A 57658-nucleotide genomic window follows, 5' to 3' on the forward strand; every position below is an offset into this window, starting at 1 on the left:
GTACAGTGTACACCTGTGTCCAATAGATGCGTCCAGTCCAACATGATAACTCAGTCTGTCTGTCTGTACAGTGTACACCTGTGTCCAATACATGCGTCCAGTCCAACATGATAACTCAGTCTGTCTGTCTGTACAGTGTATACCTGTGTCCAATACATGCGTCAAGTCCAACGTGATGACTCAGTCTGTCTGTCTGCACAGTGTACACCTGTGTCCAATACATGCGTCCAGTCCAACATGATAACTCAGTCTGCCTGTCTGTACAGTGTACACCTGTGTCCAATACATGCGTCCAGTCAAACATGATAACTCAGTCTGTCTGTCTGTACAGTGTACACCTGTGTCCAATACATGCGTCCAGTCCAACATGATAACTCAGTCTGTCTGTCTGTACAGTGTATACCTGTGTCCAATACATGCGTCAAGTCCAACGTGATGACTCAGTCTGCCTGTCTGTACAGTGTACACCTGTGTCCAATACATGCGTCCAGTCCAACATGATAACTCAGTCTGTCTGTATGTACAGTGTACACCTGTGTCCAATACATGCGTCTAGTCCAACATGAGTGAGTGAGTATGGGTTTACGCCGCTTTTAGCAATATTCCAGCAATATCACGGCGAGGGGGACACCAGAAATGGGCTTCACACCAGTCCATCATGATAACTCAGAGATAATGTCAGGGGTACGGTATAGGTGTTTTATTTTGTGATCATCTCAAAAGATCTACAGCCGATGACGACCTAACCATAGAACTCTACCACACTGTGTTGATATATATACAGACAGACAGACGTGTTGCAGTCTTAGTTTATCGTGCTCTGTTTACGTTTTTCAAATTTACCAACGACATGACGAGACAGTGAGCGGAAGGTTCTATAATGCCACTACACTTCTGTCATGTTTTTCACTTGCAGTATGACTTGTAGTTGAGTTTGAGTAGTGTAGCAAAATATAAATCGGTGGATTATTCATAAACAACTTCCTCGTGGAAGTGAGCACAATGTCCGGACGTATTGCTTTGTGCACGTTCAATACATTCAGGAGGAAAATGACTGTGGTTCCATTGGCCTCAGTTAGTGATAGGTGAATATTATCAGCACTGAAATAAATTCATACCGTATTTGGATGGAGATTATCCCACTAAAATTTGTAATGAAAGGAAACATATCACTTTTCACATATCAAACTTCTCCCAATTAGGAAATGAATAAAAAGCATGTTTTGTCACTGGAAATGACATTCAAGTGAACACCATGATCATACCAAGGGTCAGAAAACATGTCTCGCTTTCTGAAAATGAACTAAATGTCAAACTATTTGAGTTTACGAATATCTGGAATCCAGTTTACAATGCAGTCCAATAGTTGAGGCTAGCATCAAAGACTGTTGTCATAATCCGCAACACGCTACCAGAATACTCATTAATGAAATGCCTCTATAGATATCGGGATCATCAAATATTCCCGTCTTATGTAGAGGAACAATAATTGAAGAAGACCAGCTTGTTGGAAACATACCATTATCAAATAGTATTTTCGTTTCTGATATTGGTGATTCTAGAATCAATTATCTGATGGTGAACTCAGCATGTCATTTAAAACATCATTATTACTTGTACATGTTTAGTAGCAACCTATATCTTCATACAGTCAGACGAAGTTAAATTCATGTGTACAAATTCACCGATAGCACCGTCTAAGTCAATATCAAGCATTGTAAGTAAATGTTGACTACAAGCAAACATTTTGTCAGATAAATTATCCCCAAAGTATTTTTTACTTTACAACTTTCGGCCAGTTCATGCGGGGAATGGTATATTAACGTTATAAATCAGTGCATTATACGTTAAAATGAATTGGAATAATAATATTTGTATGTAAAACTTGATGAATATCCCCCCAAAAATAAAAAACGGATTTGGAGGAAAAACAAATATTATCGCCATGGACGAAACAGTTCAAATCTTTGAAATTATTTTGTTCTTCATACTTCTTCCAATAAAAAAGGTATGTTGCTCACCACATGGGCAGAGTCTGAACAGATGGGTCTCAAGAATTATATTGGGACGTGTTCCAAGCATCGGTCTCACAAGGTTATGCATCAGTCTATTTTCAATCATCAACATCTTGACGTACTCTGTTTGAGTTCTGTGGAGGGTAACGTAACAATGTCCATCCGTTTGTGTTCATCAACGGTCAGGTGTGATAATTAAGATTAGAAATCACTTATGTTACAGGCAGCAGCCCAGCAAGTAGATACGGCTACAGGTGCAGCTACCAGTGTCACTGTCTGTTGTTGATGTAGATCATTCACATATATAATATGTTACAGGCAGCAGCCCAGCAAGTAGATACGGCTACAGGTGCAGCTACCAGTGTCACTGTCTGTTGTTGATGCAGATCATTCACATATATAATATATTACAGACAGCTGCCCAGCAGGTAGATACGGCTACAGGTGCAGCTACCAGTGTCACTGTCTGTTGTTGATGCAGATCATTCACAGATATCCTCTGTTAGAGGCAGCAGCCCAGCAGGTAGATACGGCTACAGGTGCAGCTACCATTGTCACTGTCTGTTGTTGATGTAGATCATTCACATATATAATCTATTACAGACAGCTGCCCAGCAGGTAGATACGGCTACAGGTGCAGCTACCAGTGTCACTGTCTGTTCTTGATGCAGATCATTCCCATATATAATCTATTACAGACAGCTCCCAGCAGGTAGATACGGCTACAGGTGCAACTACCAGTGTCACTGTCTGTTGATGATGCAGATCATTCACATATATAATCTATTACAGGCAGCTGCCCAGCAGGTAGATACGGCTACAGGTGCAGCTACCAGTGTCACTGTCTGTTGTTGATGTAGATCATTCACATATATAATCTATTACAGGCAGCTGCCCAGCAGGTAGATACGGCTACATGTGCAGCTACCAGTGTCACTGCCTGTTCTTGATGCAGATCATTCCCATATATAGTCTATTACAGACAGCTCCCAGCAGGTAGATACGGCTACAACTGCAACTACCAGTGTCACTGTCTGTTGATGATGCAGATCATTCACATATATAATCTATTACAGGCAGCTGCCCAGCAGGTAGATACGGCTACAGGTGCAGCTACCAGTGTCACTGTCTGTTGTTGATGTAGATCATTCACATATATAATCTATTACAGGCAGCTGCCCAGCAGGTAGATACGGCTACAGGTGCAGCTGCCAGTGTCACTGTCCACATTCCTATTGTAACCCTACTTCCTGTTGTCAGCCTGCAAGTTGTTCCAAGGAATGGTCCTGGCAGACTTGTCAGAAAGGTTAGGATTACGTCGGCAAGCTGCTCTGTGCTGCATCCTCAACACCATCATCCAAGGCGTGAAGCACGACAGCACTGTAGAGATCTATAACAGCATCAAAAGCATGGCTCACGTCCTCCAAGATGACGTCACTGCGGTATGTTAATACTTTAAGTTAACTTCACAAACCCGGCTCTGACAACGGCCTGTGAGGGTACCAGGGCAATCGGGGCAATGCGTTGGGTTTTGCGCGTCTTTAGCAGCATTACAACCATTCCATGGCGTGCAATACTAAATTGTACTCCTGTGGACAAGCGAATCCTTCTACCCAACGTTTTAGCCACTTGAAAATCATTCCCCTTGTCGTGTTTATTAAGCCTTGGAAAACCTTGTTTAACTGTCATTTGTTATTTTCCCATTTTGAACATATGTTCTATTCTGTTACTGCATGTCAAACCTTGTATTCGTGTGATAATATTGCACGCAAAGAGTATAGGAAGGTGGTTTTGTTGCGTGAATATCTAGTCACGGAAGACACGGCCATGTGTCGTTTGTTTAGCACCACTGACCTTGTGTGAGACGAAACTGTTCTTCAGTTCTGTTCATTTTGTACCGTCTCTTTCAGGAAGATGTATCGCTATGTTTTGACGTTGCCTCAGCCTACCTAGAGCCAGAGGGTGTCTATGCCAACCTGTAAAGTTACAGATGTGAACACACACATATCTTGTATTCTAAACTCTAAAGTTACATACTTGAAAATACACCGATAGTGTTTATGTTTACCTGGAAAGCTACAAACATGTACATAGAGAGTTGTATGCACACCTGTAAGGATATCTGTACGGCTACACACATGTACATAATTTGTGTGTGTAAAGCTACACACATGTACATAGAGACTTTGTCTGCTTACCTGTAAAGTTACACACATGTACATAGAGTCCGTGTGCTTACCTGTAAAGCTACACACGTGTACATACACTGAGAAATACTGTTGACGTGTACAGCTGCTTATAGAATTGCCTTCAATCTGGATCTATATATATACTAACTAGTTCACATACATCATTGATGTCAACATTGGAAAGTAAAAGCCGAATAGACCATTTTCTTGGAAACATTTCTATTTGTTAAAGCGAAACCATTTCATCAAATGTAAGATTTTAGGTAAATTCGAATTTTCTCCAAAGTATACAAATGAGTGTACATATATAACATACAATTGCATCTTTACTTTAAATTGTATGGAGGGTACCTAAAAGAATATTAATTGAAGGTTTCTCAATACAAATATGTGTTATTTGTGAATAATAAAAGCTTTAAATCCTTGACTGGTGTTTCCAGGATTATCTATCAGAAATGTAAAGTGTGTGATCACGTAATTAATAACTCCCAAGTGCACCTATACTCTTTTCTAGCTTCATTTCTTTAGCTATGGGGGGCGGTGGGGTACTCCCTAGTGGTTAAAGCGTTGGCTCGTCACACCGAAGACCTGGGTTCGAATCCCTACATGGGTACAATGTGTGAAGTCCATTTCTGGTGTCCCCCGCCGTGATGTTGCTGGAATATTGCTAAAAGTGGCGTAAAACCAAACTCAGTCAGTCACTCAGTCTTTAGCTATGAATAATGAACGTTGTACAGAGATCCTGTAATTCATAATTCATCACATCAGCAGGCGGTGTGTATTGCTCACAGTGTTGTACAGGTGACAGGGATGTGTAACTTGCAGGGTGGGTTCCTCTCTGGTACAGCTTTAATCGGGATGTGATGGATCTGACATCAGCTGAGAACAATCTTATCTGCTACATTCCGAGAGTGTAGGCCAGATTCTGTTCATGTTGACGGGTAGATAAAGAAGTGACGATATCGTAAATCGAGGGCGTATAACTCATAGATGACGCTTGTAGCAACCTTGGTGATGTATGCTGATGTGCTGCACAAGTGTAGGTTCTGACAATGGGGGTTGTACGTCCCTTTGAAGAATATTTCACTCAAAATTATCATATTCGTGTTAGTTCTAGCAGAATCAGGAAGTGCAATATCCTGTTACTGGAGTTCTGGTCTATTACGAATGTCTGGTCTGGCCGCCCTCTCAAGAAAGAACTACACTGCTTCAGGCAGCAAACAAACAAACAAACATGTGTTTTTGTGAACTGAGTGAGTCTCTGAGGCTACCGGTAGCAGGACAAGCTTCCTCTGTCGTGGACACCTGATATCATCACAGAGCTTCAGCCATACATTATAAATGTAAGCTTGCATTTTCATTAAAAAATAAATTTATATAAGTTGTAGTTGTATTATTTCAATTTTATTATAAAAATAAAGTTCATATTTATCAACATGATATAGGTAATGTCTGTGAATGTCTACATCTCTACAATCCATGATGGCGGTCAAATGTGAACAACGAACAACGGATATAGCGAACTAAATTTCTTGGTCCCTTGGAGTTCGTTATATCCGGGTTCTACTGTATGTTGAAATGTATTTCAACTGTCACCTGTGACAATCACAACTGAAAGTTTTTATTTCGACCTGGGCCGGCATACACATGTTGCAATGAGGAAGTCTTTCGATACACTGCGTCAATTATTTACGCACTTTGCTTTTCTAAAGAGACACTGTTGTTGGCTGACATGACTTCTGTTAACACGACAAATCCTCACACATATATGATTTGCGTTTTCAGTTCTGAAAGTTATAATACGACTAAAGGTTCTGGAAGGGGGTATCAAAAGATCGTTTCACTGTCAGTAAACACGACCAGTAAACACGGTTACACCCAACCCCACGTAACGGCGACTGTCTGCTCAATGTGAGCATTACCTTTAAACATTCAGTGTGCATTGTATCCATGGAAATAGAATACAGAATAACTATACGCTCCTGAATATATTTACTTGTCTGTACATTTATCAGTACATCCTTGTCTGTCATAAAAACACACCAACTTCTAAATGCCACTCAAACAAGACGTCAAGTCAAAGACAAGACAACATCCGATGCTTCCCATTTTGAACATATCTTCTATTCTCTTGCTGCATGTCAAACCGTGTATTCGTGTGATAATATTGCACTGAAAACGAATAGGAAGGTGGTTTTGTTGCGGAATATCTAGTCACGGAAGACACGGCCATGTGTCGTTTGTTTAGTACCTCTGACCTTGTGTGAGACGAAACTGTTCTTCAATTCTGTTCATTTTGTACCGTCTCTTTCAGGAAGATGTATCGCTATGTTTTGACGTTGCCTCAGCCTACCTAGAGGGTGTCTATTCCAACCTGTAAAGTTACAGAGGGTGTCTATGCTAAACTGTAAAGTTACATACTTGAAAATACACCGATACAGCTGTGAACACATGTACAAATATCTGTCTACAGCTACATTCTATACTCACATGTGGATAGAGACTTTGTGTGCTTACCTGTAAAGCTTCACACATGTACATAGAGACTTTGTCTGCTTACCTGTAAAGTTACACACATATACATACATAGAGACTTTGTGTGCTTACCTGTAAAGTTACATGTACATAGAGAGTTTATGTGCTTACCTGTATAGTTACGTGTACATACGAGTGAGTGAGTGAGTTAAAATTTAACGTCACATCGGCAATATTGCAGCCAAATCGTGACGAGAACAGTTGATATCAATATTCAAATCAATACATGTATAACGTAAAAACCTGTCATCGAAGGGCAGTAAAACTAGAATGTCACAGCCTTAATTTAAAACTAGTTCATCATTAAAATATATCACGAGAGACAACAGTACAATATAAGAACGGGCTATAGATCACCAGCAACTGAAGGTTGATCATTATACTAGGGACACATGGAGACTTACATTACCTTTGCTACACACGTGTACATAGAGACTTTGTGTGCTTACCTGTAAAGTTACACACATATACATAGACAGTTTGTGTGCTTACCTGTAAAGTTACACATATATACATATAGACTTTGTGTGCTTACCTGTAAAGTTGCACACATATAGAGAGTTTGTTGCTTACATGTAAAGTTACACCCATGTACGTAGATAGTCCGTGCGCTTATCCCCGCTTACACCCATGTACATAGAGAGTGCTACACGCATGTACTCAATTTGTGTGCTTACCTGTAAAACAGCACACATGCACATACAATGAGAAATACTGTACTGTTGACGTGTACAGCTGCTTACAGAATTGCCGTCAATCGGGATCTATATAGATACTAACTAGTTCACATACATCATTGATGTCAACATTGGAAAGGAAACAATTTCATCAAATGTAAGGTTTTAGAAAAATACGAATTTTCTCCAAATGAGTGCACAGTGTCAAATATGGGTACAAGTACATTTTTACTAACATTGTGTGGACGGTACCTGAAAAGTATATTAATTGAATGTTTCTGCAGACAAATATTATTTGTGAATAATAAAAAAAAGCTTTAAATCCTTGACTGGTGTTTCCAGGATTATCTATCAGAAATGTAAAGTCTGTGATCACGTCATTTCTTTCAGCTTGTACGGATTTACTTAACTCCTAAGTGCACCTATAGCCTCTTTTCTAGTTGCATTTCTTTATTTATGAATAAAGAACCTTGTACAGGGAACCTGTAATTCACGATTTATCACAGCAACAGGCGATATTAGCTGCTCGCAGTGTTGTGCAGGTGACAGGGATGTGTAACTTGCAGGGTGGGGCCATCTCTGGTACAACTTTAATCGGGATGTGATGGATCTGACATCAGCTGAGAACAATCTTATCTGCTGCATTCGGAGAGTGTAGGCCAGATTCTTCTCATGTTGACGGGTAGAAAAAGGAGTGACGATGTCGTATATCGAGGGCGTATTGCTCATAGATCACGCTTGTAGCAACCCTGGTGATATATGCTGATATGCACAAGTGTAGGTTCTGGCAATGGGGTTGTACGTCGCTTTGAAGAGTATTTCACTCAAAATTATCATATTCGTGTTAGTTCTAGCAGAATCAGGAAGTGCGATATCCTGTTACTAGAGTTCTGGTCCAGTACGAGTGCATGATCTGTACATATGGCGTCCTCTCAAGAAAGAACTACTCTGCTCCAGGCAGCCAGCAAGCAAACAAACATATGTTTATGTGACCTGAGTGAGTGTCTGGGGCTACCGGTAGTGAGTTAGTGAGTTAATATGTAACGTCACATCGGCAATATCTCAGCCATATCGTGACGAAAACAATTTATACAACATAAATGAAAACATTTTAAAGAGTAAAATCTGTCGACGATGGACAGTAAAAATCCTAGAGTATCACAGACATGAATATAGAACTAGCATGTAAAACTAAAACGTTTTAACTAAAGAAGACAATACAATAAAAAACACGGGCTATAGATCGCCAACAACTGAAGGTAGATCACCATACTAGGAACCATGGGGAGGGGCTACCGGTAGCAGGACAAGCTTCCTCTGTCGTGGACACCTGATATCATCACAGAGTTTCAGCCATATGTTGAAATGTATTTCAACTGTCAGGTTGTAATCATTTGACAATCACAACTGAAAGGTTCTATTTTGGACTGGGTCGTCTTGTACATGTTGCAATGAGGAAGTCTTTCGGTACACTGCGTCCATTACCTACGCACTTTTCTTTTCTAAAGACACTGTTGTTGGCTGACATGACTTCTGTTAACACGGCAAACCCTAACACAAATATGATTTGCGTTTTCAGTTCTGAAAGTTATAATACAAATAAAAGCTCTGGACGGGGGTATTAAAAGATCCTTTCACTGTCTGTAAACACGATCAGTAAGCACAGTCCTTAAACACGATTACACCCAGTGCCACGTAACGACTAGAAGCTGCTCATTGTGAGCATTACCTTTAAACATTTATTGTGCACTGTTGCGTAAACAAATTACACCTCCTGTTTCACGGGTGATATGCAACTTCCTGGTGGTTCAGGAACATTTGTGAATTGTATGAATAAAATGTGTAGTTATCCATGGAAATAGAATACAGAATAACTATACGCTCCTGAATATATTTACTTGTCCGTACATTTATCAGTATATCCTAGTCAGGCATACAGACCCTGAAGCAAATATACCAAGAAAGCCCACGCAAGTGTAGAAAATGTGGCAAGTCTAGATTTCTACAGCTTCTGAAAATGAAGAAAGTCTCAGGGCATCTTTTCATTATATTTTATTTTTTTACTATGAACCTTTTTCTGTAAAATATGTTGATGTCAGAGACTAGTTGTTAGACTACAGTACACGCCTGTCTGTAAACAACGACACCGGTAATGTATATTTGGCGTCCCTCCTCCTGACGGACGGTTCTGTTTGAGTTTGAAGACCACCGGCCCATGATTATGGACGCGTATTAAAGCCACAGTCCACACTTTTTCAGCAATAAGACCGATGGTCTTTTTACAGAAATACAACGACAGACAAAGAAAACATTGATTTCATCTGCAACAAAGATAAGCTCCATTTGTTTTTCAATAAGAAGATACCTTTTCTCAAGTCGGGTATTTTTGTAACTACATCTAAATCAAGGTAATAAGGATTACACCTGTATACCTGAAGATCCGTTGAACGGCGAAAGATCTTGTGCAGATATAAAGGAGATTTGGCAAGAAGAAATATCTGGACTCATATTTTACAATATGTACCAAGTTGATATATAAAATCAACTTAAATTCAATTCTCCAACTGCAAATAATATGTAGTCTCAGCTATGCTTACATAAGAATTATGAATTTGATGTAAAATGCTAAAGAGCCGTGACAGAAAAAGGGTTATCTTCTTTTCTTACCTTTATCTAAATTTGAAATGTATTTGAACTATTTATACGACATATATATTAACGATTAATTGAACAGATTCCATTGGGTTCATGCTAAGACAGTCGTAAGTATATCAATGGGTCACTGAAAATCATAAATGCATAGATGTTGTGGCATCTCTATGTGGGGATGACGACTGTACCCGTGATGTTCAATCTGATCCGCAGTACTCTAAACAACAAACCTTCATGCCTTCTGACATCATTTGAGTTCCACTTGGGTCACAGTAACATCGCATTACAAATACAGTACTGCATCATTTCAAAAAGAAACAACGGCGTTGACTACCTGATGAATTACACCATTATGTCCAGTTCAACAATTTCTCATGTACTTCTGCGTGGAAGGAATATAGAGTTACAGTTTCCTCAACAACACCCAGCACTGGGAAAGGCCACATTGTATTTACCTGCGTCCAAAACAGTTCTGTTTCTACAAACAGACGGCGTCTGATGACTGAATAACAAATTATTTGAATGTTATAATTTGAATATTCTAATGTTTTCACTAATTCATTTATGATGACAAGTGTTTAAACTAAATACTAAATGGTCACACAAGTGTCAGCACCCAATATATTGTAAACAGTGCCAGCTTGAATATCTGGACACAATGTTTTTGAAAGATTAAAATGGGGGTGTCCTTTAAAAAATATAAATATATATAAATCTAAATCAAGCAATCCAAATCTTTGAATGTTGATTATGACGGGAAGACATCCAACACTATGCTGAACATATTTCATATGATATTATCTGAGTGCATACCATTATCCAAGAGGTACAAAATGACAGATCGTTTTTCACTTTCTGCAATTTTTTAAAGAAATATTATACCCCAATGTGTTGTGATAACTAATATCTCGTTAACCACATTACCCACATATGCGAAATTTTGGATGTGGCTCTGCTAATGATTTCTTCAAAATAAAATGGAAGCTTTTCTAACATTGATTTCGAGTTAACATTAATATAGTTAGGCTAACTACTTTTGGGACGCCCCTCGTATGTCAATATCCATCATTCTATTTGTGAATTCCACAAACTATGCGCCAAGGTTATTTACGTGTCTGGATATTTTCAAGATTACTACATACCATTCAACTAAATATACAGTGTGAATGATTTGAGCATGCAGTCAGTAACAACAAACACACACACGAACGCACACACAGACACGCATACACGCACGCACGCACGCACGCATACATACACAGACATACATGCATACACTCTCTTTCACGCATGCGGTGCACGCACGCACACATGGGTACACATACAGCCATTTATTGTGTCCCCGCCGTCATGATAGAATATTGCTCTTTCAACCAAACTCTAGTCAGTCAGTCATATTTCTAGTTCTGGTCTAGTTCTGGTAAGTAAATCAGTGGGATGGAAGAGACTTCTCAGCCGTTATTGTGATATCTGCTCATCGAAAGAAGTTATTGCAGTAAAAAAACAATAACTCTACTTCTGGAAGGCAGAGTAATTACGAGCCATGTCCAAGGTCAAGATGTACTCGTGGCTATATTTAGAGTTACAAGCCATTGTGTCAGAATGGGAAGTAGGGACTGACGCAGGTTCTCACACTTTCTCTGCATGGAGGTCAGAGAAATGGTAATACAATCATTAATTAAATGAAACTCATTTTTGACGCTGTTTTTTGTTTTTGTTTCTTATCATAATAACAGGTTGACCAATGCGACTTAGATATGGGCCTGGCTTGCCTTCCATCTTTCTCAGTGATGCAGTGCTACTCGTACGACTAAATGTAAATCCCCTTCTCTCGAAGAACTTAGTTTGTCCAGATAGGAGAGAGCACACAAAAGCCGCCTGTAGACATTATGTTTATCCCCAGCCCTCTTATCATTCCCTGTGACTACCGCAGTCTCAAAGTCAGCAAAGATCGCTCTACCTCACGATGTAAACAGTTCTATCAAGACTAAGCCATCATGTATGGACAGCCGTCTTCATTGTATGGGACCTCTATTTAATTTATCTGACATGTCGGCTTCCGCTGCTTTATTCAACAGTTGCATCTTTTCTGATCTTTTGGACCTTACAGTTATATAATGGTTGTACTTGAACAGTCCCATCCGTAGTTCATCAACACTCCCAATAAGTGTTACAGAATTGAATACTGAAATAACAGCTCGCTGCAGCCCCGATCTATCAAAGCTGAGTTATGTTTCTTTCGCTGTGTCCATTGTCACTGCACCATGGTTTTGTTGTCATGACTGCTGGCCAATCACCTGCAAAACAAATCATCTTCTTCTGGTCAAGATTGGTCTTCTCTACATCGTCTTTAACACTCTCACTATCTGCTATTCTGCAGAGAGTTCTCAAGAAAGACAAGCTTTGACTCGCTATTCTCAACATAACATTCAACAACTGCCAGATACTCTCTGGAAGAGAGATCAGTGTACTCATCCAACCTTCGTCCAAATGAATTGCTTTCCTTCATCTTCCCAACAACTGTTTCTTCAACACATTGCTCTTGGTACTCTAAAACTTCCCGCACTGTCCTGTGTGTTGCATGTTTACCATGATTAAACTTTGCCAAGTTTGCGGCACCAAGGTCAAGTTATCCTTGATATGGACGAATAACACTTTCTGTGCATCCACCGGTGTGGCAGTTTCCTGTTCCGTGTATTTTGAATTTATAATGAGCGAGGAAAGGCTGTTGCTGATGCAAAGATGAACGTCTTGTATAAAACCTATTTTGGAAGAGGCCAAAATTTATCATTGTTCATTTAAGGAGGAAAACCACTGCATCGTGCATATACGTAGTATGGAACAGAATGGCAATGTAACCGACTCGTTTGCCTGGATGAAGTCGACTATTTACAAAATAGGATTCTTAGAAATAATGTTATGTTTCTATTGCCGTCTTCACTATGCGTGTGGCTGTAAGGTTCACACTCATGGTATAACCCTGTGAATGCCCAGAGCGTCAAGGAAAATGCTGTTTTTAAACGTTTTTGGAACAGGGCCTTATACAACCTAAGCAAAAATCCTGACAATCCTGATCCTTCTCTTTGATAAGTACAATGAATATATTTATTTGATTGAAATTTCTCTCCCTTCTGACAGCAATGTGATTAGCAGGATTCAGCACAGGCATGCTAAATATGATAATTGTACCTCACCTTTGAAATATATCGCTCGCGCCCCGAGTACACTGTCAACAGGCGCAAATCAGGAGAGTGCCTGGGTCTCCATCGGAAGCACAGCCCTTCTGACACTCTGGGTAATGCAGAAGGCCGCATTGTGTAGGGAGTCTACAAATTTATCCTGAAAGTTCTTGGTGTGTTCGTTTAGGCACTATTGTTTTAGGCGCCCCATTTGCTGCAATGGGACCTGAACTGGTGATGAGCCTAACTACCTCTCTCTGCTGCATTTCACATTAATGTGTAAAACATACTATAAATACATTTTTCATGCACCTTACTTAATACCTGCCGGTATGCTCATAGCGACAAATAATGAAAGTAATATTACGGCAGTATTTATCCTAGTAGGTATTTTTTATATGATTTGTTTAAGGTGTTCTTGTGGACAGGTTTATTATACGCCAGCGTTAAATGGGAGATACATTTGTTACCAAAAACGAATAAAGATGGTATCGAACAAACGGACTGGGGCTGAAAACTAAATGTCTGGGGCGAGTGTTATTGACAACTACAGGGTGTTATAGGCGGTATAACACGCACAAAACAGTATCTTACAACCACAGTACAACAAGCCGTTGAGTGCCAATAGTTCACGACAACAATTTTGATGGACTGAACAAACATACTATGTGACACTATTTTTATACTCGAAATGACGTTTTCTTTGTAACTTACAGAACGTTACAATACTAGACTTGCCAAGAACGTAGATGTGTTTGAGTCATATCCAGGGGTGTCCTGCACGTGTAGTTTCTCGGGACGCTATAACGTATTGGCGAATGCTTGACTTGATCTGAATTACCATGTATTAGGAAGGCTGTTTGTTAGCTAAAAAATCCCAATATTCATTTCTACTTTCTAATATGTGACATTTACACTACGAAAACACATTCTGCAGTTCTCTCTGGGCTGTCATTAGATATGCCCAGAAAAAAACATCTCTTAATGTTTACTTGATAATGGTTAGATTTATAACCCCGTGCTCACAGCCAGGTCAAGATGCACCCGTCGGTATATTTACACCACTGTCGCAGGTAGGGACTGAACCAGTTAAACATAGCTTTATCACATGCAAGTTTGTAGGTCACCGAAATATACATGTCTTACGTAGTTGTGGAAATAACTTACAAATCGATACCAATTGTATATATTCGGCATGTGTAATGCAACAACCGCAATGGACGTAGATAGGCGGCCGGTACACCCCTAAGACGGTCAAGGAGAACGTGATTTCTCCAGAGGAAGGTTCAGGTGGATTCTTATTGATCACTCTGAAGGAAAAGTTGATAACGTTCTTGTCATGTTTATGAGGACTCAACAATAAGCTTCCTGGTTTGTTCACTGGGCAACATGGAGGTCTCCGTGCTCGGCGTGCTGCTCTGTGTCTCCACGTTGGACATTGTGTCAGGTAAATTATTCGAAGGCCTCGTAGTATATGGGTTTACAGTTGTGCATATTACATCTCATAATTAAACCTCGTTTTCAGTGTGAATGTGTTATGTCCGAGCATGACTACTATCATGTCCAAATCTTAAGAAGACACAATGTTTTGTAATGAACTGGTGTCTTGATCATCTCGGTTATGACATTTTGATATTTCTGTATGCCGTCCAGTTGGACATAACATATAGGTTCACTTGAAGTCTATGTATTGTCAGTACATTACAGCGTCCCGGGAGATTCCTATCTTGTTGCCCCTTACCGAAACAAGTAAAGGAGGTAATACACTATTTTCCGAGCAGCGCGTATTATGGAATCCATATAGCATAAGCAGTATATAGTGCACTTTTACCCGTAAATCGCTATGTATTTCCAAAAAGGAATATCCCCCCGAAAAAAAAAAGTTTATCTCTAGATATCCCCCCTTAACAGCTTTGATCTCTCGAGAGTAACAAAGTTAATACAAACGCCGCCCTCCAAAGTAAACACAGTAAAATATTACTTAATACACGGTGAGGGCTGGGGAAAGTAAACTAATCTACTTCTACGTACCTGACACCTCCGCAAGCAGTAATCGCCGCCGACTGTACTGAGAAATACAGTCTATCCATAGCATCATAAAACGAAGCTGTTGAGGTAGTATTAAGTATATCACAAATGTAATTATATCTCATTTAATCGTTGTATGACCAGAACAACCTATGTCTAGTACTTGATCGCCACTGACGATCCTGTGAATAAAGTCAATCCAAAGCATCAGAAAACGCAGGTAATACGCTAGTATTGAAGTATATCGCGTTTCATGTTATATACTACTGACAAAGATAAGAATGATACGCGCTATATTCAGTCTTACAGTATGTGCTGCACAGGCTATATGTACATGAACTGTCATTGACGATTCCGATAGCATAGTCTCTACACAACACAGTGACTGCGTGATAACGAGCGTGACATTAGCCACCCCTTACAAGTAAACAAACCCGCATGAGCGACCACCTCCCGACCGGGTAAACATTATCGCGTGTACTAACATCGTGTCATCGACGAATAACGGTGTTTATTTTGCAGTTAGAGTGTAAGCACCGAAAAGTCAAATACAAACAAAACGGAGAATAGACGCAAGATTGTCTATACATGTATGACATCTTCACAAATTAATCAATCACTCAAACTATTATTATTACTTTTAAAAGTACTTAATTAGATTACAATACTTTATTTTTTCAAGTACAATTAACAATGACAGCCTTTTAAAATGTAAATACTTAATTACAATTACATTCCAAATTTAATTAATTAATTAATTACAAATTACTTTTATAAAATGGAACAATATTATTCTTAAATCAGACATTCTTATATGCTTCTACCTCTTATGAAGAAGTAAACAAAATACTTTCAAAGTCTTTCATTCTGTATCTAACTTTTGGAGTATACAAACAATAGCACAATCACACGAACAATCAAATTTGAACAACTGGCACAATTAAATGAATTTTTTCAAGTTTCTCATAGATGAATATAAATACAGATGTATGTAAGTGAGTGAGTGAGTTAAGACTTAGAGTCACATCGGCAATATTGCAGCCATATCGTGACTGTAACAATATATACTTAATAAACACATGTATTTAAATTTTTAAATTATTGACAATTTTGTTAAACAACAACAATAAGTAAGAACTTAATGTAACTGAACTAAGTATGATAAAAGTCCTTTATTTGTGTCAATCGTTACAAAGGGTGACGAACAATGCGAAAGCAACTTGAGCGAAGTCATTGTAAACTAAAAAAATTACAGGTTTTACACACTTTGCTCAAATATCAGAAACTTCCAACAGGATACTATAGAGGAAAATTTTCATATTGTCATTTTTTAATTAAACCTGCGTCTCCTAGTAAACAATGTCCCAGTCGTTATGGAAGTTTCCAAACTCGACACCCAGATAGATAGGAGGCTGTATTGGCTAAACAAATTGTTTCGTTGGCTTATGAAAAAGAGGCGCCTAGCCTGACATCTGGGATTAGTCAGTACTATATATAATCGTACTCACAAAGCATAACACATTCATTTGGCGAATGAATCTTTTCTTTATCACATTATTCGAGGAAGATATATAGAAAAATGAATAAAACATCCTGTCCAGAATGTGCCAAATGATTTTCTAGAAAGGATGTTAAGTTGAGACACAGACGTACTGTACACCCATCACCGCCGCTAAAGGAGGACTGTATGAAGCGCAGATACTCTGTGGTGGTGTGTGGTCCTTTGCGTAGAGCTCAGGTCACAACTCTGTTGAAGTTAAGCAACGTCGAGCGCGAAGAGTCCTTTGATGGGTAGCCGTGTGGGCAGCTTTGACTCCTGAGAGTTTCTACGACTTCAGTCCTGTCCCACAACGAAGAACTTGTGATACATTTGGTCTCACCTTAGTCAAGTGAGTTTGTTCAAAACTGCCTCTGTTCACCCAGCAGAAAATGGGTACCCGGAGAGATGAGTAACGTGACTATTAAGCTTCTAGAGCCTCACAGATAGCTTGGGTTATCCGGGGTAATAATAATCAGGTACTGATAACAGCGTCCAGTAAGCAACTAGTCAGATGGATAGTAGGCGCTATATAAATGAATTAATATTGTTATAAATGCCATCACTATTAATGCCGTCATAATTATTTCCGTTAATATTAATGCTGCCACTATTAATGCTGACAATATTAATGCCGTCAATATTAATGCCGACACTATTATTGCCGACACTATTAAAAATGCGTCAATATTATCGCCGCCACTATTAATGCCGTCAATATTAATGCGTCAATATTAATGCCTCCACTATTAATACCGTCACTATTAATGCCGACACTATTAATGCCGCCATTATTAATGCGTCAATATTAATGCCTCCACTATTAATGCCGTCACTATTAATGCCGTCAATATTAATGCCTCCACTATTAATGCCGTCACTATTAATGTCGTCAATAGTAATGCCTCCACTATTAATGCAGACACTATTAATGCCGTCAATATTAAAAATGCCGTCAATATTATCTCCGCCACTATTAAAGCCGCCACTATTAAAGCTGCCACTATTAATGCCGACACTATTAATGCCGCCACTATTAATGCCGTCAATATTAATGCCGCCACTATTAATGCCGCCACTATTAAAGCCGCCACTATTAAAGCTGCCACTATTAATGCCGACACTATTAATGCCTCCACTATTAATGCGTCAATATTAATGCAGACACTAGTAATGCCGACACTATTAAAAATGCCGTCAATATTATCTCCGCCACTATTAAAGCCGCCACTATTAAAGCCGCCACTATTAATGCCGCCGCTATTAAAGCCGCCACTATTAATGCCGCCACTATTAATTCCGCCACTATTAAAAATGCCGTCAATATTATCTCCGCCACTATTAAAGCCGCCACTATTAATGCCGACACTAGTAATGCCTCCACTATTAATGCGTCAATATTAATGCAGACACTAGTAATGCCGACACTATTAAAAATGCCGTCAATATTATCTCCGCCACTATTAAAGCCGCCACTATTAATGCCGCCGCTATTAAAGCCGCCACTATTAATGCCGCCACTATTAAAAATGCCGTCAATATTATCTCCGCCACTATTAAAGCCGCCACTATTAAAGCTGCCACTATTAATTCCGACACTATTAATGCCGACACTATTAATGCCGTCAATATTAATGCCGCCACTATTAATGCCGCTACTATTAAAGCCGCCACTATTAAAGCTGCCACTATTAATGCCGACACTATTAATGCCGCCACTATTAATGCGTCAATATTAATGCAGACACTAGTAATGCCGACACTATTAAAAATGCCGTCAATATTATCTCCGCCACTATTAAAGCCGCCACTATTAATGTCGCCACTATTAATGCCGCCACTATTAAAAATGCCGTCAATATTATCTCCGCCACTATTAATGCCGCCACTATTGATGCCGACACTATTAATGCCGTCACTGTCAAGTCAAAAATTGATTACACAACTGTCTCGTTTCCTGGTGACTGGGTTCCGTCCTCTGGCGCAGCTTAGTACAGTAACCAGTCTAGAATTTTGAGACCAACTCATTCAACAGTATTATTTGATACATCTAATCACTTGTATTGCAACATTACGCTCCTTCTAAACTTTCAGAAAACTCTTACAAAGGAAATCTGGAAATCGTGGAAATCTCAAAACGAGGCTCGGCCGCTAGAAATGTTTGGCGGTCTGGTACGGACTTGATATTATATCAATCACATTGTACGTTACAACAATTCACTAAATAAAAGCGAAGAACACATAACAGGCGTAACCAGTGAGCCAGATAGATTGTGAATCATTGTACGACCTCTTATGATAGGAGCAGTCTGTGACGTCTTATTTAACTACATGCTGCCTAAACCGCGACATAAAATATAGAAATACCATTTTATTATACTTTAAAATTAAGATTAACTTGTAAATACCAATTTTCTATGAAGCAAGGAATTGGAATTCAGCGTAACCAGAGTGTTTGTAGTGTCTCTGTTCACTTTCACACGAGAAAATTCGGATCGGCTGAAAAGTAGGTCATTGTCTGAACTGGTTAATGAGACTCATGTTTCGTTTGAAAGCCGACACTACTAATGCCGACACTATTAATGCCGACACTCAAAGAAAAGAACACAGCAACCGCCACCGCCGCATTATTCAAAACAGCAAGAACCTTTAGATTTAACATACCTTCCAACGGGATTATGGGTGGACCTAGTAAGTGCGGTAAATCTATGTTTGTGTGTCACGTTTTGCAGAAAGGATTAATTCATCCTGGCCTAACAGAATAGGAGTGTTAATGACTGACGTAGGTCAGGTCGACCTTGAGTTACCACAGCCGCACTGGATAGCTACATCCGGTAGAGACATCTTCGTTCAAACACCATGGCCGCATCATTCACAGCAATCCAAATTCCCAGAACGAATCTCCGACCAGACAGTGTGCAATTTGCTATGGGAAGCCAGACTGTTTGCCAGATTACCAGTTCAACGTAGTTGATTTGGATTTTGCGTCCACTTCGTTCGTGTTCAGTAACGTTTGTATGATGGCTTTGTATTGATAGTGATTATTTATAGAAGTGATTAAATTTCCCTGAAGCCACACATTCACTTGGCTGAAAATGGAATGCATAAACAAGTTGATGGGTCCAGGTTCATCAGTTGCATCTAGGTGTGTTCTGTCTCCTTTCGCTATTCTACATTTCATATATATCATTGTCCTTCACAGATATATAGTATATATTCTAATCCATTTTGAAGGCTAATGTGGAATTCTATAGGAGCACTTCCAGAGTGAGTAGAAATAGGTCGACGTTCTTCCATATAAGCCCTTTCTAATAAAACCCAATTCCTAAGTTTCGCTGAAGAATTGGAGTCGGTGACAAAGGCAGCCATTGTTCTTTTTATTCAAATATATCTCCAAACAATCTCCTTCTCGTTCTGTCTGACTTCGTTCTTCTGTTGCTGGCCTTCTTCTTCTGTCCTCATTGTTGAGCGTTCTTCTTTTTCGTCCTCGTTGGCGTTCTTGCTTTGAGGGAGTTTGACCTCACACTGTCGCCTTTCTGGTTGCAGCTATATTAAATCGCATTCCTTCTTAATATCAATGTGTGAAACGGTTTCACCGTGCTTCGTTCAATTTCGGCTTTAGCTCGATCTACTGCTTGTTCAGGAGGTGTTTCCAATTTTATATCCTTCAGAGGTGAATCACGTTGTGTGGTCGTTGCATTGTCACGTGAGGATATATTTATCATTGTTGGTCTATTCCGTAAGGTGGATATATTCCTATTTTCACCTTCATGTTGATTGTTTGTAAAGGAATTCCCTTTGCCTTGTGCAAGGTCCGCATAATATTTACGCGATATCAACGGGATGGGGACGTAAAGTTTATCTTCTTCTTGAGTTACCTCACCAAACATGATTAAATGATAAATGGATATCGTTGTAGTTGTAGGGCCGTAGTTGTAGACACCTCCGATAGGAATATTTAATGTAGCCGGTTTACCCCAAACCGTCTGTTATACGACTGAAGAGAGGTTTACGCTGCCCCTGCAACGGTTATGGGTTCGCAGATCGAACCGCAGATGGAACAATATATATAAGTTCATCAGTGACTTTCTTGTTCCTCTTACTATTGCACGTCACCGGTGGTGAACCTTCAACATTAAATTCTCTCGGTGAAATTATCCACTGTCCATCGAGACGGAGTGGTTGTTTTAAATAGACAGAAAACTGATAGGCTTATTACCAGGAAAATATTCAATATTATCATCACTCTTCAACTTGATTCGCATCAAACCTGAAATTGAATTTCTTCAGAAACCCGGCCCATTTCACGTATACTTCTTTAATATTCTTGTTGTTCTCCCCTCGTTTAGTTATCTTCTTTAGGACTTTTTCTATTCGCCAGTCAACTTTGTTCGGGTCTTTGCGAGATTTCTGTAGCTCCTTCTCATAAATTATCCTCAATGAATGGGATCCGACTGTAAATCCTTGAGCCAGTAGATGGCGAGTTTATCTCTGACACGACGTTTTGTAATTTGAAAGACTTCCTCCGACCACTTCTGTTCGTATTCCTTCTTAAATATTCTCTTGACCAAAGATATCTATACATAATCTCCAACTTTAAATTGATATTTCCTTTTATAGCTCGATGACTTGCTCTGTCTTTTTCTTGTATTGGTCGACTTTGTCTTTTCTCTCAGATGAATAGCTTTCTAACCAGATCTTATATAGCTTCATTCTTAGGTGAAATATCAGCGGGTCACGTTCATTCCTTTTGTGAGGACGATGATTACAAATGAGATCGGGTAAAACATCTATATATCTGTAGGTATTTTTTGAAAGTAAATTAGCTGTATATGAGTTTTCTCAGTGTTCGAATAAATCTTTCTGCTAAGTTGGCTTTGACATCAGAATTGTGCGTGACGATATGTTTGGTATGAAATTTCTTCAATATCTTCTTAATTAACTTGTTTTGAAATTCTCCTCCTTTATCAGTCCTGTCGACAAATGGAGCTTTATCCATAGAACGAGCACTTTGTTCATGGAGTTTGAAATCGTTTTTGACGATTTGTCCTTCACAGTGTCAAACCACACGTATCTGGAGAAACAATCCATTAGGATAAGAATATATTTTATTCCATTATTGTATTTTGATAGATTTGAAACGTCGCATAGGTCTGCGTCTGCTTGAATATTCATTCTGCCGACTATGACTCTGTTTTTCTTAAAATTTCTTTTTGGACGCTGGAGAAGGGAATAAGCCTCCTGTTTCTGTAGCCATTTTACTACATCGTGCGGTTTCAGATTGGGATGATTATTCCTCAGACTCCTGATGAATTATGCGCCCAAGCGAATGCCTAGGTTGTCTGAGATTAAAGATTAAAGTACTTCCGTTTTCTTCCATTTACTTAGTTGTTACAGATGGTACAGTGCATTACATATTGATTTAGTTAGATGTAACAGAGGTACTATGAATAAAACTTTTGTTCACTTTCATCAGAAACCCAATGCATCAGTAGCAGCCGGTCAGATTGCCGTACTCGTACAACGTAGATATGTCTTTACGGGTAAAAATATGTGTGCATGTGTCTCATAGGCAGCGGTGCAATATGTACAATTTACACAGACGCTTAAACAATAAGCGTCTGTGTAAATTGTCTAGTAACGTCTCTTTTAGCGCAAGAGATATGCATGTCGTAATGTTTGTATTCACATCTGATTACACATGTAATTGAAATTCTCCTTAGAATTATAACGTCAAACATAACCGGTGTCCTCAACACAACTACCTTTGTCTCAAGTTTTCTACCAATCATTTCAATGTCAAGTGTTCTCGTCACGATATGGCTGAAATATTGTCGATGTGACGTTAAATAATAACTCACCCACTCACTCACTCACTCTACCAATCACCTTCTGTTGCTGGTTGGAAATCAAAGGGTGTCACGCTCCCATGACAAATGAGCGCTATTTAACAATATATAACAGTTGAAAAATGTCTATTGATGAAATAAAACATATTTCGCTGCAGATATTATTTTTTTCTATTGTGCGTTCTGAAGTATCTTGAGTTAGTTTTAAATAACTGCATGATGATATAATGTTTGGCTCAGTTATAACCCATCTGTTACAGGCACCTGTCCTGAAGGAACATACGGCTACCAATGCGGTTACCAATGTCATTGTCCTTTGGAAAAATGCAATGCTACCAGTGGCTGTAGTCCTGGAGATTGTGACATAGGCTGGTCAGGACTGACATGTCAGAAAAGTAAGTTATTTATGTTTGCCAATATTTGACTATACAATTTGGACATGATTGGGATGACATAAGTTGGGGGCATTGTGGGCAAGCTGGCTAAGGCGCCAGGCTAGTGACCCAGCGAGCTTGGAGGTGCCGGGATCGAGCCCACCTGTGACCAGGTGTAAAAACCTTGGTGTCAACTTTGTATGCAGACTCTTTCAGTGTTGTCACAACCGCTAGTGTACAGTGCACAACCCTGTGCACTTAAAAGAACCCACGAGTCCGTTGGTATATGACCAGATGGTGGCCACATGAATACGTGCAAACACCCAGTTGCGGGTACAACAACGTGCAGTAAACTTGGACAAAGTACTGTGACTATTCCCAGTCGACCCAGCTGTGAATGGGTACCTCGAAAGGATGGGAAACGCACATATCCGGGAAAGTCACATTACCGCGGTGCGTCTAGTGGCTGCAAGAGTTGTATGATCCGAAGGGAGTTGAGATTGATAATATGATGTGTCGCTGAGATTGACATCCAATGATCGAGGGAAAAACAAAGAAGCGCTTTGAGCATGCATGTGGGGTGGACTATAGCGCTATATAAATACCCATATAAAAATAATGATAATAAGAGTCAACCTCTTGAACATTTCTACAACTCACAACAGACACGTCTCAAAAACTGTTTAGTGAATGAAACATTCTAGTCAGCATGAATTCACAATTTAACTGTGCGAGGACCATCCAAACCCTCTTTGCTGCATTTACATATTCTGTTCAGTAAATAATTGTCACTATACTGCATGGATAGTGAGTGAATGAGTTTAGTTTTACGCTGCTTTAGCAAAATTGCAGGACCATCACGGCGGGGACACCTGATATGGTCTTTACACATTGTACCCGTGTGAGGAATCGAACTTCGAACCAATAGGCTACCCCATACCGCCCTGCGACTGACCTGGCAGATGAAAGAGCTGGTTTTATGTCTGTTTCACAGTTATTGTCAAGAATGTAGCAGTCACTTCCGCTTCGAATGTGTGATTTTTGCATCAAAATGTATAAATGAAATGTTGGATATGCAATGCAGTCAATGAGACTTCCCAAACACGTTGTGAGTGCCCACGAAGGGGTTGCTCGATCATTATAAGTTGAATCCGAGGTCCAGCAATGGTACGGACAAGAACATGCAGTGTGCATGGAAAATGATTGCTGTAAAAATTCTCTTAAAGTCTCCCATATACAGCTTCAGCCCAACATACCTGACTTTGTCCTCTTGGATAAATCCAATGACATCATTTATAGATACTAGCTGTCATGAAATTGGAAAGATCCAGTAAATCAGGACCTTTCTTGTTTTCCGAGTACCATGTTGGCAGACTCCCTATTGTTTTAGTGACTTAGATTTGGCATCTCACAATGTGTTGAATGACAGTGATTGCGTGCAAGGGTCTTTCTGCCAAGAATACAGTCCTTTTTACACTCTGGTGAATGCAGAAGTCAACATAGTTTAGGAGTCTACACCTTGTCTGATTTCGTTCTTTGGATCGTTAAAGCAACGCTTCCTGCAATAAGTCCGAGTCGCTGTCTGGTGTGTGTGTGGAGTGATTAAGGGCCTTTACCTATGACTACTAAGCTGACTATGCAAGGATCACACGAATCCTTTTCTGTAAATATTAATTATACAGTATTATCATCCAAAGTAGAGTCGAGTTGACTGAAGACGTACATTTTAAGATTTATTTGCCAATCTTCGTTGACGTAATAATGTTGATACGCCTTGCCATACTTTGGACTCTTCTTTTATGAATAAAATGGTCTGTTATAATAATATAAAGTGGCTGGGTATGAAGCTGTGCGGAGAGTACTTGATCATAAAATAATAACAATAATAATGCACTTGTATAGCACCTAATTTCCAACTGGTGGCTGCTCAGTGGTGCTTCACAAAGTTAAAAATAAACCAAAAAATAATCTTGGTTGAAGAGATAGGTTTTCAAGTCATGGCGGAATGACTGGACAGAGTCCGTAGATTTGAGAGATGTTGGGGGGCTGTTCCACAGAGTTGGAGCAACAACAGAAAAAGCCTGGCTAGCTAACTTTGTCCTCGTGAAGGGTACACAGAGCTGCAGTTGATCAGATGAGCGGAGTCTACGAGCAGGGAGATAGGGAGTGAGGGGGTCCTTCAGATAGGCTGGAGCAGTTTCACAGTAGAGAGCAGAAAAGACCCTTAGAATGCATGTAATATCACTAGCCCTCAGGGTTACTTTGATCCGAACATATATTAACGCTATCAAACAAGAATGACTTCGGTTCATCGTGAATTGGAGTCCGTTATTGTACTGTAACAGGCATACGTATTAGTTATGTGTATGTTGGCGTCAAGTATATTGTTGCATATCTTTGTCACTACACAGTTTAGAGCAATAATTCATGAATGATCCTCTATTTTGTCACAGGCAATATTGCACTTAACAAATCCACATCAGCCAGCTCAGTCTATGACTTTGGGGATCCAGGCAATGCTGTAAACGGTGACAACAGCGCAAGCGACCATGAGAAGTGTTTTCATTCAGACTGGGAAGACAACAATATAACACAGGCATGGTGGAGAGTGGACCTTGGGGAGATGGTCAGAATACATTATGTCACAATATACTTCAGGACAAAATGTGAGTACAAAGAAATACATTTGACACCATGTCAGACAGCCAGGGCTCAGATACATAGGAAGTCGTAGGGACTTTATTGAGAGAGAGAAAAGAGAGAGAGAGAGAGAGAGAGAGAGAGAGAGAGAGAGAGAGAGAGAGAGAGAGAGAGAGAGAGAGAGAGAGAGAGAGAGAGAGAGAGAGAGAGAGAGAGAGAGAGAGAGAGAGAGAGATGATTACTCACATCTGACAAAAAGGACACGTTAAGCAGAAATGGTACTCTGTTTCAATACAGGGAATAATTCATAGTGGACAAAATCGTTGATCTTTGACAATATCAAGTTTTCGACTTTCCTCTATCATTAATCTAGATTTGAACACCTAAATTTAGTTAGGGCTATTCTATATGAAGTTACATTCACAACTGACAAATATTTTTATAACATTATTTCTTCTTGATAAAGATTACATTTCGGAAACTGACATATTAATTCGAACCATGTTTGTTGATGTATTGATATGCACCTATATTTATTTAACAATTGTTTTACGTTATGGGCCCAGCATTGTCTACCAACTTCTGCTAATTTATATCGATAAGGGTATGTGTGGTATAATATTCCATTATCCTTTTGGTATAATAACCATGTTCAATATCTTACAATTTTTCTATTTTGTCTAGTTTGGAAAGATAAACATCCAAGTTCACCCCTAATTTATCTAAAAAATTTACCTATCACATTGCCAACTTTACACATCAAGCTTGTGCTGTTGATGGAATCAAATGCAGCTTTAAGATCAACGAAACAACAATATAGTCTGCCCTTATATAAAGACAAATGTTAGTGACCAGTGTATCTAACACAAATATATTGTGCTTGAATGACTTCATACAGTTCATAAATGTTAAAAGGTTATCAAATTAAGATGACACTACTCCTACTTTAAAAGGGATATGAAGGTGATACTTCAAAACAGACCAGATGTTTGTTTTCGTGTTCGTCTTCTATGCCAGTAGCAGACATCATGGCCGGACTGTTGTCAAATATAACTGATTTTTTTTGTGCTAACATTTTATATGAAGAGTCGGTACGTTTTAGGTTTGAGTCTGCGGTGTTGAAATGAAATAAAAGTGTTTTTTTTTTTTTTTTTTTTGGTCGGCAATAAAATTAGGGGTCGGTCGGGCGATGAGAAACACAGAAAATAAAAATGCTGCCCTTATTAGTAGGTGTGACATACATGATGTGACCACGTCAACAACACTACCTGACACTGATGTCAGACATGCACGTGGTGCACTACATTCGCTCTGCTTCAGTTATTATGAATAAATACATGTTTGTATTTGTCAGACTGATATTATTTCATCAACATACATCTACCAGATCGTCCAATAATTATATAAAACAACTTTGCATGTTTATGTATGAGTTTTTCGCAGAAGGCTAAGCATTTGACTACCTATAATATGTACAGAGCGATAATGTTGAATTATAACATTGATCAGATATAGTTCGTCGGAATGGTATCCAGATCTACATAGCTGACACTGTCGCCTCCCCAACTGATGGAGTCAACTGCTACACCGTGACAGGGAACATCAACGGGACAGACATACCTGATGTTTTGAATGTCACGTGTTCTGGCGAAGGGCGCTATCTGGTCTTGTACACCATCACTGTCAACAACGAAAAATACGTACCTATCATGGATTTCTGTGAAGTGGAGGTTGACGGTGAAAAGCATACATATCTCCTTTGTCACCTCTGTCATTTTAACACCATACGTTTTCGGAACTACATAACTTTTGCATGAGAACTCTTTTTGTTTTGCATAATTATTGCTGTTAATAAATCAAAATTATTGAAGCGTTCAATAGAAACTTTGAAATGTTTATTTCTATATTACCGTAATCAGGTAGTTAATTCATTGGACCGACAAGAAAGGAGATACATGAAGTAAATGTCAAACAGAACAACAGAAATTGTTGAATATGATTCACGTGAACAACGATAGAAAAGGTCAGTCTGTTTATCTTACTTCGTAACTGTATCAACTTCATCAGATTCCAACAGCCAACATTGTAGACGGATATGCAGAACAGTGAGTGAGTGAGTGAGTTAAGATTTAAAGTCACATCGGCAATATTTCAGCCATATCGTGACTAAAACTAGTTCTAAATTTGTAATACAGACATATAATATATAAAACCCTGTCAACGAAGGACAGTAAAAATATATGCAGAACAGGAATATTGTATTTACAGACGCCCCCTTTGTAAATCAAGTCGAACTTCGAATAGTCCCTGGATCTGAACAAGGATATCAGACTGGAATTTCAATACTGGTTGTCAATGTTCATTCAAGCCACAGTCGGTAACGTTAACTTGAAACTGCCCATGTTAATTAATATGTTGTTGAACAAACCGGACTAACATTTAGTCATCATTTACTCTTAAATTAATAACTTAATCACCCAGAATCCGCATACGGTAACAGAACGATCAAATTGTTGTGAAACGTAACAAAAAAGAACAAACAAAAACAAACCGTTCCGATTCCGTGCATAAAAAACTGAAAAAAGTGTTTATATGTAAAGTAATTATAAATACACAAATGGATACGATTTCAGGATAACCGTCTGTACTGCATAAATCAATAACTATTAGTAGCTTAATGTTGTACATGGTGTGACCACATCTACAACACTGTCTGAAACTCATGCTAGAATGCCCCCGTGCTGTTCTACATTCGTTTATCGCAGAAACAAAAGATCACCGCGTGTTAAATTCCCAGTCCACAGAAACTGCACTGACCTAAACCATGACTGAAAGACAGGACGTGTTTATCATTTCGCAAGACCAGTTGTAATGACTGATATTCATTCACTCATTCTTGCTTCATTGTGTAAATGAATGCAATCCAGTATAGTTCACTTTGTTTAAGTAATATGTAGTGTAAATTACACATTTAGCGATTTTTTGTATTGTAGGTTCAATTTGAGACCCGTGAAGATCAGGGTTAGAACTGGTGTTCAGCATTATATTGTGCCTGTCGTAAAGACAACAAACGAGATCAGGTTGTTATACATGATCGATGCGCGCCATCCCAATTACGAAGGTAGATGAACATGATGTCAGTCATTAAAATGTACCTGGAAAATTGCAGAGTTGGGCAAAAAACAAACATGCATTTAGGTTTTACTTTGTTTTACTTTGTCTGTAATTAATTATTCATTTTCAGTCTGCAGCAATGGTACTTTTGGAGATGACTGTGCCAACTACTGCCACTGTGACGGCGAGGTGTGCGACTACGTCAGCGGCATCTGCCCCAGTGGAGTCTGTCTACCTGGATGGACAACAGCAGCGTGTGATACAGGTCCGTGCTGTTTGAGTGTTTTACACTGCTGGGGGATCCTTCAGTGAGCGTCTACGTACTCAGTATCTAAATGGCCTTTTCATTCACAACATCATCGGGCTGTTCGACTCACATCAGTATCTAAATCTTTTCTGTTTTCCAGTATGCCAATTTGGCTACTATGGAGCCAACTGTAGCAAGATTTGCCAAAATAGGAACTGCCAAGGCGACAGCTCTAGCTGTGACCACGTGGCAGGAGAGTGTGTTAGAGGCTGTACGGCAGGTTGGAATGGAACAGACTGTACACAGGGTAAGGCATCAGCTGCCCAAAATATGTGTACATGTTGGATTGAATAAAATAAAATAGTATGAAATATGTTTCACGACATAAATATCTACAAGAGTAACTACAGGTACAATTTGTCAATATTTATGTTTGCACATTAAAGTATAACTGCGCACGTCATTTATTTACAGAATGCCTTCATTCTTACGGCGACGGCTGTTCCAAATTTTGCTCTGACAGGAAGTGCTCTGAGTCCTCGTCAGGTAGTTGTGATCACGTGACCGGAATGTGTGAAGGTGGTTGCAGAAGCGGTTGGAAGGGCACTGACTGTACAGAAGGTCTGTCAGTAATACCAGTAATAATTGCAACGTACTTTGTTTGGTTTCTAAATTCTTATATATGTTAGTATGCTAATAACATGACATGTATTACTATTCTGAGATTTCCCACCCACAGCATGCCAGGTGGGTGTTGAGTATGGAGCTAAATGTTCGGGTAACTGCAGTGCCCGGATGTGTGAGGGAGGGAATGACACATGTCCCAATGATTCAGGCCGCTGTGAAAACGGATGCCAGTCAGGGTGGAAGGGAGAAGACTGCACTCAAGGTAATATACAACAACAACTATCAAAGCCACAATATTATCGATATGTTTCAAAATCCTCTAAGACAACCCAACAATAGTATTGATATGTTTATAAGATTCTCCCAAACAATCCAACCAAATGAGGTGATGGAATGGATGAATGGAGAAAATATCCCTCTGATAAAGAATTCTAATACTGATGTTATCGAACACATGCCTTTCAAATCGTTGAATGTTCTCTACATTCTTCTGGTTTCAGTGTGTAGTTTTGGTTCATTTGGTGCCAACTGTACAGGAGTTTGTGGTCAGTGTGTGGACGTCAGCACCTGTCACCATGTCAACGGTTCCTGTCTGAGTGGATGCAGTGACGGATGGACTGACCACAACTGTACACAAAGTAAGTGGATGAGCAGGTCTTCAAGCACAGTCTTGTATAGTTTGTTTATGTTTAACTCTTTTAACATCAGTAAACCGGAAGCCAATCGTTTAATAGCAATGGCTACCACCCTCGTATAAACAGAAAGCTCCAATTACCTAAAATGCGGAATGTAAACATCAAAGCCTTGATCTGACAGGATAATTCTTAAAGTAAAAGTTAACGATCTAAATTGAGGTCTTAGTTGTGGATCATCATCATATTTTGTTATAACTGGTCGCCATTATTCCAGGTATCTCTTTGACCATTACTGAATGACATCTAATCTTGGATGAACTTGAAGCTTTAGTAATGCTTCATATTTCCTTGTTTCTATATTGTGAAGACCTACGCCCTGAACTGATGGTGTGACTGTTGTTAATGTGTAATGCTATCTTTAAGGCAATAAACAAATGGTGGTATACAGACATGCAATAGTCAAAGCTACAACAGATCTTGTGTTGACCTATCCTTTTTATGGCGTTATTGTTCGACAGATGATCTTCTATTGTAGAGCTAGTTGAAGAACCGCCGACGACTGCAGGTATCATAGCTGGATCTGTAGTTGCTGTCATTGTTGCTGCAGCCATCGTCGTGGCCGTGGTCGTCATGAGGTGATGAACACTTAAAGTGCATGTACATATGACAAAGTATTATTTACACCGATTTTGTTAAAACTTATCATCAAAATTTACCCATTAACATTAAAAAAGCACCACTCATGTTTTTGTATATGCTTTGAAAACCAAGTGCCGCGTATTAACATGGTAAGGTTAACATATTTTACTGAAATAAAAATTGGTAACAACTAACTTGAGTCTGAGAGGAATACACAAGAACAGGAATATCTAAAATGCCAGAAAGTATGGTCAGTACCACAGTGCCCCAGAAACTATGATGAGATACCACTTGCAGCCATACAAAACCAACACCGCATCATCAATAAGCCACCTTCAAAAGGTTCAGCTGCATGTGTCATTTACCGTTACAACGTCTCCATACGCGACAGCGGCCGTCGGTAACGTGTGTAAGATACTGACTTTCTGTCTGTCTGCGGGGAAAGGACATCTGATCGGAAGAGGTTCATTCAGACTACAGCCTCTTTCTGATGGTACTGGTTGAGAGTGAGAGTCCCACTCTTCATTGCCGGAAGTTTATCGGCATGAGTTACGGAAATGCGAATACGTCTTGCTAGATGAATAAGGAGTCGGTTGTCAGGTCATTGGTCTTCTATGTCTTCCGGGTCTTGGACAACCTTTCCCTGCGTCATGCATGCAAATGACTTGCCACTGTGTAATTATGAAATTTACATGTCAATGTACACCTGAACATGTGACCCGTAGCTTTTGAGACATTGTGCAAAATACGTGCCATTCCGTTTGCATTTTAGTACGCCAGGGTATGATCGCCTATTTTTAACAAATATGCAAAAAATTCCCTTGGATTTAAGTGGTGGTTAATTAATGCTCATGGGTATTTGTCCATCCATATCGAACAGAATCAGTGTATTATCGAAGGTATGTCGGGTGTCCCCAAAAATGTGAACCGGTGTTTTTAGAAAATACTTGTCAAAAAACGGTTCACTATTTTGGGGACACCCAATATACCAAGACTATACCGCATAATCATTTGTCACCATGTAACAACATTGTATTGTCGTAGTGTGGAGAACAAAATCCCTCTTTTGCAGGCGACGAAGAGGACACCATAAGGAGTCTGGGAGACACACCAGTATGGTCCAAATGCAGAAAGGTTAGCTTGGGAATTACACCACACATAACTGTATATTGCATCTATGTAATCAGTTAGAAATATACCACACATAACTGTATATTGCATCTATGTAATTAGTTAGAAATATACCACACATAACTGTATATTGCATCTACGTAATCAGTTAGAAATATACCACACATAACTGTATATTGCATCTATGTAATTAGTTAGAAATATGCACCTAGTACCTAAAACGAGAGGTACTGCTCATGGGGTCCGTGTATTACGACATGTAATGTGTGCTATAATGTGAAATGTTTGACCATTTGACTGACCTAACAAACGTATGTCTCTCTTCATGCAGAAGAGGACACAGAAGAGGCGGGAGTGGACAACCCTGTGCCTGTCCTGGGGGAGGACGAGGACGATGTAGAGGAGGACCACAATGCCACGTACTACAACATCGCGAGAGCTCCTGCTGTGACGGTGGTGTCTGTAGATCAGGTGGGGGAACGGATCAAGGAGCTGCAGGTGCCTGTCGGGGGATTCCAGGCAGAGTATCAGGTGAAACTGATTTAAAGTGGAAAACATCCCGTGTATATGTTAAAAATTGGTTCTGAGATAATGTCCAGAGATTGCCGTAATGACAGATCTTCGTTAAAACTTCAAATACATTAGACATATAGATTGATATTCGTATTGCGTTAACAATCAGCTTATGTATTCTTCTTCTGGAAACAGTGACGTTAATATTTCTTCACGTAAATATGTGTGTCATATGGTTTGGAGGTTTAATGGTAGATATAAAATACATGACACTTTGTCAACGCGTGAAAGGGTAGATATGATGACGCATGATATATATTTTGCCAGAAATTACCCTCTGACTTCGCCAAACCCTACACGCATTCCCAACAACCGGAAAACAAGGGGAAAAACAAATACAGGGGTTATTATCCTTGTGAGTATAGCCTGATTTTGTCTATAGCTTATGTGAGCTCTAAGAAAAGAAGTGTTGTTGCGAGCGAGAGTGTTTGTTCCATTGTGATGTGTGTGCGTGTGCGTGTGCGTGTACGTGTGCGTGTGTGTTTGAGTTGTTAAACGCAGCACCGGCAGCATCCGGCTATATATCGATCTGTACGTAATCGAATCTGGACCCCAGAGCCACCTAGAAGATCGATCTAAGCGATTGAGATACGATCACATGCACTCGCACAGAGAGACACCACCCGTTTAGTCATGCCAGCAAGCCAGAAAACACCAGATATACCACGATCGAGTGCCATGACTTGAAACTGACGGAGTGTATTGTTTCCCATATGTCTGGATGTAATGTTCTAACGGTATACAACATATCTATTTGGGAGGTTGGTCATAAATGATGTGAAGAAGCCTATAATGGCATTGTAAGATAGATGAAGTATCTGCCTTTTATAAATGAAAACTGCGGGAAAAAAACCCCAATTTAATCGTAAGAATAAATCAAACATATTCCATGATAAGAAATCCCCACGGAAAGCAGAGCCCGTTGTATGAATCCATAGTTTCAAACATACGTGTTTGTTAATAGCCATCAAAGAATAGTGATACCAAGAGTTCGCGAAAAGGTGAGCTACTCGTGTTCCGTGGGTGGTAGCAATCACAGACACATGCAGATGCAAGTCAATCGTTCGCCTAAATAGTCACACAGGAACGTTTGGTAAAATCAAAATAGGTAACTGCAAGATGTGTTACTGGTGAGTTGAATATTATCTATACGTCATTTTGATAGCTTTCCGTTTTGCGTCAAATGAGAGCCTGCATGTTTTGATCTGCATGGATCTTATTTATGTATAATGACATATAATTGTCATTTCACTCCCCACCTTAACCCATATATAACCCGATCCATGCTGTCCAGAGTTAGATCCCGGATATAACACTGACACATCCAGATGCTAAACAATGATCCTGTATAGTGTACGTTGTGTGTTGTTGTACAGATGACGACACCAGGGTCGTGTTGAAGGAGTTGCCAGACCAACCTGGCTCCGACTACATCAACGCCAGCTACATCGACGTGAGTAGGATAATGGACCAAAACGACTACTAGTGTGCAAACTTCATAAAAACATTACGTTTGGTATGACTATTTCTTCATCAATAAGAACAAAAAACATTTACTCACAGAATAAGAACATATTCTCCTTTTATGCTTCCAATATAGGGCTACTCTCGACCCAAGGCGTACATAGCAGCCCAAGGTATGGACATCTTTATTCATATTGAGTTGAAATAAATCATTCGGCATTATTATTTGACATACACGAATACATATTAGGAACATATTTTCTCATGCAGATATGAAAGTTGTAAAGTTATGAATACTACTCATTTACTCTTAAACTGAATGGAAAAAAGTATTTACACTTTGACAGAATGAACAGTTGTTATAATCGTCTTTATACAATACTACACTTTCCTAAAACCATACTTTTTGATTTATGTTTTGGAATTTGTGGTTTGGAATAAATATACAGCTTTGAGTAAATTCCGAATATATATATATATATATATATATATATATATATATATTACATAGATAAATAAAAACGGAATGCCTTTTTCTCCAACATGTTTCGTTCTTTACTCTTCAGGGAGATTGTAGCGGTTACAGTATGACGTCATTACATATATATTCTGACGTCACAATAGGGACAACATTCTATATATATATTTTTGTGAAAAGAAGCTAATTGTTGTTAACCAACACATCCCAACATTTGAATCTCACCAATCCATCTGGCATGCTAACTACTTACAGCGATGAAATTCGTCATGTTATCAGCATCCACAATCCTGACCTTTTCTTGAATCTGAATATAACGCCAACATGTCTGTTAGCTAAATCTCTCTCTCGCTCTATATATATTTTTTTTTCAAGGTACAACCAGCTATATCATATAAGCTAGTCCAAAATCATATCGATGGAATCAATGTCGAAAACATCTGACAAAACAATTGCCATTAGCCCCGATTTCATAAAAGCACAGTTCACAGCATCAGGACGGGATAATGCTCAGAGTTTTTACACACTTTATATTCATAAACCCCTTGTCTCTCTGTCTGTATATCCCATGTGCTATATTACGTACAGCTCCCAACAACACGACACTGACTGACTTCTTGAGGATGATCTGGGAACAGAACTGTACAAGAATCGTCATTCTGACAAACCTCGTGGAAATGGGAAGGGTAAGTTCCTGCAACGCCACATGAAGGTTGTTGTGTCACCAACTTGGTTCTAATTTTACATGGCACTAAATCGTACATATACAGAGTATAGGTTATCTGCCCGCTATATCTGTTTATTGTGTGTTGATAAACCATAAATATTCATTGAAATAGAAAATGGTAAATCCCAACTAGAATATACAAGTTCAATAATCACAGCCTGATCAGTGACAACATCGGGGCTACATGCCAACAAGTACTATTTTTTATTTCCTTTGAAAACTGAAATGATATTTACATGTACTTGCAGTTACGTCTGATTCAAGTAATGAACCCTGAATTAGTCAGGCAGCTAAATATGTTGAAACACTGTCCACGGTTGGAACGCGTTCACAATCCTTGCTAGCGGACATATAAAAGCAAAGCACCGTGGAACAGCTCGAAGCTCAGTATAGAGCGACAAATCTAAATCCAAATGGCAGAGAGCAGGACAGAGATACATGTATGGTTTCTTCAGCATAAGTACTTGACAGTACAAACTACCACTACATTTAGAAATTGTAAGTTTCGAAAGCTATTTTCAGCGTCAGTAAAAAGACAAATATATTATACTTTAAAGATGAAGATTCCCAATGATATATGAGATATGAATTCATCAATGTCATGTTGGTAACGCGTCTTCATCGTTACATTTCTGATCTTAGTGTTGTTGTATTCCAGGTCAAGTGTGAAGCATATTGGTCAGACACATCGGACTTGCTGACAGATGGCTTCACGGTATCTGTGACCAGCATCAGTGTTCGAGCTCACTGGATCGTTAGGGAGTTACAAGTTACACAGAGAGAGGTGCGTACAGAGAATAGTATGATACGCATCAAACATTCACTAAAGTTGAGTTCACTTTATGGTTGCTGGGATGATACGTGCAGCGTATAACAACAAAACAAATAATGTTATGGACAGATCTGTTAATATATATGGTATGACCAGAAAGTATTGAGCATTTTAGGAATATGTTTAATTGGATTTCTAATATATATGTGTATTTGGCAGCACTATATTTTAAAATGCGGACACATTTCCATAATCGTAAACATAAAATGCCAATGAAGTGTCTGTTATCTATGGAAACACAATATGTGCGATTATGCACTTGTATGAGACTCCTTTATACGATCATAACTATATCACATGATGATTATATCAGGTGAGAGTACACATTCTGTGGTAGAAAGTGAAAGTAATTGGTTCACTCATCTTTGAAGTTTGTAATTCTGGATAGCTGTTTAATAGTCAGATTAATGTTATGTGTGTTCTTATGACACAAAATAACTATTTTGGGCTCAACCTCAGACAAACACAAGTCGATGTTTCCATCATTTCCAATTCACAACATGGCCGGACCACGGGATCCCTGAAGAGATGGCCTTGACTGAGTTTCTGTGGTTGATCAGGACATCACGTACCACACAGGCTGACCCTCTACTAGTACACTGCAGGTACGTGTTTTGTGTTCATCTTGGGTAACCACTCCTGTATATATGCCGCAGGAAGTTCAAAATATATATCTTTGCATTTGCTTCGGGGTACGTCAAATTGTGATAAATGCATAAACAAGAAAACGAATCTAAATTGTACAATGCTGTTTCACGAGATGTTTAAGAAGAATAATTGAAGATGTTTTGTATGGGTCTTCAGGGATTGTTATTGGCCACATCAATTACAGGTGATTGTGACAGGCGTGTAATTTTATTTCCACCAATAAAAGTCCATAACAATGTTCAGGTACAATCAAGTATTTTTGAAATTTTATCGGAGGGCGAAATATAGCATCCTATCAGGGTTGTATATGCAGTCATATTAGAGCTGCTCCTCTTCATATACGTTGGAACGCATGAGGTGCATTTGGTGCCAACCATTTTGACATCGACCGGACATTATAGCAATGTCTGGATACGCATCTCGTGTTGTTGACATCATTCAGAATTCATCTACAAAATAGCATTTGATACTTGCGGAGAAAATCACAGTTCCACATTAGTGGAACACTAGTTGACAAACTATGGTAGTGCAATGTTTCTATTCCTGTACTTGAAAGATAGATTTCATGCTTACTTCAGTTTGCAAGCAACACACTGCTTACAAACATAATTCATTATTGGCATGACAGTTTAGAAGACACTAAGTGTTGGTAATTCAGAGAGCATTCGTTGAAAACCTCCAAATATGACACTTTCATTAGAGGTAAATGTATGCATCGTAAAATGTGTAGTGCTGGGATCGGCCGGACAGGAACTTACATCGCCCTGGACTACCTGCTGGACCAGGCTCTGGCTGAAGATGCGGTGGATGTGTTTGGTTGTGTCTCGGGGATGAGAGACCAGAGGAAGGGCATGATACAGACCCAGGTGAGGCACTGTAACTGTAATAGTTAAGGATATATGTAAATTTTGTAATTATGAATTATGATCTATTTATTCATTGACACACTGATCACATATCATTCATAAAAATACCAATATCCCTAACTTATTTTGTCCAGTATACATATAGTACAGTAGCAGGATGTTAGTGTGTCAAAATTGCCAAACAATATCTCGAAATCTGGCATTGATCCATCTCAAATCATTCTTCCATCATCAAAATAATTGGACACAGACCATGCTTGCCACTCGAGTATTTTGTTAGTACTCAACGATACATGTGACATGACATTATTTAATTGGCAGAATTTCTGTGGTTTTACCTTGGCCAAAGTACCTGATACATGTACATGCATGCCATTGTGAACAACTGCTTGACTCAAACAGAGCATGTAATTCCCAGGAGCAGTACACGTGTGTTTACATCGCTCTGTACGGAGTTCTGGAATTTGGAAACACAGCCTTGGAAGTGGAGGAATTTAGCAGACTCAGAAATATGAAGAAGGTGTTTAAAATAGGACGCATGTCCATACCAAAGTTAATACAGGTAATCTACAAATTTGTCGAAATGAAAATTCATTATTTTTTGTGTCCACAAAAATGATTTACATACCAGTCTGTTTTCATTTACACATGTCTGTGCCTTTTTAGATTCTGAACAGTGAAAGAGAATCACAGACGAAAACTGGTGAGTAACTCAAGCTTCTGCTGTAGATAGATTTAATTACTAGTTTTAAATTTATATCTGTGATATTCTAGCTGTTTTACTTTCCTTCGTTGACAGGATTTTAATATTTACTGTCAATTGCTCTAAATCTATAATTTGATTTAGTCACGATATGGCTGAAATATTGCCGATGTGACTTAAAATATTCACCCACTAATTCACTGTAGAATATATTTTTAAAAGATTTACTCATAAACCAAATCATCAAAAAGCCTATTCAGTTACCACTTTTTATAATTCACAAACTAGGAACTCTTATGTCATCAAATTTCAGGAGCCGCGGTGAAGGGCCGTGTGTGGATCAATGGACGCTCAGACATCATGGCTGTGATGACGCCGGTAATGACTTCATCTGTTTGTTGTAAACACACTACCTACGAGAAACCTGTTTCTCGCGTTTTTTTACTACAGGAAAAGTTGTTTTGTACGTTTCGTGATATATACTTCATCGTAGTTTGAACATGAGTCAGGTAATTCCTCTTTATTCGTGACCATTGACTGTTCTGTCTAGTTTGAATCAAGTCACTTAGCATCCACATTATGCATCCGCCTACTCGCTATGATGCATCCTAGCAGCCAATGATCACCTACTAACATGTAGACAATAGTACTGTTTCACACAGGAAGCTAACAGTGCCTTGACGCAAACAGAGCTCCTCTGCATAGTCCTTCTTAACGTTTATAAGTTTGCAGAAGAAACAGCACACTTCATTGTATTTTGTATCATTTAGTCCTACCTGTCAGTGAATGGCTACCTGTTAACTGACGCCCCCTCCGTCACCACGGCGTCTCTGTTCTGGAAACTCACAGAGGAACAGGAGTCTTCCACTGTCATTGTCCTGCCAGACTCGCATCAGGTAGCAAATCGCAATAACCAATACCCTTTTTCAAGGATAGAGTAATACTGGTCATGTAACTTTTGAGCATGCATAATTGATCCTATTCAAAGACTACACACATGTTAATGATGTCAAGTTGAACGGTGACAAGTGAATACAAAGGTAGATACTTCAGAATGAACTTGCTGACATGATTATGAAATGATGTCGTGTTTAGTAACCAAAGTAACATTTGAACCAAAGCACAAATAGGTGATTATTGAGAATCGTAGCTCATCAAATATCCCAGGACAGTTAACAATTAATTGACTTTTCAACTCGTGTTTGTGACATAATCTGCACTGGTACGTTTCAGAAGAAAGAACAAGACTTATATTGCAACATTCAAGATGAATATGAGTGTGGAATCAAACGGCATTTTCTATGACGTGTTTGCAGCGTCTGTCCAGTTGTGTGCCGTCCGAGGGTGACAGCCTTGATCTGAGTCCCGTCAAAGTGAGATGTTCCACGGAGAGCACCATCAGTCCAGGCATCGCGCTCAGGAACATCCACAGGCAGATTGAGGTAGGCCATCATTAAATTGCTTCACATGACGGTTCCTTAAACACTTTGGGAAACATGAAGCAGGAATGCTTATTGCAAGGGTGAGTTTGGTGTTACGCCCTTTTTAACCCTATTCCAGCAAAATCACGACGGGGAACACCAGAAATGTGCTTCACACGTTCTACCAATGTGGGGAATCGAACCCGGGTCTTCGGCATAACCAGCGGACGTTTTAACCACTAGGCTATCCCACCGCCCCTATTTGCATGAATGGACTAAAGTGTTGACTACAAAAATCCTATCAATGGACGTTTATGCCTGTAACACGTTACACCTTATCTCATCCCATAGTTTGCACGTACCATGTGTCATTCCTGATTTGGGTGTGGGATGCACGAGGCAGGAGTGTGCCTCCTGAATAATGAAACATAGACTGTCAGTGCGACACCCATTCGTGATTACCTTCAGAAACATATTCCGTTTGTTTTAATGTCAAGCAGAGATGAGAAAAATGATATGAACTGATCACTGAAAATCATTGATAACATCAGGTGTCCCTGAAAAAAAGCGTCCAAAATAAGAACAAGGTGAGAATATAGAGCTTCCATTAGTTTTGCCGTATTTGCTTCGTCTGAACAAAGATCCAGTCAACGTAAGATTGCTGGTCTATTGTGTAACTATCCAACGTGTCTGACGAGTCTATCATTTCTCAACAGAATTCTACACCTACACTGGTCGACGTATACATTTTGAACAAGTCCCCACACGAATCACAGGACACTGTGTTCAGCCTCCTGGAACAACTCGCCTATTCGAGCCCAGTTACTGTCGTTTACCAGTGAGTAAAGCGTTTCAAACTAACACTACTATTCAGTTTAGTGAGTCAGAGTGCTTTCTCTATGGTAAACGGGAACAATTCATATACGTCGCCAGTTGGAAAAGTTTAAAATGCTTTCATGATTTTTCTAAGTTTTCTTTCTGTTGATACAGAAACGACACATGTGTAATCATAATCGAACACTCAACTTTCCTTTGGAAGAGATTACTTATGGATATCGGAATGTTTTTGTCGCATGTATTTCCATCACCTTTACCATAACTAAATGTTTTACAGAGACAACAGACAGAATGCAGCCATGTTGTGCATCCTGAGCAATATTGTCCAAGGCCTGAAGTATGACAAACGAGCTGAGGTCTACAACAACATGAGAGCGATGGTCCACTGTCTGGATCAGGACATCACAGTAGTGTCGATGTTGTTACAAATGCCACAGTAAACAATGTTGTATGGTCCATAGTCGCGATTCTTTCTACCCACGTTGCAAATGAATATACACATTTACTGTTAAAGTGGATTTCTATCAACATGATGGCCAACCATAGGTGTTCTGTCATACCTCTCCTCGTGTTTGTTCATATGCAGCATCATGTGACGACAACTCTTGGTTCACTTTCATTCTTCCACCAACACTTACTGTTCATGTATCTCCTTCCAGGCTGACGTTGCCCTGTGTTACGACGTGGCCGCAGCTTACATGGAGTCCGAGAGCATCTACGCCAACATGTGATGAACTTGTTCACTTCTCAGCAATACTGATAGATGCATAATTTGAGAATTTTTGTGTTTTTGCGATGAGATCTATTTTTACTCGGAGGTTTCGAGTTGTTCTTGTGTTAAGGTATGTTACCACTGTTTCACTGAGCCCATTGTGTATATTATGTAATTGTATATTTTTTACGAGCCTTACACATTTTACAGATCACGCGAGCAGTCCACCTCTCGGGTACTGCAGACCAAGCTTTAATCAATAACCACCTAACTCCAGCTTGTAGATGACGGTAGATGTGTGCATACATATGTAAAATACGTAACACTACCAACTGACGAAGCTTAGCATAATTCAGTATTGTTATACTTGGAGCTACTTGTACATTCTTCAGATGTTCTAATGTTATAATGTCTAACTGAATATCACAGAGCAATGTTTGTCAATCATGCTAATTCTAAGTTTATTGGTTACATATGAGGTGATAAATAAACTATATACTCAAAATGAAGTGTTTGCTATTGATCACAGCTACCGGGATCTCTTTACGTCTCTCTCTTCATGCAGCCAGCAGGTTATATAGATGTACAGGACAGTCAATGCCACGCGTTTTCGTCTCATTCCTGACATCACCTACAGGTTACGTAACCAGAGGGGTCGGTCCGGAGTTGACGTCTCACTCCCCGGATAGCCTCCAGGTTACAAACCAGAATGAACGCCGTTTACACCTCTCTCCTCACATAGTCTACAGGTTACAAAACCAGCCTGGACGTTCGATCAAGACAAATGCTTTACTGGAGTTGACGTTTTGCATTCAAGGATAAAACATTTTAACCTTTATCATCAGGCTGGAAGGACAATTTTGTTGTGTATTTCTATCAGTTATTCGATGGACACGTATGCACCAATTTCTTTGGCAGTTTCACAAATATCCGCTGGTGCGTTGAATGGATTTAAGTGTGGCTCTATTTCAATATCAAATAGAGGTTGGGATCGGGGCGGCATAGTCTCGTTTAGACAGGGTTAGTATTTGATATGACATATGATATATTTGGGATTACACTGTCTTAGTAAAGTACATATTCTAGTACTTTTTGGGTTGAGTCCCATCCGGTATTTGAACCCACACCCTCATTGTCAGGCACCTAATCGCCAGCACACAAAGTCAGACGCCTAGACCGCTCAGCCACCGCGGCTTCCACAACATGGAAGTCGGACAACTGGTAGTCTAGACTGCGGAATTTGTATACCCTTCTGATAAGTGTTAATTGGCACGGCTCCCACGGCCGAAAGCTATGAAATACACAATGTCATTTACCAAGAAAGTGTAATCCCAAATAGAACATATGTTAAAGTTGACCACTTTCTAAAATGGCATTGTGTATTTCATAGCTTTCGGCCGTGCAGAATATTTCCTGTAGATATAAGTTTTAAAGGATATAGAGTGTGTTGTTGGATTTTACTGTAATCTTCCACCTCTTGAGACAGGGCTCACGCGAAAACATCCATTTATGAGGTGAAAGGAGTTTTTTTGTCGTGTTATACAGCATACTACATGCGAGATTAACAGTCCTTTTGTATTTTCTTAATGTTAAGCGCCAGACGAAGAAAATAAATAAAATCAAGAATCTACGTCCTTTTACACATCTGGGATCGAACCACCGGTCTTCTGTTCTCGGCCTGACGCTCTATCAAGTGGGCCGCGGAGGCGATCTGTACACATGTGTAAATGTAAAAACCATGTTGATGCGTTTTGAGCTATCACGCTCTGATGACAACCAACACACAAAACATTCTGCTGTACTTATAAACAATTTGTCTTGTTCCTGGACGTCGTGATTTGGAGCTTGCTCGAGGCGGAAACAGCAATAGTGTACGTTTTTAACCAATAGGAATGATTCGTAGTGACTCCAATTGGAAGGTCCTGTTCATATTTAACTAAGAAATCGAAATCCTAATTGTGAAATAATTAATAACCAGACCAGATCAAATGGGCAATTAGTAAATTATACTGGAAACGCAGAATTAGTTTTATAGCAATACAAAGTCAAAACAACAGGTCAACAAGTCAATGTTTGACAGCAGCAATAAACAACATACCCTATTTAATAAGTTTCCAGAACTTGGTACAGGCGAATGTTGTAACGAGGAAAGAGTGTTATAAGGAGGCTGAGGAGTCGGCGATTTAATACACTCACCCTGTCAAGGCCTGAACGGAGAATGTGATGTCTGATGTATGTTATACTCCAAACTCTTTATTCTCTAGAAACCGCCAACGGTGGTACATGAGATAAGTGTATATACTTCACATTATATACAAGACAGCAGCTTACAAGATAACAATATACAAGATAACAACAATATTTCATTTTTAAATGCATGAAATGTGTGAATCAGTAAGTTAGAAAGACCTTTAAGGTGGCTTATGCTGGTAGTAGACAAGAGTTTCTTAAAGATGGACAAATTTGGAAATTATAAGTATTTAGTGTTCAGAGACTGACGTCGAAGTTGGAGAAGACCTTCACATCTAAACAAGTAGTGAAACTCGTCTCCAACAGCGTTTGATTCACAAAGTGGACATTGTCGGTCCACTGCACTGCACAATCTACCAGCTTAATGGTGACGGTCTGGGTCAGTCCAGGGACTGACATCATAATCTTCGACATCCGCAAGTAGGATACGATGACGTGCATCAACCAAGTCAACGACCCTGACCACCCGATCCCGTTCTTCTGATTATCATCACGGGTGAGTGAGTATGTGCGTGGCTTGCTCTTGTCTTAAATGACTCTATTAGCGATACGAGGTTGCGCTTAAAATCGCAACCCAACGTGGTAGACTGACTGACTGACTGACTGACTGAGCTTAGTTTTACGCCGCTTTTAGCAATAGTCCAGCAATATCACGGCGGGGGACACCAGAAATGGGCTTCACACATTGTGCCCATGTGGGAAATCGAACCCGGATCTTCGGCGTGACGAGCCAACGCTTTAACCACTAGGCTAACACACACACACACACACACACACACACACACACACACGTGGTAGAACACCTGCCGGGCAAACCGTTGTTTTACACACGTCATGACTTGAACTATGCAGGGTGGTCCCACGCGCCATTGTTTCAAGACAGAGAAATAGATATCAAGTTATGACAACTCAGTAAATGCGTTATGCATTGTGAAGTATTGTGGTAACATTCATTTTCGATTCACCAAAGTGAAAAATCACTGCATTGATCAGTAAATAATGTTATCTCTGACAGAACTTCATTGTCAGTATCCTTATCTCGTATAAATTCTCTACTTTCCGCGTACATGTTCAGGTGTCGACATGGCGGGCCACAGACTCGGGGCCCTCCTGTGGATCTGTGTCTGTGTGCTGGACGGTGTAGCAGGTAGGTGCTGACAAGTCAAGAAATGGTTCTTGAAAGATGAAAGTGTAACGTTGAAAGTGATGTGGCTGGCTCATTGGCATATGGATAAGTTGTCAATCATTTGTCTTGCCAGATGTCATGACAGTTATATGACAGTTACACCAGTCTTTCTTACTTTTTATCTGTCAAATTGAGTATATGCATACTTGAAGTATCTCTTGTAACAACACCCTTAAGTTCCACTGGACACTATAGCGCTGCAGTTTTCTCAGTTCAAATCAATTTCTTCTTGCTGATCATTTGTTATTTGTTCGATAGTTGTTGCTGTTTTACTCATTACGCCATGGTACCTCATAATATATACCATTTATCGCCGTAAATGATGTCATTTGTGATACTAGTCTGTATCCTGTGAGTGTTTTCTCCAGCTGACCTATACATGTACAATGTATGTACTTACAGACTGCATTCTCAGTTTGGTAACAGTTACCACGGCCTACACGATAAACACCCTTTGTGTACTGTCTACAATCATCGTCATGGCTTGTCAGTATCACAATCACAAACAGGATGGAAGTTGCAGGTGACATAAATCAGTCTGTCTGTCTGTGCAGTGTACACCTGTGTCCAATACATGCGTCCAGTCCAACATGATAACTCAGAGATACTTTCAGAGGTACGGTATAGGTGTATTATTTTGTGATCATTCATAAACTTCCTGGTGGAAGTGAGCACAATGTCCGGGCGTATTGCTTTTGTGCACGTTCAATTCATTCAGGAGGAAAATGACTGTGGTTCCATTGGCCTCAGTTAGTGATAGGTGAATAGTATCAGCACAGATAAATTCATACCGTATTTGGATCGAGATTATCCCACTAAAATAGTTAATGAAAGGAAACATATCACATTTCACATATCAAACTTATCTCAATTAGGAAATGAATAAAAAAGCATATTTTGTGATAGGAAATGACATTCAAGTGAACGCCATCCTCTGATCATACCAAGTCTTATAAAACCAGTGAATGGGGTAAAACAAACTTGTCTCTCTGGCTGAAAATGAACTAAAAGTAAAAAAAAATCATTTTACGAATTTCTGGAATCCAGTTTTGCTGATTTTACATTGCAGTCCAATAGTTGAGGCTAGCATCAAAGACTGTTATCATAATCCGCAACACGCTACCAGAATATTCATTAATGAAATGCCTCTATAGTTATCGGTATCATCAAATTTTCCCTTCTTATGTACAGGAACAATAATTGAAGAAGACCAGCTTGTTGGAAAAATACCATTATCAAATAGTCTATTGAAACATTTTATCAGAAAAGGCATGATTACGAATTCCGAATATTTTATCATTTCTATGATGATATGATCAGGGTATCTTAAATGAGATATAGCATTTGATATTTCATTTTCTGATGTTGGTGATTCTAGAATCAATTTCTCCACATATGTGTAACATTCTGATGGTAAACTCAGCATGTCATTTACAACATCGTTATTACTGTTAACATGTTTAGTATCAACCTATTTCTTCATACAGTCAGACGAAGTTAAATTCATAGGTACAAATTCATAGCACCATCTAAGTCAATATCACGAATTTTTAAGTAAATGTTGACTACAAGACAACATTTTTTCAGATAAATTATCCCCAAAGTATTTACACAGTGAATAATTCCAGACAATGTTTTACTTTATCACAACAACCTTCGGACAGTTCATGCGGGGAATAGTATATCAAGGTTATAAATCAGTTCATCATACGTTAAAATGAATTGGAATAATAATATTTGTATGTAAAACTTGATGAATATGCAAAAGAAAAAAATTGAATTTGGAGATACAGAAAATGTTATCGCCATGGGCGAAATAGTCTAAATCTTCGAAACAATTTTGTTCTTTATAATTTCTTCCATAGCATATTCCAATAAAACTGGTATGTTGCTCACCACCTCGAGTCTGAACAGCTGGGGATCAAGAATTATAATTGGACGTGTTCCAAGCATAAACATCTTTACTTACTCTGTTTGAGTTCTTTTGGAAGGTAACATAACAATGCCCATCCGTTTGCTTCCATCAACGTTCAGGCGTGATGATTAACATTGGAAATCACTTATGTTACAGGCAGTTGCCAAGCAGGTAGATACGGCTACAGGTGCAGCTACCAGTGTCACTGTCTGTTGTTGATGCAGATCATTCTTATATATAATCTATTACAGGCAGCTGCCCAGCAGGTAGATACGGCTACAGGTGCAGCTACCAGTGTCACTGTCTGTTGTTGATGCAGATCATTCACATATATAATCTATTACAGGCAGCTGCCCAGCAGGTAGATACGGCTACAGGTGCAGCTATCAGTGTCACTGTCTGTTGCTGATGCAGATCATTCACATAAATAATCTATTACAGGCAGCTGCCCAGCAGGTAGATACGACAACAAGTGCAGCTACCAGTGTCACTGTCTGTTGTTGATGCAGATCATTCACATAAATAATCTATTACAGCAGGTAGATACGGCTACAGGTGCACTCATTTAGAGTATGCCAACAGGGCGGACGATCGCCGAGTGTTGTATGATCCTGTGTGGGGATTAAACACGCACCTGACGTTAATGAACTTCATCATACCCCGAGATCTTTAGTTTATATTGTTTCCGATATCGTTTGTTAAAACTATTGTACAAGGTAAACGCCACAGTGAATGAACACACATCCGATGTTCATGATCTTCATTATGCCCATATAGAGGATGATTACCTGAGTCTACAGTTGGTTACGGATCACATATAACTTTTTATTTGGAATGGTGTAGCCTTTACTGTTAACTGACCACTCACATGCCTCTCACGAATCTTAAAGTAAATAATTATTTCATAACAATCCAATACTTTAGCTCAATAAATAAGAAATACCTGAAATATGCCCACACGCGTGTCTCATTCAAGCAGAAGAAACGATATGCTGAATATATTGGCGAGCAAATTCACTAAAGATTAACCTACAGTGGTACCAAGAGGTGTTAAACATTTTGAACAACAGTTATGGTATCTTTGGAAGATAACTGCTTTATGCTCTTTTGTTTTTTATAGATCCCGACCACTGCAAATGTTTTTTCTGAATTGTCTGCATAATTGAATGATTCACATGTTCGCACTTGACAAATCAAAACAATGTTTGGTTATCACTTATTACTTTGGAGGTATGTCATTGACCGTTTGTAGTCTATGAATTGCAACTCATTGTGTAACTACATAATTATGAAGTGTGCCGGAAAGGTGTCTTGTTTATTGAAACTGATCATGACTAGCCTAAAACATATTCTAGGCGAAAGGGCATTCCATCGTGGGATGTGTAGGGCTATCCTACTAGTGGTATGTAAATGACGGAGTTATGTCCCTGGATATAAAAGTGATGGCTGCGACCATGTAAAAGCACATGTTGTTATGGTCATTCTTTGAGGAAGTCCCTACGGCGTTTCCCGATAACAGAACAGGATGATGGGTCTGCCTGCCTAAGATATAATAGATAATTTTTTACTGAGGGACCCTGAGGCAAGTGTATTAGTAAACCACATTATTATTATTACCAAGCAATACATCAATAACACAAGATATACCTCTGCGGAATTAAATTTCGATCAACTTTTCTATTTCATAAAGCATCAATACCATTTGGAAAAAATATATCGTCGGTGAAGATCTCTCACATTTCAAAAGAAAATGGTTATGGCTCTTTCAAAACGACTAAATTACAAATTGACACAGTGAGCTTCTTTATCCCTCTCTCTGCACTCTTGCATCTTTCCTTACATTGTACACCTAAAGAGCCTAAAAGAATAAAATTAGAAAAAGGTATTTTTTGTCTTATGTGCTGCTATATAATTGTATGTCGGTTCCACAAGCATGCCCAGGGGATCCTAATGGTGCTTGCCATGGTATGTTGAGTTGTGTCCCTTGGTTGCTCGGATTCGCCCGGATTAGCTTGTTTCGTCAGCACTTTATTCGATGAGATTCTGGGATTGTTCCAACTACCAATGTTGTCCTTAAAAGCGAAAATTGGATCGGTGTTCAGAATGTATCTGCGTTGACTACATGTCAACGTACCCCGACGACGTGTATTGTTGCTCTTTATATCTATCACTGACCTGTCTGGTCCAGACTTGATTATGTTGGGCGGTGGGGTAGCCTAGTGGTTAAAGCGTTCGCTTGTCACGCCGAAGGCCCGGGTTCGATTCCCCACATGGGTACAACTTGTGAAGCCTATTTCTGGTGTCCCCCGCCGTGATATTGCTGGGATATTGCTAAAAACGGCATAAAACCATACTCAGCCAGCCAGCTTGATTATGTTGTCATATGGCTGGAATATTGCGATTTTGACAACACATCTTAAGTAATTAACCGAATTTGACATCTTGACTGGATATTCCTTAGATTTTAAACTGACGTGGAATAACTGAAATGTTGTTCAAATCGGAGCAAATCCCAAGAGAGTCGGTCCCCATGCATAATGCCCCATGCACAAATCATGGCAAGTAGTAGTGCGTATTTGAATTCAGTTACAAAACTGCACAGCATGGTTGTCTCCCTTCTCACGTTACTTTCAGAAAGGGAACATGTACTACTAGTATGTGTTGTCCTTACCTGTGAATGAGTAACATGCCACATGATGTTATGAAATATTCACATTATGTTTACTAACTTATGTGATTGTTATAATACGTTGCCTCAAATGAACAAATTGCCATTCCATCAAATGCTGCAGTGTAGTTTATACAGCGTGAACAATTTGCCTGTATCATTTTGCTGAAGAATAAATAGTTATTTGGTAAAAAAAGGGGAAAAAAGAAAACATATGTCGAGGAAGATGCTGTGCAATGGACGACTGGGTCCCTCGGGCGCGTGTTCGTGATAGCTTCAATTCACTAATACCGTATATCTATATACGCACAATAACCCCATCGTAATTCACAGCAGAGTTGGAAGAATGTCTAGTGAAAATATGTAGAGGTAGTGGGTAGTGTTGAATGTCGTATGACTGACTGACTGACTGAGTTTAGTTTTACGCCGCTTTTAGCAATATTCCAGCAATATCACGGCGGGGGACACAAGAAATGGGCTTAACACATTGTGCCCATGTGGGGAATCGAACCCGGGTCTTCGGCGTGACGAGCCAACGCTTTAACCACTAGGCTACCCCACCGCCCCGAATGTCGTATGTGAATATGTAGAGGTAGTGGGTAGTGTAGAATGTCGTATTGGAATATGCAGAGGTTGTAGGTCGTGAAGTAGGTCATTTGTTAACACTTAATCTTTGTGAAGAGTGCTGGACACTGCTGGGTAATAATTGAGTTTATTACCCACGTGGTCAACGTATGGGTAGTTGCATACTAATGTCGTACGTCACACGAGTGTCGTATCGCGTTGACCTGTGTCGTAACGACTTGACCTGAGATTCTAACGATTTCATTGGATAACCGATGACCTCTCAGTTAGGTCACATTCTGACGTAACTATTTTTTTCATTCATAACAAACACGTGAATTCATTCATTCTACAACTTAAATGCATTGTGGGAATGTAAACATCGCGAACGTTGCCGTGTCTCTGTTAACTTGTGAGTCGAACTGAGACATTAATATCCGTCGAAAAACATAAACGCAATATTTCCACCAGTGATGTTAGCCGAATGAAGCAACTGCAAACCAAGAAACGGGGTGCTACGGAGTAGTTTACTGTAGGAGGCTGTACGAGGCGATGACAACTGACATGCATCGTGACGTCGGTTACCAAGGCAGTGACGTCATTACAGTATGACGTCATGCAAATATTGTACTACAGTACAAAACTCTTCCGCAACCTCTTTATGAAACCCGTTTCGGTTTGAAACCAAAATATTAACAAAAATACGCTATTTTGTCAATTTAATGCATGTAAGACGTGGGTAATAAATAAAATACCACACTCGGTCTCATTACATGCAAATTATACGAAACTCGTGACCTTCCTATGTTATCTGACCTCGCTTTCGCTTATTCAGATACCACAGGAAGGATACTCGTTTCGTATAATTCGTATGTAATGAGACCTCGTGTAGTATTCTCTATCTCGCTAATCTCCAGCTCTCATGCTGCAAGGAAGGCAGTGTTCGAGTTCGAGTTAATCACAACATATATCGGGAATGAAGGAAAGGGTGGTGTTGAATGGAGTCTGTTTCTGAGGGCGGGGTTACTTTTCATCTGACATGTTATATCAAATCTGCAATTTTACAACAGTTAAATAGCCTGCACATATTACTTACAGGACTACAGACCAACGAGCCACCCCTCGTACACAGCACCATTGGTGTGGTTGTGGGAGTTGTCCTGACACTGTTGCTGGCGGTAGGGGTACTTCTATATCTGCTCAGGACAGGAAGGTGAGTGTAGAATATATAAATTGCAATTGATACCGTCGCGTTCGATTGACTAACAAAGCAATTATTTCATTTGTTTCCAAAATCCGACATTTAAAACCAGGTCCACTCACTACAAACGATTCTTAAGTAGCTGATAATAGAGTGGAATGCCCTGATCGATGTCCATGATGCATTTGCTTGTGGGTGTACCGAAGACAATACAAATTTGTGGTTGTGGTTACATATATACAAAAGCCTATGTGCAACCTTTGGCAAACGGCTTTTGCGTCAATTCAGTGTACACATGGTGAAGGCAGTTCTTAAATATTTCCAATTGAGGAACGATATAGCACAAACGACTTACCCAGGATATTTTGCTGCAGGTTGCCTGGATGTGTGAGGGAAGGAGAAAGACAAGATACAACTGACACCAACATTTTACAGCCACTGTCCGACCAGTCACACGCCAACTGAGGCGACATGGACGACAACGACCATGCTGGACTGGACACAGACACAAGAGCTGACAACACACTCTTCCAGAATAAAGTTACAACACATGAAACAACCTTCCGCTGAACATACCGAGTAGAATTATGCACTTATGAAAGTGAAAACAGTCTCCACTCTGCTCATAGAGTCGGGACTTATAATTTGTAAACTGGAATTGTTTTTTTTAAACACTATGACCTCATCCAGAATGAAGTAACAACACACGAAACAACCTTCCGCGGAACATACCAAGTTGAATTATGCACATGTAAAACGTCAAGGTCGGTCAATAACCAGACTCGATTATCAGTGACAACAGTTTCCACTCTGCTCATAGAGGCGAGACTTATATAAGTGGTACATCGGAACTGTGCATTAATCATGCAGTTAACGTATGTCCCAATGAATTCATCCACGTATCTCGTCACACAATCAGCTTTAGAAGCGTTAGAGAGATCAGATTGAGCATTAGTTTACATGCAAAACTGATACTGCTGATCATTACTTCAGAAACACATATGCACATTTACTGTTTAGGATGGTCGGTTTTCGATTAGCATAAGAACGATGAGAGTACTCATAATACATAATTAGTTTTCTAATATATATATATATATATATATATAGCGTAAAGCTAAAGAAAACTTTTTCATCAAAGAATTGTGTCCATCGTTAAACAGGTAACGCAATGTGTCTGAATTATACTTGTTTTCATTGTGCTACTAGTACTGTCAATGTAAAGCCGCCAATGTGACGTCATGGCAACGCCGCGTCACAACATTTGTATACATTTGCAGTGTGACGTCATGACAAAGTGACACCATGACATAATCCGTTTAACTGTAATCACTTCTCCCTGAAGATAAAAGTGAAACATGTTGGAGAAGATCCGTGTCGTGTGATTATTTCAGAAACTTCTTCTTATATATGTACTACTGTACGCTCGGTATTCTCATCACTTTTAGTGAACAAGAGTCAGACAGTGTACTTCGGAAATTAAAGAACCTAACCAGTCAGTACTCAGAAGAGCTCACATCAAAGGAATTAAGTTATATAACACATTTTGACTGCAAATCGAGCAATTTTTATGGCTTACCCAAAATTCATAAAAGTAAGGAAATCATAAGACAATGTAAAAATCATAAAGGCAGCTATGTTGAGATGGAACATCCGGGAGATTTGAAACTCCGACCTATAATTGCAGGCCCAGCGTGTGCTACACATAGACTAAGTAATTTCATTGATATTTTATTGAAACCAATCTCATCAAATGTTAAAAGTTTTACTCGTGACACCATGCATTTCCTTTCCTCTTTATCATAAAACGTTAATGAAACAAGCAAACTTGTACCTTTTGATGTAAAAAAATATGTATTCAAATATCCCACATAGCCTAGGAATTAAAGCGTTGGATTATTGGTTAAACCGTTGTGAAGAACACATACCTGAGCGAATTTCAAAGTCATTCATTTTGGAAAGCGTTGAATTCATCTTAAAAAAACAATATTTTCTTTTTTGACGATAAGTACTATAAACAGATTAAAGGAACAGCCATGGGAACCAAAATGACGCCGCCTTATGCGACGCTTGTCTTAGGATATCTGGAGGAAAAGTTCAAGCATAAAATCAGTCAAAGTCTTGGAGAGGATGTTGCCCATTATTTCATGGAAAATTGGAAAAGATTTCTAGACGACTGCTTCATAATTTGGCCATTTTCTGAGGAGAAACTAAATACATATAGTATATATATATATATATATATATATATATTGCATAGATAAAAACAGAATGCCTTTTTCTCCAACATGTTTCGTTCTTTACTCTTCAGGGAGATTGTAGCGGTTACAGTATGACGTCATTACATATATATTGTCACGTCACAATAGGGACAACTTCTAGAGCGACAAGGTCACAGCTTGCAATGGTTTAACATTGGATTGAACTTGTCTATGAAGTAGTGTTCTTTTAAAATACGTTTTACTTTGTCCGAATTTTGAAGTTGATAAAAAGGAAATATTGCAAAGTTAACATCCTTTCCTTTCGCACAGACATCTAGATGTTTACTCAGTGGGATACATCGGGTTTCAGGACACTTTATTTGTTGTTTGTGGACACGAACCCGGGCTCTTAAATGTTCTGATTGACCAATATACTGTTCATTACAGCCTGTACATGTTATAACATATATTATGTTTTTGCAAGAGCAGTCAAAATTCTGTTTTACATAGAATTCTCCATGTCTTTTGAAAGTTACAGAGTGTCCTTCAACAATATGTCGACATGTTCCACAGTTACTTCTGTTGCATCTAGTAGGATTTGATAAATTCTGTTTCTTTAAAATAAATTTAGATTTTGTTAGTATCTTTTTAAGATTCTGATTTTGTCTTTTGCTATTTATTATTTTTCTAGATTACAGCATTGATTTCAGTTTTTCATCTTGTTCTAAGATGCACATATTTGTTTTTATGTTCTTGAACACATTTGGGTTCAACGGATTATAAGTAGATTCAAAAGCAATTCTTTTTTCCTCATTGGATTGTTTCATCGTTCCTGTCAAAAGATCTTCTCTATTAAGCTGTAAAGCTTTATTTATTCCGTCTTCAACAAGATATTTTGGATATTCCCGTAATAGTAAAAACATCCTAAGTTCATTCAGTCTTTAATTGCGGGTGTCTTGGTTTGAAACTATTGTACATATTCTTCGTGTCAGGTTATATGGAAGACTTCTTTTGGTGTGACTCGGATGACAAGATTTGAAGTTTCATCTCTTTTATAACTGCTACAATGTGAAACACGTAATTGTATTATGAACCAAGAGGAGGCATGCTTGAAGCGTCAGGCCAACAACGTCTTCCTGATATCTTGTCCGGCCTTTTATATTTATATCCGTTTTGAGAACAGATAAATCTGCTGTTCCGCCATGTTTCTCGCATGGCCTCAGAAAGAAATATCATGATATACACTAATTTAAAACATTGTGATAATGAATGATTATTTGTGAACATATTTATTTTAAAAAGGTTAAAAGGAGGATGCAAACTGTCGACGTGACGACATACGTGAACATCCACACACTGTTGTTATTGAATGTCCATAACTTAACTTGGCACTAACTGAAGTTATCTTACCACTGCAAATTTTGAGAAACTCTTGTGATGTATGTATTGACCAGGTGCAAGATGTAGATTCAATCAGATCATGGGGACGAAAACGTTTTAAGCAATGTACATAAACAAAACAAAATTGTTTGAGTGAGCATCATTAATGCACATAAATAGGTTCTCGCTTCTTTTCTGTCATGAAATTATTTTATTGTAAATAAACGTACTTGTAAACCTATACATAATGGGGAGGTTGCCTGATCGAAGTTGTGTATATTATGTCCAGTACGCATCATGATAATAAAATATGCTTAAATACACAGCCTGTAACCGTGTCCTTTATGCCACCATGCAACTGGAGCAAGTTGAATAACGCACCCAAATCACAAACGCACATACTGTCAAATACTTTCTGGTGAACTGCCGGGGTGTATAAGGAAGCATACAATGACATGCGTCAATCAAGTCTGACCACCCGATCCCGTTAGTCGCCTTTTATTACAAGCATAATGAAGACCAATTCTAACCCGGATCTTCATTGGTCAAATGAGTTGGCTGTTCATGACCTTCACTATGTCGTATGTTGTGCTGCCAAAAGGCGATACTGTCACATTCCGAATTTTACTTATCAGAAAGCATGTGAAACATATTGACCACTACAGTAGAGCCTAACTGTGAACACTCTTAGATGTAGGTGTCCATAGATTATGAACGTGTAACCAGGCTCATGTATGTCCGTTATTTACATGGTGTAGTTATCACTGAATGCTGAGGGAGTTCAGTCAGTCGATTATCATATATATTCACCACTGCCTTTAGTCACCGCCTGCAGAAAATGAATGGTAGAATGTATTGGGTATAGTATATGCATACAAGGTACACTTTCTGTATACGTCTTCCTTTCAGCATGCACTCTGCATGGGCTATCAAGTTCTGTACATATTTGAATGCGGGCGCCGTGCCACGTAGCTTAAGCTAGAGCTGTGTAAACAGTTGCAAACAAATGTTAACATTGATAGTGGATAATCAGACAAAGCGGTTACAGAATGGAAAATGCTTGAATCCTGAACGATCTCACTTTAAGTAGAGTAGATCGAAATGACCTACAGGATAAATGGTATATGGTATGCAGTCGACCGTTTTCATTTTGTGACTTTGTATCGTACTTTGGAGGGTACACTTTGGAACTTTTTATGTTTCAACAAGGATTGTAACCATTCATCCAACACACTTTGAGATGTTGTATTGTGTTTATTCACTTCTTGAAATCCAACGTTTAACTCACAGAACTAAATTTTAAAATAAGAAAATGACCAGGCACCATCAATAAACAATCAACATATTATGTCAAAATACAGAAGGAGGTATATAGTTTTAAAGGTTATTTGGAAATGATAAATCTCTGGACGCACTTAGATGTAAACGTCATGTTACAAACGTTAGTGTTAGGCTGGTGTGACAGTGATCGCTATTGTGCTGCAGTTTAGCAGATGTTCCCAGTTTGGTTTGCTACCAGGCAGGGTAGCAACAAGTACACGCTTTCAACATATTTGAGTTTGATGCGGCCAGGGGATCGAACCAACGACGTTCAGCCTCTTATGGTGGATTTACAGTAAGTAGTCTTACTGCTTCTGTAAACTGACGCATGCTGTACAAAGTTACAAATATATGCATGCAGCACCTAGTTTACGGAATATATGGACGCACTAGAAGCTGTTACTTTGACAACTGCTATGTATGAACATTTCAAGTAGAACCATGCTGCGCAGTTTCTTGATGTCAGTAACACTTTTCAGAAATCTGATATATCTGGCTCAGAGTTTCGCTACCTAATCAAAAGTAAGTAATCATTTATCAATGCCATATCTTCTGCCGTAGTGCCTCTTTACCGAGATGAGCGTGAAACTACAAACAAACTAAATATGTGAAGTGGATACGGAGAAAATGGATCCAAAAAAATTCAAGTAAACAGCCACCGGGCTGGAGAGAACGGCCTCCCAACCTAGAGAAAACGGACTCTGTGCCTAGAGAAAACGGCCTCTTTGCCTATAGAAAACGGCCTCTGTGCCTTGAGGAAACGGCCTCTGTGCCTAGAGAAAACGGCCTCTGTGCCTAGAAAAAAAACGGCCTTTGTGCCTAGAGAAAACGGCCAATATAGTTGCACCAAGATGAAAGGTTATTATAGTTATCCTAAGTAATAGAGAGTTACTTCATGGCGGATAATGAATGGGGTGTTTCACTACGTTAGCAATGTCATGTCAGTGGACACCAGATATGGGCTTCACACACTCTACCCATGTGGGGTTTGGTGAAGGAATTAAGGTTGATCTGAAGAATTGTTAAAGCATGTATTATGACTGACTGACTGAGTTTGGTTTTACGCCGCTTTTAGCAATATTCCAGCAACATCACGGCGGGGGGACACCAGAAATGGGCTTCACACATTGTACCCATGTAGGGATTCGAACCCCGGGCCTTCGGCGTGACGAGCCAACGCTTTAACCATTATGCTACCCCACCGCCCCGCATGTATTATGAAGTAATGTATGAGGTTTATGTGCTGGTCTAGACTAGGTTGCACATAAAGCAGTGAACAAAGATTGAGCTGACAATATTACAGCGATCTGAGTCAGAATGTTTGACATCTACTTTCTGGTGTACAGTGTCCAACATGGCGGGCCACAGACTCGGTGTTCTGCTATGGATCTCTGTGTGTGTGTGCTGGACATACACTGTTGTATAGTCTCAATGTATGACCTACTTCCTGGTGTACAGTGTCCAACATGGCGGGCCACAGACTCGGAGTTCTGCTATGGATCTGTGTCTGTGTGCTGGACGGTGTAGCAGGTAGGTGCTAAACAATATGAAAGAATGGTTCATGAAAGATGAAGGGAAACACTGATAACAATATGTCTGGATTATTACTTTGGTATAACTTTTGTCTCCATTTAATAGGTTATT

At 39.3% G+C, this 57658-nt stretch overlaps 1 protein-coding gene across 1 annotated transcript; it reads left to right on the top strand.

The window, feature by feature from the left end:
- Positions 1 to 14431: 14431 nt before the first annotated feature.
- On the top strand, positions 14432 to 41927 carry LOC124269699 (receptor-type tyrosine-protein phosphatase kappa-like). Its single transcript, XM_046704733.1, has 27 exons — positions 14432 to 14694; positions 22922 to 23056; positions 25489 to 25701; positions 27185 to 27412; positions 28920 to 29054; positions 29197 to 29343; positions 29511 to 29657; positions 29776 to 29925; positions 30164 to 30301; positions 30834 to 30933; positions 32010 to 32071; positions 32400 to 32599; positions 32909 to 32996; positions 34018 to 34094; positions 34242 to 34278; positions 35172 to 35269; positions 35969 to 36094; positions 36602 to 36747; positions 37521 to 37656; positions 38075 to 38218; positions 38323 to 38359; positions 38673 to 38737; positions 39130 to 39255; positions 39676 to 39801; positions 40497 to 40618; positions 40895 to 41027; positions 41277 to 41927. The coding sequence occupies exons 1-27, from the start codon at positions 14637 to 14639 to the stop codon at positions 41346 to 41348; spliced, it is 3246 nt and encodes a 1081-aa protein (XP_046560689.1). The 5' UTR covers positions 14432 to 14636; the 3' UTR covers positions 41349 to 41927.
- The last annotated feature ends 15731 nt before the right edge of the window (positions 41928 to 57658 follow it).

The sequence above is a fragment of the Haliotis rubra genome, unplaced genomic scaffold, assembly GCF_003918875.1.
Source record: "Haliotis rubra isolate DU_JTF1 unplaced genomic scaffold, ASM391887v1 Scf1466, whole genome shotgun sequence".
Classification (NCBI taxonomy): Eukaryota; Metazoa; Mollusca; class Gastropoda; order Lepetellida; family Haliotidae; genus Haliotis; species Haliotis rubra.

Coding starts and splice junctions, on each gene's coding strand:
- LOC124269699 (XM_046704733.1), top strand. CDS start 14,637: ATGGAGGTCTCCGTGCTCGGCGTGCTGCTCTGTGTCTCCACGTTGGAC. Junction 32,600..32,908: donor GATTCCAGGCAGAGTATCAG/GTGAAACTGATT, acceptor ATATTTTGCCAG/AAATTACCCTCTGACTTCGC. Junction 40,619..40,894: donor CCAGTTACTGTCGTTTACCA/GTGAGTAAAGCG, acceptor AATGTTTTACAG/AGACAACAGACAGAATGCAG.